Here is a 64,384-nt window from a genome sequence, read left to right as displayed (position 1 = left end):
GACGCTTGGCGCCTCCTTTGCCGAGTCCCTTTCCTCCCTTGCCTCGTCCGGTCATGGTAGATCAGTACAACAGCGAGTTCAGAGCTCGAATGTGCCAGGCCCCGCTTTTGCCTGTGCTTTTGTTGAACGAGCCTGGCCCCGGTGACGTCGGCAACTGGCTAGCGAATGGCAGCGCTGCAGCAGCACAGGGAGGGGGAAGCGAAGGAATAAAACAAGGCGAGCGGGAGCGAGCTCCTGTTATTCTCCCTGCAGCGTGTCGACAGTGAGTACCGTACGTCATGGCCCGGACGAAGCAGACTGCACGTAAATCCACCGGAGGCAAGGCCCCCCGCAAGCAGCTGGCAACCAAGGCTGCCCGTAAGAGCGCGCCTGCCACGGGTGGAGTGAAGAAGCCTCATCGGTACAGGCCCGGTACCGTGGCCCTCCGTGAGATCAGGCGCTACCAGAAGAGCACCGAGCTGCTCATCCGCAAGCTGCCTTTCCAGCGGCTCGTGAGAGAAATAGCTCAGGACTTCAAGACTGACCTGCGCTTCCAGAGCTCGGCCGTCATGGCCTTGCAGGAGGCCAGCGAAGCCTACCTGGTGGGTCTTTTCGAAGACACCAACTTGTGTGCCATCCATGCCAAGCGTGTCACCATCATGCCAAAGGACATCCAGCTCGCCCGCCGCATCCGAGGGGAGCGTGCCTAAGTCCAGAGCTAGCTTAACGCTGAACCTTTCACCAAACGGCCCTTTTCAGGGCCACCAAAATATCCCAGAAAGAGCAGTCGTAGTCTCTGAGCTAGCACGGGCAGTGAATTAAAATATTCTTTAAAAGGAAATAAATAATAATAATATAAATCTTGATGATGATGATGGTGGTGGTGGTGGTGGTTGTTGTTGTTTCCAGGGGATGATGTGAACCTTCCAAGTGCAAGCGCAGTAGACACAAAACTTAATAATAATAATAATAATAATAATAATAATAATAATAATAATAATAACAACAACGACAAAGTATATACATCTGGATGGCGGTGGGTTTTTTTATTTTATTTTTTATTCCACAGGACGATGCGAAGAGTCCTAGAGTAATCATAGTAAAGAAAATACTGAATAATAAAGGCGATGTTGATAATAATAATAATAATAATAATAATAATAACAAAGTATATAAATCTTGATGGTGGTTGTTGTGCCAAGGGGATTAAGGAAAACTCCAAGTGCAATAACAGTAAAGAAAATACTAAATAATAATAATAATAATAATAATAATAATAATAATAATAATAATAATAATAATAAGAGAGTAGTGGGGCACTTGTGCACACTTGCCTCTTTATGAGACAGAGGTAGGAGAGAGGCCAGGGTTCACATTCAAAGACTTCATAGGCTCTTTTAGAAAGAAGGTGATGGCCCTGATAAGGGCCGTTTTTGCAACCTCCGCTCTCGTGAGAGCAAGAGGTGCACGGGTAGTGTAAGAACCTCGAGGGTTCTCACTTCCTTTTTGCAGGTGCCTTTTTAGGCGAGGCCTTGGGCTTAGCGGCCTTTTTAGGCTTAGGTGCCTTAGGTTTCTTAGTGGGCACCTTGGCGGCCTTCTTAGCCTTGGAAGGAGCCTTCTGCTTTGGTTTGGGAGCAGGAGCTGCCTTCTTCTTCTCAGCAGGCTTTTTGGAAATGGCTTTCTTGGCTGCAGCCTTGGCTCCCCCAGCCTTCTTCGCCTTGGGGATGCGCTTCTCCTTGGGGGCGGCGGACCGCTTGACAGGGGCTGCGCTGGCTTTCTCCGGCTTGGCAGCTGAGGCGAGTTTGAAGGAACCTGAAGCTCCCTTCCCCTTGGTCTGGACCAGCTCTCCGGAAGCCACAGCAGATTTCAGGTACTTCTTGATGAATGGGGCCAGCTTCTCAGAGTCCACCTTGTAGTTGGCAGAGATGTACTTCTTGATAGCTTGGAGAGAAGATCCACCTCGCTCCTTGAGGCTCTTGATGGCACTGCCCACCATCTCGGAGGTTTTCGGATGTGCAGGCTTGGTGCGAGGTTTCTTGGATGCGGAAGCCTTGTTCTTCTTGGGCGACGCCTGGGCCGGAGCCGAGGCGGGTGCGGATGCTGCCGATGCTGTTGCAGTGTCAGCCATGGTCACGGTGCGAATGATGTGTTAAATTTTCCCGAATGGCGGAGTGTATCAGGCTACTCGGACCGCGCAGGAAACAGCAGAGGCTAGCTGTCGGGTGGGCTGCGCGGCGATAAGTTGGGGACGTGCTTCCTAGCTCCTTTCTCGTGCACCCTGCGTCCCGTGGGGGCGGCGGAAGGTTTAGTTCAAGGTAGGAAGGGATAGCCAAAGGATTAATGCTGCTCCTCAAATGAAAGAAGTGCTGCCCGCCTTGTTCAGGGCGTCCTGGCGCAGGTGTGTTCCATGGACAGCATTTCCTCAGCTCCCTCTCCATGCCGACATTTAGGGGCAGCCGCCGTCGTCGCGACGCCCCCGGGAGCGACCACCGCTTACCTGAAGGAAGTCCCATCCTTCCTCTAGCTGCCAAGGCAGAGAACTGTTCGTGGACTCTAGCCACTTTCGAATGAGAGCAAGGGACGTTCGGCCTTCAGGTGGATTTCTGCAGTAGCAAGGAGACCCACCGTAATCTGCCTCTAATAGCATTGCATAAAAGGGCATAAAGAAGGAAACATATAAATTAGGGACTAGTTTCCACGACTTGTCAGATTCCAGGTCTCTTGCTAGCTCTTTAAGTTCATTTTAGTCGCAGTATTTAGGGCCATAGGCACTTGCCTCACGGTCAGGTACCCTCTCTCACTTCCTGCTGTTTTAAGGCCCTTGTAAGGGAAGAGAAGAGAAGCCTAGTTAAAGAGGAATCCTAGAACGTCTAGGTGTATTTCAGGGCGTACCTAAAGGCCCAGACCGGAAGACAGCCGGTTAAGTCTCACAAAAGACTTTGTCTCTGACCTGTAGGAGGGAAGCACAGCCTGGTAGAAACGTCCCGCCTACCCCGGGCAACAAAGCCAGGACCGAATATCTCTAGGCCTATTCACAATCGAAAAGAAGCCCATATATAGTATATCTACACCAGGCGGTATTACTAATTGTTCCAATATTACAGCCGATCGCGTCCTCCCTCAAGTTGGACAGCTTGAGGTAGACAGAAGCTTCCGAGGGAGCTGCCTACAGAGAACAACTTCAGAAAAAATTGGATGAGAACAAGAGATACAATGATAGGACCCATCTTAAGACACCCAGGACTTATTCAGTTGGTTTTAGAACGATGTGTAGGCGGTAAGAACTGTAGGGGTAGACCAAGGTACGGACATGACAAGCACATGTAGGATGCAATAGTTACATAGAAACGAAAAGGTTGGCACAGGATAGGGTGGCGTGGAGGGCTGCATCAAACCAGTCTACGGACTGGTGACTCAAACAACAACAACAACAGTAGGCTAAGGCTATTTAAAAAAAAAAAACTACCGCTACTACTATGTCGACGACGACGACTTTTACCTAACTTTCGTAACCGACCTTTGGTCTCAAAGCTGCCATTAAGTGAGAGTATGCCTCCTTAAAATAACCTACTGGCTGCGCCGAGAATCGATCACACTATTAGCAGCATAGAACGAAGACGATCGCGTGAACTGACTTCAAATAATAGTATTAAAGTTTGAGGTTACGTCGAATGTAATTACAAAAAGGCTACGCAATTACTTCTTTGACTTACAAGTACAGCGGCATACCTAACCTCAAAAAAGAATAAGGTCAGTAAAGTGCGAAACCGCGAGAATGCTATGTCCCTTTCGACGTGTAAGGAACTTTTTCTTTCTTTCTTTCTTTCTTTCTTTCTTTCTTTCTTTCTTTCTTTCTTTCTCCTGGTCCGAACGACGCCGGGAATTGCAGGAATACGTGTTGGGTTAACACGTTGGACGTTCAATTCTTACTTGCAGATGGAAATCAGGAAGGAAGGATCTAACACAGGGTAGATGCACGGTTAACACAACTTCTCTCGCCATGTGGATTCGGTGTGATTATACGGCTGGATGCCCTTCCTGACTACAACCTTCCTTCCTTCCTTCCTTCCTTCTACTACTACTACTACTACTACTACTACTACTACTACTACTCCTACTACTACTACTCAAGTTTGTGCTGTAAAAGAATACCCTGGGAAGAAAACAGGAGGATTAGGAGTCCTCTTCCCTCAAATATCAATTGAAGTACCGTAATGAGGGGTACCGAGTCATTTACATTCATGGGAGGATATGCGTAAAGGGACCTGATGGTATTTAGGCCAGCTGCGCTAGGGTTACTCTTCGTATGACTAGACCAGACCAGTACCGGTACGGTACCTCAAGATTTTTATTTTTTCTTAATTAGTTTAGGTTATCCAAGCCTAACCTGCAGTATCTTGCACCCGAAATATCTAGCATCTACCCTGTAATGAGAAGATGCAGGCCTCCTTCCCAGTTTTCAAGACTGGTGATGATAAAAGTGTGCGTAATTTAGCTTGAAGTTAGCAGATCCACGATCAGTTTATGCCCCTTTTCTCGGTTCGCTGCAATCATGTCTTAGAACAGGGTCTCCATTCTAGGCCTATCAATTCCTGCGAACTCGTGAAAGCAATCAGGTAATGAAGATGATGATTGTAGTTAATAACATTAAGAAGAGAAGTTGAGGTGTTTGTCTTCAGCAGAAAAGAGGATATAGGACCCGGGTAGCAGTGAAAGGGCGACCGTGTTAGACGCAGGATACCTAACCTCCCTATTCTTTGAATTCTAACCGGTAGTACTAAGGTAAGGAGGAAAAAGTAGGACGTACAGGTACGCAGTGTTCAGGTGCTGGGCAAATGGACGTATTATTGCCGAAGTACGAAAAATCCCTACCGGCCTAACAGGAACTAGTAGTGGTAGGTAGTGAAAAATGTTATTTACTTTACGCCCCACTAACTACTATTTACCGTTTCCGGAGACGCCGCTGAGGCGAAATTTTGTCCCGCAGGAGTTCTTCTATTTTACGTGCCCGTAAATCTACAGGCATGAGGCCGACGTGTTTGGCCATTCAAATACCAAGGGAGTGAACCGGAATCGAACTCGCCAAGTTGAGCTCAGAATGGCCTATTTAAATCCAGGACGGTAACGGTAATGATATGGGGAGTTGAGGTTAGTTCTATGGAATTCATCACTTGCCGAAAGGTCGGTCAGCCGACGTGCAGGCTACTGAAATCGAGCACTTTCCTCACGTCACCTAACCTAAAACGTCACGACACTTTCAACTAACACTTGTCGTCGAAAACGTTACTTTCTCAGTCTTATTAGGAAACCGTCTCATCTTAGGTAGAAATGCAAAGTCCTGGGAGTCAATGCTACGATTTGTCGGAACACGCGCACAAGGGTCACTCTCCTGCACTAGTACATCATCGTTCGTAAGCAAGCTTATGAGAGACGCCCAGTTACCTGCAGAGAATAGCGCACAACAGACTTGCAACTTATTACCGAACGTCGTCGTTATATCAACGGGTCAGCGATAGTATCTTATCTTACCTGAAAGAACATAAAATGAAATCATTTTTCGCCTCTTTGAAGGGCTGCTACATGCGGCGTGCGGTTGCTAGGACACGGCTTTCATTGTTATCACGACAGTGTCGATGACGTTGTTTGGAAACCATCTTCCTCGCGATTTTCTTGGCGGGCAGGGAGATTCGAACCCACGTTCCGCCCTGGCACTGATTACCCTTCTTACCTGTAATCTTACGCGAAATAGGACGTAGTAGAATGAAGAGTTAAGTATCCATGAGGGGCCTCCTACAGACAGGGCGCACTAAGCTGCACTAACCTAAAAGAAAAATAACAGCACACACACACACACACACACACACACACACACACACACACACACACACACACACACACACACTCTCTCTCTCTCTCTCTCTCTCTCTCTCTCTCGCATAATAACAATAATAATAATAATAATAATAATAATAATAATAATAATAACAACCATCATCATCATCATCATCATCATCATCATCATCATCATCATCATCAGGTCAGGTCAGGTTAGGCGGGCACCTCGGAGGAAGTTAAGTATCTACAATAAACTTGAATCATGTTGGAAAGTTAAGAACATCTGGTTAGTTTCACATGTAACAAAAATCGATCAATTTCGACATTTGTGCAGCCGTAAGGCTAAAGTTGATGATAAAGGGTTATTTAGAGATCAGAATAGTAGGTAAAAAGGGAATTGAGCCAACGGCACGTGGTGTTCCCAAGCGGTCACCCATCCAAGTACTGACCACGCCCAATGTTGCTTAACTGCGGTGATCGGACGAGAACCGGTGTATTCAACATGGTATGGCCGTTGGCGAGAAAGGAAGTCTTCATAGATGCATGTGTACAGAAGGCAACGGTTATTTATTCTTTGGAGGTGGGCGGGCGCGTTGTCGAGACGAGACTTTGCTCGGAGATCGCGACGGAGGAGCGTACGAGGGCGGTACTGAGCGCGCGCGGCGGGGCGCGGCGGAACCTAACCCGAGTAGTTTTAACCTCACTTCGTCGTAACCTAACCCCAACTCGACCCAGGGCCTACATTCAATCCCAACCAATCTCCTCAAGAAAGAAAAGAAAGAAAGAAAGAAAGAAAGAAAGAAAGAAAGAAAGAAAGAAAGAAAGACCCAGGGCCCCGTGGTAGTAGTAGTAGTAGTAGTTGTTGTTGTTGTTGTTGTTGTTCTTGACGGCGGTGCGATTGTCGTTTCAAGCGGCAAAAGGACTGAATAATCCGTCCGGCTATGATGGTGTTAACGACGACGATTATTATTATTATAATTATTATAATTATTATTATTATTATTATTATTATTATTATTATTATTATTATTATGAGGTTTTCTAATTTCTTTTGACCTTAAAGTAACAATGCTAACCACTTTGATGTGATGTCCCCCTTTTCACTTGCCTTTGGTTTGCTTAAGGGTAAGAGGCTAACACAACTGCTCTTTTTTTTAAAGGTGTGGTGGCCCTGAAAAGGGCCGTTTCTTAAGAAGGGTGGTTATTCCCTGTAGCTCCTTACTTGGAGCTGGTGTATTTGGTGACTGCTTTGGTGCCCTCGCTGACGGCGTGCTTGGCCAGCTCTCCGGGCAGCAAGAGACGGACGGCAGTCTGGATCTCCCGACTAGTGATGGTGGAGCGCTTGTTGTAGTGGGCCAGACGGGAAGCTTCAGCGGCGATACGTTCGAAGATGTCGTTGACGAAGCTGTTCATGATGCTCATCGCCTTGCTGGAGATGCCAGTATCAGGGTGTACCTGTTTAAGTACTTTGTAGATGTAGATGGCGTAGCTCTCCTTCCTCTTGCGCTTCTTCTTCTTATCTCCCTTGGAGATGTTCTTATGGGCCTTGCCGGCTTTCTTGGCGGCCTTTCCGCTAGTCTTAGGAGGCATGGTTGTCTCGTGTAGCTACTGAGAATCCAAACGAATGGCTGGGGGCACTTTTTTTTTTTTTTTTTTTTTTTTTTTTTTTTTGTTGATGGCCAGTGGATGGGAGCCCCGGGGCGAAAATGATGCCCCCCTACTCATCTGTTTCCTAGGTTTGGCCGATGAGGCAGGAAGTCTCTGATCTCACTGCACTGGCGGGGGAAAATCCATCTGTCAGATAGGCCAGAGGTCTATCGTCAGAAAAGAAACCCCCAATTCGCTACTAATTTGTTTTCAAATAAAGGAGTCGGAGTGAAGTATTAAATATAAGAGCCCTTCTTAACAAACAGCCCCTACCAGGGAAAGAATTTTGAGATATTTAGTGAGAGGAATGTGTCAATTTGCAAAAGGCCGAAAGGGTTGGTAGGTTCGAAAAATTAAGGCAGGTCATAGAGGATCCAAGGGCCACGGTACTTCAGGCGAGTACTCGGCTTCTTGGTCCTCATGATCCGTTTTAGTAATAGAATACCAGGGTCCTCTGATAGGTTCGAGAGGATCCTAGCCCTGGTCATCCTCACTACTTTATTTATCTGAGATCTAAGTGTGGGGATACGAAGCTCAGCCCGTATCCTCTTGTTAGATTTCAGATAAGGTGCTCTGGTCATCATTCGTAGTGTCTTATTCTGAAAAGTTTGTAATTTTGACAGTGGAGTCTTTGCAATATAGCCCCAGGCCTCGCAGCCATACAGCAGGATGGGCCTGATACATGCTAGGTAAATATTTCTCTTGATGGTGGTAGAGATATACTTATTGCCTAGCAGAGGTCTCAGCGCTTTCATCCGTGCTGTGGCACGCTGTCTGGCCTGTTCTATATTGCATCTCCAGGACAAAGTTCTGTCCAGAATTAGGCCAAGGTATTTAATTTTGTTAGTCCAAGACACGGGGACTTTATTAATAGTGAGGCGATCAAGGCTAGGCCGGCGCCGGGTGAAAATAATTGCTTGTGTTTTCTCCGCATTTATTTTCACCTTGTTCCGGAGACACCACTCCCGGAAGGAATCGATCCATTGTTGCAGTCGTCGGACGGCATAGTCATTTCGTTTCATGCCGATGTAAATGGCTATGTCATCCGCATACTGCTGGATCTCAACTCCATCTAGTGTGGGAAGATCGTTCACATATAGGCCGTAGAGTGTGGGGCTTAGCACTCCACCCTGTGGGACTCCAGCTCTAAGTACCCGAGGGGTGGATTGCTCCCCTTCACAGGAAATATAAAATTTCCTGTTAGTCAAATATGACTGGATAATTTTGACAAGGTAAGAAGGAACTTTATATAGTTCCAGAAGTTTCACTATGAGATTATCGTGCCAGACAGTGTCAAAAGCTTTCTCTACATCGAAAAATACTGCTGGCACGCTACGGCGCATATTGAACGACCTTGTGACATACTGTGTCAGGCGCAGCACCGCAAGGGGGGCACTGCGCCTGGACCTGAACCCAAACTGCTCAGGTCGCAGTATGTTGCGGGCGCTAAGGTATCCGTTAAGGCGTGAGAGAAGAAGTCTCTCGAATATCTTAGAGATATGTGATAACAGGGTTATCGGACGATAATTTTGTGGGAATAATTTATCCTTCCCTGGCTTCGGGAAGACTATCATTTTACCAGTCTTCCAGACGTCAGGGAAGTATCCCAGTTTGATACAGGCCGAAAAAATGGTAGCTAGGAAGATTACTGCTCTATATGGCAGTGATTTGATTTCCTTATTAGAAACCCTGTCATCACCGGGAGACTTCTTCTCATTTAAATTTTTAATTACCCTGCGAACCTCGCGGGGCTGGAAGTCAGGTACGTTAAAGTCTGGTGTCCATTGTCTTTCGAAAGCCAAGGCTTTTCTGCGTATCTCACGGGTCCGTCGTTCGTCATCGTCATCGTCATCGTCAGCTAAGTTGTGAGTTACGCACTGGCTTTCAATGGTATCCGCAAAAGCCTCGGCTTTATCATAGGGGGAGAACACCAGGCCGTGCCGTCCATGGATGGCACGCCGGGGTTCCTGGGTTCGAGTCAGACCGCGAGTTACACGCCAAAAGTCGCGCTCTGACTCGTGCTCCGAAAGATGTCGGCAGAATTCCTCCCATCTTTCAATCTTACGTTCCAGCAAGCGATTGCGGACTTCGCGGGCTAGTTCCTGGTATTCCGCCCGGTCAGCTGGGTCCCGGAATCGTTGCCACCTCTTCCTATATCTATTTTTAATTTGGATCAAATCCTTAAGGAGATCCGGAGTAGTGTCATTCTCAGAACTGGGAGAGTACTGAGAATGATTATTATTATTATTGTTATTAAATTTAGCAGCTCGAATGATGTATTTCCGGGCGTTGCAGACCTTATTGTTAAGGTGCGCAATCGCGCGGTCAACATCATTCGTGCTAGTAATCGGAAATGTTTTCAGGTTTTTATTGACATGCCACGTGAATTTGTGGTAGTCAAGGTTTAGCTTAGAAGTAGGAAGAGACGGCTCGTCGAGCCTAACCCAGGTAAGATTAAAGATGATAGGCTTGTGGTCAGAATTTAGTTCATCAGGGACTAGAAAATCAATAGCCCTGCTGTAATATTTGGTGACTGCGACATCTAGGACATCAGGCGGGCCACCATTATCCGGATAGAAGGTGGGCTCCGTGGGAGCATATACACTGATGTCAGTATCTACCATATGTTGCTGGAGTATTCTCCCCCTAGGATTTATAGTCCTGGAGTTCCAGTCGGTGTGCTTGGAATTCAAGTCGCCTCCGATGATAGAGGGCGTATGGCTAGGATTATTAAGCAAGATATCAAGCTCCGCTGTATGAAGCGGAGCACTGGGGGGGAGATAGGCCGCAAAAATACGATAATGATAATTACTGTGTCTAATCTCGATACCGAGAGACTCAATAGCTCCGAGAGGGAGGGGGTCTATGACGTGATGAGTAAGCTTGGACTTAATCAGCACGGCCACGCCCCCGCCCTCTCTGTCAATTCTATCTTTGCGGTATACCGCAAAGTTCTTAATTTTGAAGGGGATATGAGGTTTCAGCCATGTTTCCCCTAGCAGGAGGATATCGATGTTATGCTCAGAGATAAACGACTCGAGTTCGTATCTCTGAGCAGAAACACCCTTGCAATTCCACGCACAAATTCTGAGGTCCATTGTCAAACAGTGACTGCCTCATTAAGGTTCTGAAAAGTACTGAAAAGCAGCACTTAACAGGACTCCAATTTTGTCAATCACGGTTTCACAAGTCCTCAGTTTAGTTATGGTGTCTTTAATAATGGGCAGTAATTTTGAAAAATTAATCTGCCTCACGAGGTTCAAAATGTCACTCATGCCCGAAAAGTCGGAGATGGGTGACGCTTCCACTGAGGGGGCAGGGTTCGATTCAGGGGCGGGGGCGGCCTGGGCGCCTCCAGCAGCAGCTGCATAGGAAAAATTGGGATCTACTGCACGGGAGGGGGGGAGAGCCTTTCGCTTCTCGGTTTTCAAGACCTCCCTGACGACCTTCTGTTCCATAATATTGCGGAACAGCTGGCATCCCCTCCAGGAGGCTGGGTGTTCACCCAGGCAGTTAGCACACTTAGCTGGTGCCTCCGGATTTAAGGGGCAGGCAGCAGCTGAGTGGTTTTCACCGCATTTCACACATCTCAGAGGCATTTTACAATAGTTAGCGGTGTGCCCCCACCTCTGACATCGGTGGCACTGAGAGGGGCCCTCACGGCCCCTGAAAGCTTCAATTTTCACAGAGCACCCGCATAAGTGCCTGACGGAGTAAATAGTTTCCGAGAATTTATCCTTTGGGAGGGTGACGCTCATAACACTCAGAGGTACCACCTTCTTGGACGTGGCATCACGTCGCGTGTACTGGTACACGTCCTGAGGTTGGTATCCAAGTGCTATGAGTTCCTCTCGAACCCAGTCTACGTCCACTGTGGAAACAATATTTCGAATGATAACTTTTAGAAGCCTCTTACTCGCGAGCTGGTGAGTATAGAAGCTTTTTCCATTATCTTCGAAATACTGCTTCAGCAGTAGGTAATCATGCTCATTTTCTGCATGAAACTTCAGGGCATCCCTGGTATTGATTACCCTGATGTTACCAGTGCAGCGCGATTTTAAGTATTTATAGTGGCGCTGATACTCCGACTTATCAGCTACCACTATGGGGGGAACAGAGACTTTTTTGGGGGCTGATACATCCATGGCCTCGCCCTGGCTTTCTTGTGAGGAGCTCTGCCCTGTCTCTATATTATTTGGGGTCGAACGCGCGACCCCATCAGGCCTAGGAGGCTGAGAGGGGGCAGTGCTGGTGGAGGGGAGGGGGTCAGCTGCGGGAGCTGGCGGTTTAGGCAGGAAGTCAGCTAATGTTAGATTACCGTCAGTGGGCAAGGAAGCCAGGACTCCATATTGGTTGGAGGTGGGGACAGGTTTAGGTTGCAGTGGCCTATTTGCTTGTTTATACCTAGCATATTGCCTACGGAATTTCTTGGCTTGTGGGTGATCACTGCGAAGGAGGAGAGCCAGCTGCGCCGGTATCTCTCCTGTTCTGGAATATTCCACAAGCTTTTCTTTGGTAATGGAGGAGGGCAGTAAATGAATAGCGGAAGCAGCCTTTGTAGCCGGCAAGCCAGAATTAGCACTACCAGAAGGAGATTTAGTAGCAGGCAGAGGAGGAAAGTCCTCTCCACCACCTCCCGGTGGCGGGGATTTAACCATCATGCACTACCAAGCACTGTAAGGCACACCAAGCAAGCAACAACAGCAAGTGATGTAGCACTTACCAGATTATACCAGAGAAGTAGCCAAAAGGATTGGTTAAAGTTCCAATTTAGCGCTTCGCTTCTATAATACTTGGTACCTTATAACACTGAAAAAAGCTCACACCAAAGCAACAAGTGGGAGAGTACAGCACTATGCGTCCGCAGTCACCAGAAGATTGTTCTCGAAAAAAAAAAAAAAAAAAAAAAAAAAAAAAAAAAAAAAAAAAAAAAAAAAAAAAAGCTGGGGGCACCCGGTTTCAGCGTGTATTTGAAAGAAAACGCCTGTGTCGTACTAGCCAATGGGGGCGAACTAGCTGCAGCCTCATTGGCTGGCTCGCTGGCTCGCGTAACCTGCCAGAGTACAAAACTGGTGGTCACTAGTCGGAAAAATACCATTTGGTGCGAAGCAGACTAGCAGAGCATCATGTCAGGACGAGGCAAGGGAGGAAAAGTTAAGGGCAAGTCCAAAAGCCGTTCCAGCCGTGCAGGCCTGCAGTTTCCTGTCGGGCGTATCCACCGTCTCCTCCGCAAGGGAAACTATGCAGAGCGAGTGGGTGCTGGTGCCCCCGTGTACCTGGCTGCGGTCATGGAGTACCTGGCTGCTGAAGTTCTTGAGTTGGCAGGCAATGCAGCCCGTGACAACAAGAAGACGAGGATCATCCCCCGTCACTTGCAGTTGGCCATACGTAACGATGAGGAGTTAAACAAACTCCTGTCTGGTGTGACCATTGCCCAGGGAGGTGTGCTGCCCAATATTCAGGCAGTGCTCCTGCCCAAGAAGACCGAGAAGAAGGCTTAATTGCCTTAGCCTTGGTTTCCCAGGCAAAAATTTAAAAAACGGCCCTTTTCAGGGCCACCAGCTGGTTAAGGAAAGAGTTGCTTGTCAGGCTTTATTGCTCAGTAGTAAAAGACGTATCAAAAGAGAAAGAGCAGTACAGTACATATAAGTCTCTAATAATAATAATAATAATAATAATAATAATAATAATAATAATAATAATAATAGTGAAACCAAGAAGAAGAAGAAGAAGAACAACAACAACAACAAAGAGAAGAACTGTGTTTAGTGTCCCTTCAGTAGCAACAGATGCTGGAATTTAGTGTTTAGGACAGAAAATAGCCTAGCCAACTTAAAGATATATTACACAGTTTATTTATTGAAGGAAGGAAGGAAGGAAGGAAGGAAGGAAGGAAGGAAGGAAGGAAGGAAGGAAGGAAGGAAGGAAGGAAGGAAGGTTTCATAAGAAGTACTTTTAATATCATACCAGTTTACGGTATAACCTTCAAAACTGGAGTAGGTTATCAGATTATTTATTTAATTATTTAATTATTTATTTATTTATTTATTTATTTAGAAAGAAGCCATGTGATTAGTTTCCAAATGAAAGAAAGAAAGACAGAAAGAAAGAAAGAAAGAGAGAGAGAGAGAGAGAGAGAGAGAGAGGATCAGATACAGATATCTAGTGTCCATTAAAAATAAACTTCAGACTAGACTTCATTACTAACGTTGAGGGCATATTTTCTTCTCTGCAGGGCTCGAGCAGAAGTGTACAGTACAGTACCTCCTAGGAAGAAGTGCTGCACAAGCAATGCTAGAGGAGTACTGGACACGGGACACTAAGCTCTTTTGAGAGGTAAGTGGTGGCCCTGAAAAGGGCCGTTTTTTTTAAACACTGCATGCCCCCTGCCGGGAGCACGCTCGGAAGAGATCTAACCGCCGAAACCGTAAAGGGTACGTCCCTGTCTCTTGAGGGCGTACACTACGTCCATGGCGGTCACGGTCTTCCTCTTGGCGTGCTCGGTGTATGTTACGGCATCCCGGATGACGTTCTCCAGGAAAACCTTGAGCACGCCACGAGTCTCCTCGTAGATTAGGCCCGAGATACGCTTGACCCCACCTCTGCGGGCGAGACGTCTGATGGCAGGCTTGGTGATGCCCTGGATGTTGTCTCGGAGCACCTTCCTGTGACGCTTGGCGCCTCCTTTGCCGAGTCCCTTTCCTCCCTTGCCTCGTCCGGTCATGGTAGATCAGTACAACAGCGAGTTCAGAGCTCGAATGTGCCAGGCCCCTTTTTTTTTTTTTTTTTTTGGTTGTTGTGGGCATCGAACTGGAGAGTCCCAGGGCGAAAACTATGCCCTTTTACTCATCTGTTTCCTAGGAATAGCCGATGAGTCGGAAAATCGCAATCGTGCACTGGCGGGGGAGAAAGCGATCTGTCTTGCAGGCTGTGCCTGCAAGTCAGAGGAGAAAACCCCCTCTTCGCTGAGTCATTGTTTTCAGCTAGTTAAATTTGCAGGGTAAACTGAGAAGAAGAAGTAGCATTCTTAAAAAACGGGGCTTTTCAGGGTGTAATTTCTAGGTATTTAATGAGAGGATTGTGTTCAATTTGGAAAAGGCCGAAATGGTTACTTAAGACCTGTCATACAGGAGCCAAGGGCCGCGATACTTATAACGAGTATTCGGCTTCTTGGTCCGGATGACCTGTTTTAATAACGTGATGCCCTGATCAGTAGACTGGGCTTGGAGAATTCTAGCCTTGGTCATCCTAGTTAGCTTGTTAATCTGAGTTCTAATAGTCGGAATACGGACTTCTGTGCGTATCTTCCTATTAGATCTCAGGAGGGGCGCTTTTGTCATCTTTCTTAATATTTTATTTTGGAAAACTTGTAATTTAGAAAGAGGAGTCTTGGGAACATAGCCCCAGGCCTCGCAACCATAGAGCAGTATGGGCCTGACACATGCTAAATAGAGCTTTCTCTTTATGGATATAGAGATGTATCTATTATAAAGCAGAGGCGCCAGGTTTGCCACACGAGCCCATGCTCGTTGCAGGGCCTGTTCTATGTTTCCTCTCCAGATAAGACTTCTGTCCATTGTTAGGCCGAGATACTTAATTTTATTAGACCAGGACAGGGGGGTATCGTGTAAAATAAGATGACCAAGGCTAGGCCTTCGTCGAGAAAAAATAATTGCTTGCGTCTTGCCAGCATTTATTTTAATTCTGTTCCGAAGGCACCACTTCTCGAACAGAGAGATCCAAGATTGCAATATGGTGATGGTATCTCTGTTTCTCCTTTTAGAGGCGTAAACAGCTATATCATCCGCATACTGCTGGATTTCTACTCCCTGCCACTGTGGTAGATCATTCACGTATAGGGCGTAGAGTATGGGGGAGATTTTTCCACCCTGAGGGACTCCAGCTCGTAGCCTCCGAGGGGTGGATTTTTCTCCGTCTACAGTGACATAAAATTTCCTATGTGTTAAATAGGACGTTATAATTTTGACAATGTAATTTGGAATAACATGAAGGTCCAAAAGTTTGGCTATTAAATTTTCGTGCCAGACGGTGTCAAAAGCCTTCTCTACGTCGAAAAATACCGCTGGCACGCTACGCCGTATATTAAATGATCTACAAATATACTGCACGAGGCGCAGCGCCGCTAGAGGGGCGCTGCGCTTCGACCGGAACCCAAATTGCTCCGGTCGCAGTATATTGTGGGCGTTCAGGCACGCATTGAGGCGGTTGAGAATAAGTCTCTCTAGTATCTTAGAGATGTGGGATAATAGGGTTATAGGTCTGTAATTTTGAGGGAACAATCTGTCCTTCCCCGGTTTAGGAAGGACGACCACTCGGCCCGTCTTCCAAACCTTAGGGAAGTATCCCTGTTTAAAACATGCCGAAAAAATGGTTGCCAAAAAGATTACTGCTCTGTAAGGCAGAGATTTAATTTCTTTATTGCTAACCCTATCATCCCCGGGAGACTTTTTCTCATTTAAGTCTTTTATAACCCTGCGGACCTCTGCAGGCGTTACGTCAGATATGTCATTGTCAGGCGTCCATTGTTGTAAAAAAGATGAGACCTTTCTGTGTACCTCTCGGGTCCGTAGTTCGTTTTCGTCGTCGTCATCGTCAGAAAGATCGTGAGGTACACTTTGACTTTCAATTGTGTCAGCGAAGGCCTCAGCTTTATCGTAAGGGGAGAACGCTAATCCGTTGCGGCCATGAATTGCTCGCCTGGGGGGGGAGGGGCGATTCAGAGAACGAGTAACCCGCCAGAACTCGTGATCTGATTCGTTTTCGGTGAGGGTACGGCAGAATTCCTCCCATCTTTCCACCTTTCTTTCCAGTAATCGTTTTCGGACTTCTTGAGCGAGTTCGCGGTATTCCGCTCTGTCCGCTGGGTCCCGAAATCTTTGCCATCTTTTACGATACGCATTTTTAATTTTGATTAAATCCTTAATAATTTCAGGAGTGGAGTCATCTTGGCAGGCTATGCGGCTTCCCATATTAACATTATTATTATTATTAATATGGGAGGAATGACGCATCGTACGCCCGCCATGTTGTGTGGGCGTACGATTGTCATTGTTGCCCCTATCGCTATTAGTTGAATTTCGAGCAGCTTTCAGGATGTATTTACGGGCGTTTTGCATCTTATTAGTAAGATGCTCCACGGCCCGGTCAATATCATCCCGGCTGTTAATTTCAAAAGGTTGAAGATTTTTATTAACATGCCAAGTGAACTTGTTATAGTCCAAAGATGAGTTTAACAATGGAAAAGATGGCTCAGATAACCTAACCCAAGAAAGATGAAAAAGAATGGGGTCATGGTCTGAATTTAATTCCCTAGGTACTGTAAAATTTATTGGTTGATTATAAAATTTTGTCACTGCCACGTCTATGACATCAGGACGCGAACCATTGCTGGGATAAATAGTAGGTTCCGTAGGGGCAAAAACTCCGATGTCATTTTCCCTCATATATTTATGTAGCGTTCTTCCCTTAGGATTAGTCACTCGTGAGTTCCAATCTGGATGCTTGGCATTTAAGTCACCAATGATGAAAGAGGAGACTCTGGACGGGTTGTTTAATAATAAATCTAGTTCCGCTGTATGTAGCGGAGTCTTGGGAGGAGAATAGGCCGCAAAAATACGATAGTGATAATTTCCATGTCTAATCTCGATACCGAGAGACTCAATAGCACCATGAGGAAGGGGGTCTAACAGGTTGTGTGTAAGTTTAGACTTAACCAGCACCGCCACGCCCCCGTGCTCATCGTGAAGTCTGTCTTTACGATAGACAGTAAAGTTTTTAATTTTGAAGGGCATATTAGGTTTTAGCCAAGTCTCCCCTAACAGCATTATATCAATATTGTGGTCAGAAATAAAAGCTTCAAGCTCATATTTCTCACCAACAACACTCTGACAGTTCCAAGCACAGATTGTTAAGTCCATGTCAGAACAGAATGAGCCTTAAAATTAGGGCTCTGAGAAATACTGCATAGCAGCATTTATCAGTACCATAATTTTGTCCATTGTTGTCGGACATGATCTTATTTTGGTCGCAGTGTCTTTTATTATCGGTATCAGCTTGGGGAAATTTACCTGCCTACAGAGGTCCACGATATCCCTCAGTCCGGAGAGGTCGGACGTGAGGGATGCCGCCGCTTGAGGGGCAGGGTTCGCTGTCGGCGCGCCAAGTGCGGCGGGGGCGGGGGTGGGGGCGGGGGTGGGGGCGGCGCCTCCTGACGCTTGAGCGAAAGAGAAGCTGGGGTCAACTACTCTTGAGGGAGGGAGGGTCCTGATTTTCTTAGTTTTTGAGACCTCCCTGGCCGCTTTTTGCTCCATAATGGAGACATAAACAGAACAGCCTCTGAAGGAGGCTGGGTGGCTTCCTCCACAATTAACGCACCTGGCTGGGGCATTGTCCTGAAGAGGACACGCCGCAGCCATGTGGTTTTCGCCGCACTTGACGCATCTCAGCATCATTTTGCAATAGTTGGCCGTGTGGCCCCACCTCTGGCATTTATAGCACTGAGATGGGCCCTCACGGCCCCTGAATGCCTCAATTTTGACCTTCGACCCGCACAGGTATTGCACGGAGTAGATGGTCTTGGAGTACTCGGTGTTGGGAAGGGTAAGGCTCATTACATTGAGGGGGATTTCTTTTTTGGTCGTGGCGTCACGACGGGTGTACTGATGGAGGTCTTGGGGTTCGTACCCCATCCCCATGAGCTCCTCCCGAGCCCAGTCTACTCCTACTGTAGAAATAATATTTCTAATAATCACTTTGAGGAGTCTATTGCCGGGGAGCTGGTGGGTGTAAAAGCTGGCGTTTGACTCCTCAAAATACTGTTTTATGAGGTTATAATCCTCTACATTTTGAGCATGATATTTCAGGGCATCACGCGTGTTGATTACCCTGATGTCGCCAGTGCACTTAGATTTTAGGAATTTGTAATGGCGCTGATAATCGCTCTTATCAGCCACCACGATGGGGGGGATTGCAATTTTCTTTCTTGGGGCGCTCTCCATCTCGACGTCCGCAACACCAGGGGACGCAGAGCTGGTTCCAGGTTGCGCCTCTGGGGACGGAGGTGGGGCCACATCTTGGGACTGAGTCGCAGTCGTGTTACTGATTGTGGACTGCGACTGAGCAACCTGGGTAGCTGGCATAAACAGCGGTTGAGATGGAGGAGGGAGGGGGGGAAACTCGCCACTAGAAGGGAGGGATGCTAGTGCGCTAAAACGGTTTTCCGTGGTAACCGGATTTAGCGCTACTCTAGCCGCCTTTCGGAGGCGCATTCTAGGGGCGGTTTTCCTTCTAGTTCTAATTAGAGTATTCCATGCCGGGATCGATGCCAGTTTGGTAACATTACCAGTGTTAACTAGCTCGGAGATTAAATTTGGGTCTATTTCGTTGATATTTGGCAGCACAGTAATAGAACTAGCATTCGAACAAGGCCCAGAAGAACACTGAGGGGTTTCAATTGCGCATTCAGGGGTGTCCCCGCCTCCCGGCGGGGCGCAAGCCATTGCCATCACACAAAAGCACTAAGACAGGATTTCACCCAGACACAAGACAAAAAACCAACAAAAACAACAAGCATGCACTAAACAGCACCGATCACAACAACACTAAGGGCACTATCGCCGCACACCGGGAAAGGATAGCAAAACCCACTACCAGGATGGAAGGATCCCGCTCACTCACAACAATGCAAATTTCACAACAATGCACACAGAGAGATAAGGGAGCCCAGCATCAACACGTCTGTCCTCGCTGCATTCAAGATAAGGAGAAAAGTGCCAGGCCCCGCTTTTGCCTGTGCTTTTGTTGAACGAGCCTGGCCCCGGTGACGTCGGCAACTGGCTAGCGAATGGCAGCGCTGCAGCAGCACAGGGAGGGGGAAGCGAAGGAATAAAACAAGGCGAGCGGGAGCGAGCTCCTGTTATTCTCCCTGCAGCGTGTCGACAGTGAGTACCGTACGTCATGGCCCGGACGAAGCAGACTGCACGTAAATCCACCGGAGGCAAGGCCCCCCGCAAGCAGCTGGCAACCAAGGCTGCCCGTAAGAGCGCGCCTGCCACGGGTGGAGTGAAGAAGCCTCATCGGTACAGGCCCGGTACCGTGGCCCTCCGTGAGATCAGGCGCTACCAGAAGAGCACCGAGCTGCTCATCCGCAAGCTGCCTTTCCAGCGGCTCGTGAGAGAAATAGCTCAGGACTTCAAGACTGACCTGCGCTTCCAGAGCTCGGCCGTCATGGCCTTGCAGGAGGCCAGCGAAGCCTACCTGGTGGGTCTTTTCGAAGACACCAACTTGTGTGCCATCCATGCCAAGCGTGTCACCATCATGCCAAAGGACATCCAGCTCGCCCGCCGCATCCGAGGGGAGCGTGCCTAAGTCCAGAGCTAGCTTAACGCTGAACCTTTCACCAAACGGCCCTTTTCAGGGCCACCAAAATATCCCAGAAAGAGCAGTCGTAGTCTCTGAGCTAGCACGGGCAGTGAATTAAAATATTCTTTAAAAGGAAATAAATAATAATAATATAAATCTTGATGATGATGATGGTGGTGGTGGTGGTTGTTGTTGTTTCCAGGGGATGATGTGAACCTTCCAAGTGCAAGCGCAGTAGACACAAAACTTAATAATAATAATAATAATAATAATAATAATAATAATAATAATAACAACAACGACAAAGTATATACATCTGGATGGCGGTGGGTTTTTTTATTTTATTTTTTATTCCACAGGACGATGCGAAGAGTCCTAGAGTAATCATAGTAAAGAAAATACTGAATAATAAAGGCGATGTTGATAATAATAATAATAATAATAATAATAATAACAAAGTATATAAATCTTGATGGTGGTTGTTGTGCCAAGGGGATTAAGGAAAACTCCAAGTGCAATAACAGTAAAGAAAATACTAAATAATAATAATAATAATAATAATAATAATAATAATAATAATAATAATAATAAGAGAGTAGTGGGGCACTTGTGCACACTTGCCTCTTTATGAGACAGAGGTAGGAGAGAGGCCAGGGTTCACATTCAAAGACTTCATAGGCTCTTTTAGAAAGAAGGTGATGGCCCTGATAAGGGCCGTTTTTGCAACCTCCGCTCTCGTGAGAGCAAGAGGTGCACGGGTAGTGTAAGAACCTCGAGGGTTCTCACTTCCTTTTTGCAGGTGCCTTTTTAGGCGAGGCCTTGGGCTTAGCGGCCTTTTTAGGCTTAGGTGCCTTAGGTTTCTTAGTGGGCACCTTGGCGGCCTTCTTAGCCTTGGAAGGAGCCTTCTGCTTTGGTTTGGGAGCAGGAGCTGCCTTCTTCTTCTCAGCAGGCTTTTTGGAAATGGCTTTCTTGGCTGCAGCCTTGGCTCCCCCAGCCTTCTTCGCCTTGGGGATGCGCTTCTCCTTGGGGGCGGCGGACCGCTTGACAGGGGCTGCGCTGGCTTTCTCCGGCTTGGCAGCTGAGGCGAGTTTGAAGGAACCTGAAGCTCCCTTCCCCTTGGTCTGGACCAGCTCTCCGGAAGCCACAGCAGATTTCAGGTACTTCTTGATGAATGGGGCCAGCTTCTCAGAGTCCACCTTGTAGTTGGCAGAGATGTACTTCTTGATAGCTTGGAGAGAAGATCCACCTCGCTCCTTGAGGCTCTTGATGGCACTGCCCACCATCTCGGAGGTTTTCGGATGTGCAGGCTTGGTGCGAGGTTTCTTGGATGCGGAAGCCTTGTTCTTCTTGGGCGACGCCTGGGCCGGAGCCGAGGCGGGTGCGGATGCTGCCGATGCTGTTGCAGTGTCAGCCATGGTCACGGTGCGAATGATGTGTTAAATTTTCCCGAATGGCGGAGTGTATCAGGCTACTCGGACCGCGCAGGAAACAGCAGAGGCTAGCTGTCGGGTGGGCTGCGCGGCGATAAGTTGGGGACGTGCTTCCTAGCTCCTTTCTCGTGCACCCTGCGTCCCGTGGGGGCGGCGGAAGGTTTAGTTCAAGGTAGGAAGGGATAGCCAAAGGATTAATGCTGCTCCTCAAATGAAAGAAGTGCTGCCCGCCTTGTTCAGGGCGTCCTGGCGCAGGTGTGTTCCATGGACAGCATTTCCTCAGCTCCCTCTCCATGCCGACATTTAGGGGCAGCCGCCGTCGTCGCGACGCCCCCGGGAGCGACCACCGCTTACCTGAAGGAAGTCCCATCCTTCCTCTAGCTGCCAAGGCAGAGAACTGTTCGTGGACTCTAGCCACTTTCGAATGAGAGCAAGGGACGTTCGGCCTTCAGGTGGATTTCTGCAGTAGCAAGGAGACCCACCGTAATCTGCCTCTAATAGCATTGCATAAAAGGGCATAAAGAAGGAAACATATAAATTAGGGACTAGTTTCCACGACTTGTCAGATTCCAGGTCTCTTGCTAGCTCTTTAAGTTCATTTTAGTCGCAGTATTTAGGGCCATAGGCACTTGCCTCACGGTCAGGTACCCTCTCTCACTTCCTGCTGTTTTAAGGCCCTTGTAAGGGAAGAGAAGAGAAGCCTAGTTAAAGAGGAATCCTAGAACGTCTAGGTGTATTTCAGGGCGTACCTAAAGGCCCAGACCGGAAGACAGCCGGTTAAGTCTCACAAAAGACTTTGTCTCTGACCTGTAGGAGGGAAGCACAGCCTGGTAGAAACGTCCCGCCTACCCCGGGCAACAAAGCCAGGACCGAATATCTCTAGGCCTATTCACAATCGAAAAGAAGCCCATATATAGTATATCTACACCAGGCGGTATTACTAATTGTTCCAATATTACAGCCGATCGCGTCCTCCCTCAAGTTGGACAGCTTGAGGTAGACAGAAGCTTCCGAGGGAGCTGCCTACAGAGAACAACTTCAGAAAAAATTGGATGAGAACAAGAGATACAATGATAGGACCCATCTTAAGACACCCAGGACTTATTCAGTTGGTTTTAGAACGATGTGTAGGCGGTAAGAACTGTAGGGGTAGACCAAGGTACGGACATGACAAGCACATGTAGGATGCAATAGTTACATAGAAACGAAAAGGTTGGCACAGGATAGGGTGGCGTGGAGGGCTGCATCAAACCAGTCTACGGACTGGTGACTCAAACAACAACAACAACAACAGTAGGCTAAGGCTATTTAAAAAAAAACAACTACCGCTACTACTATGTCGACGACGACGACTTTTACCTAACTTTCGTAACCGACCTTTGGTCTCAAAGCTGCCATTAAGTGAGAGTATGCCTCCTTAAAATAACCTACTGGCTGCGCCGAGAATCGATCACACTATTAGCAGCATAGAACGAAGACGATCGCGTGAACTGACTTCAAATAATAGTATTAAAGTTTGAGGTTACGTCGAATGTAATTACAAAAAGGCTACGCAATTACTTCTTTGACTTACAAGTACAGCGGCATACCTAACCTCAAAAAAGAATAAGGTCAGTAAAGTGCGAAACCGCGAGAATGCTATGTCCCTTTCGACGTGTAAGGAACTTTTTCTTTCTTTCTTTCTTTCTTTCTTTCTTTCTTTCTTTCTTTCTTTCTTTCTCCTGGTCCGAACGACGCCGGGAATTGCAGGAATACGTGTTGGGTTAACACGTTGGACGTTCAATTCTTACTTGCAGATGGAAATCAGGAAGGAAGGATCTAACACAGGGTAGATGCACGGTTAACACAACTTCTCTCGCCATGTGGATTCGGTGTGATTATACGGCTGGATGCCCTTCCTGACTACAACCTTCCTTCCTTCCTTCCTTCCTTCTACTACTACTACTACTACTACTACTACTACTACTACTACTCCTACTACTACTACTCAAGTTTGTGCTGTAAAAGAATACCCTGGGAAGAAAACAGGAGGATTAGGAGTCCTCTTCCCTCAAATATCAATTGAAGTACCGTAATGAGGGGTACCGAGTCATTTACATTCATGGGAGGATATGCGTAAAGGGACCTGATGGTATTTAGGCCAGCTGCGCTAGGGTTACTCTTCGTATGACTAGACCAGACCAGTACCGGTACGGTACCTCAAGATTTTTATTTTTTCTTAATTAGTTTAGGTTATCCAAGCCTAACCTGCAGTATCTTGCACCCGAAATATCTAGCATCTACCCTGTAATGAGAAGATGCAGGCCTCCTTCCCAGTTTTCAAGACTGGTGATGATAAAAGTGTGCGTAATTTAGCTTGAAGTTAGCAGATCCACGATCAGTTTATGCCCCTTTTCTCGGTTCGCTGCAATCATGTCTTAGAACAGGGTCTCCATTCTAGGCCTATCAATTCCTGCGAACTCGTGAAAGCAATCAGGTAATGAAGATGATGATTGTAGTTAATAACATTAAGAAGAGAAGTTGAGGTGTTTGTCTTCAGCAGAAAAGAGGATATAGGACCCGGGTAGCAGTGAAAGGGCGACCGTGTTAGACGCAGGATACCTAACCTCCCTATTCTTTGAATTCTAACCGGTAGTACTAAGGTAAGGAGGAAAAAGTAGGACGTACAGGTACGCAGTGTTCAGGTGCTGGGCAAATGGACGTATTATTGCCGAAGTACGAAAAATCCCTACCGGCCTAACAGGAACTAGTAGTGGTAGGTAGTGAAAAATGTTATTTACTTTACGCCCCACTAACTACTATTTACCGTTTCCGGAGACGCCGCTGAGGCGAAATTTTGTCCCGCAGGAGTTCTTCTATTTTACGTGCCCGTAAATCTACAGGCATGAGGCCGACGTGTTTGGCCATTCAAATACCAAGGGAGTGAACCGGAATCGAACTCGCCAAGTTGAGCTCAGAATGGCCTATTTAAATCCAGGACGGTAACGGTAATGATATGGGGAGTTGAGGTTAGTTCTATGGAATTCATCACTTGCCGAAAGGTCGGTCAGCCGACGTGCAGGCTACTGAAATCGAGCACTTTCCTCACGTCACCTAACCTAAAACGTCACGACACTTTCAACTAACACTTGTCGTCGAAAACGTTACTTTCTCAGTCTTATTAGGAAACCGTCTCATCTTAGGTAGAAATGCAAAGTCCTGGGAGTCAATGCTACGATTTGTCGGAACACGCGCACAAGGGTCACTCTCCTGCACTAGTACATCATCGTTCGTAAGCAAGCTTATGAGAGACGCCCAGTTACCTGCAGAGAATAGCGCACAACAGACTTGCAACTTATTACCGAACGTCGTCGTTATATCAACGGGTCAGCGATAGTATCTTATCTTACCTGAAAGAACATAAAATGAAATCATTTTTCGCCTCTTTGAAGGGCTGCTACATGCGGCGTGCGGTTGCTAGGACACGGCTTTCATTGTTATCACGACAGTGTCGATGACGTTGTTTGGAAACCATCTTCCTCGCGATTTTCTTGGCGGGCAGGGAGATTCGAACCCACGTTCCGCCCTGGCACTGATTACCCTTCTTACCTGTAATCTTACGCGAAATAGGACGTAGTAGAATGAAGAGTTAAGTATCCATGAGGGGCCTCCTACAGACAGGGCGCACTAAGCTGCACTAACCTAAAAGAAAAATAACAGCACACACACACACACACACACACACACACACACACACACACACACACACACACACACACACACACACTCTCTCTCTCTCTCTCTCTCTCTCTCTCTCTCTCGCATAATAACAATAATAATAATAATAATAATAATAATAATAATAATAATAATAACAACCATCATCATCATCATCATCATCATCATCATCATCATCATCATCATCAGGTCAGGTCAGGTTAGGCGGGCACCTCGGAGGAAGTTAAGTATCTACAATAAACTTGAATCATGTTGGAAAGTTAAGAACATCTGGTTAGTTTCACATGTAACAAAAATCGATCAATTTCGACATTTGTGCAGCCGTAAGGCTAAAGTTGATGATAAAGGGTTATTTAGAGATCAGAATAGTAGGTAAAAAGGGAATTGAGCCAACGGCACGTGGTGTTCCCAAGCGGTCACCCATCCAAGTACTGACCACGCCCAATGTTGCTTAACTGCGGTGATCGGACGAGAACCGGTGTATTCAACATGGTATGGCCGTTGGCGAGAAAGGAAGTCTTCATAGATGCATGTGTACAGAAGGCAACGGTTATTTATTCTTTGGAGGTGGGCGGGCGCGTTGTCGAGACGAGACTTTGCTCGGAGATCGCGACGGAGGAGCGTACGAGGGCGGTACTGAGCGCGCGCGGCGGGGCGCGGCGGAACCTAACCCGAGTAGTTTTAACCTCACTTCGTCGTAACCTAACCCCAACTCGACCCAGGGCCTACATTCAATCCCAACCAATCTCCTCAAGAAAGAAAAGAAAGAAAGAAAGAAAGAAAGAAAGAAAGAAAGAAAGAAAGAAAGAAAGACCCAGGGCCCCGTGGTAGTAGTAGTAGTAGTAGTTGTTGTTGTTGTTGTTGTTGTTCTTGACGGCGGTGCGATTGTCGTTTCAAGCGGCAAAAGGACTGAATAATCCGTCCGGCTATGATGGTGTTAACGACGACGATTATTATTATTATAATTATTATAATTATTATTATTATTATTATTATTATTATTATTATTATTATTATTATTATGAGGTTTTCTAATTTCTTTTGACCTTAAAGTAACAATGCTAACCACTTTGATGTGATGTCCCCCTTTTCACTTGCCTTTGGTTTGCTTAAGGGTAAGAGGCTAACACAACTGCTCTTTTTTTTAAAGGTGTGGTGGCCCTGAAAAGGGCCGTTTCTTAAGAAGGGTGGTTATTCCCTGTAGCTCCTTACTTGGAGCTGGTGTATTTGGTGACTGCTTTGGTGCCCTCGCTGACGGCGTGCTTGGCCAGCTCTCCGGGCAGCAAGAGACGGACGGCAGTCTGGATCTCCCGACTAGTGATGGTGGAGCGCTTGTTGTAGTGGGCCAGACGGGAAGCTTCAGCGGCGATACGTTCGAAGATGTCGTTGACGAAGCTGTTCATGATGCTCATCGCCTTGCTGGAGATGCCAGTATCAGGGTGTACCTGTTTAAGTACTTTGTAGATGTAGATGGCGTAGCTCTCCTTCCTCTTGCGCTTCTTCTTCTTATCTCCCTTGGAGATGTTCTTCTGGGCCTTGCCGGCTTTCTTGGCGGCCTTTCCGCTAGTCTTAGGAGGCATGGTTGTCTCGTGTAGCTACTGAGAATCCAAACGAATGGCTGGGGGCACCCGGTTTCAGCGTGTATTTGAAAGAAAACGCCTGTGTCGTACTAGCCAATGGGGGCGAACTAGCTGCAGCCTCATTGGCTGGCTCGCTGGCTCGCGTAACCTGCCAGAGTACAAAACTGGTGGTCACTAGTCGGAAAAATACCACCATCATTCGCTTCGGAATCCTTGGCTCGGTCACTTCGGCTCCCTCCTCGTAGAAGAAAAGAAGAAGAATTAGCGGAAAGCGTTGTGCTTCGTGGCGCAGTAATCACACATATTGCCGTGACTGCTCTCACTTACAGTGATACAGTCGAGGCATTGAGCGATTTGTCAGGGGCCGTCTTTACACTTAGTGTAACACGGTCCCAACCGTGAGCTATTTGTCTAACTGTGTGGAACACTGCGCCACGTGCCCGCGACCGCCACTGCAGTGACGAGGGACCCCTTTCTTCATACGTCACGGGTTGCCTGCACATCCCAACGGCTGGACTGCCCTCGCGACACTACTGCGGTGTTGCTCTGCTGGCCCCGTACTGAGACTGGTAGCTTAGGGGAGCAAACTAGCGTCTCAGTGCGGGTGTTAGGACTAGTTGTAGGTCCCCCCTTTTAGTCGCCCCGGCGGCCACCATAGCCAACAATCCGTAAACTTGGTGCACCACTGCTCGTGCCTTGTCCGTGGCTCCAACCACTTTAAAAACTCGCCCTGGCACGACAGTGACAACAAGTTAACGACTACTAGTCCGCCCCTGGGCGTTTGACACCCCCCCCCCACCCTGCTCACAATATACACTCATTTCGGACTGCATTCTTGTGTCAAACACACTCATACTTGGCTGCGCCCCCTCAGTATTCAGACCTGGCCTCCTGCCTCGGCAGGCGGCCACCTCGATGTCACTTAGGCCCAAGGACCCCCCTATACGCCGCCCAGTTCAGACGCCATTGCGGGAAACTCCGGCGCCAGACTCCCCTATGACCCTGAGAGGAGGCCGCACTATGACGCGAAAAGCCAACCCTGGAGGGAGTACCACCAGGCACGCAGACAACCACCAACCACCCCCCCCCCCGCCCCCGGTAGCTATGTCGCCTGAGAGCCCCCTCTCGCCCCCTCAAGAACATTCTGCTTCTTCATCACCCAATATTAATGAAGACACCCCTATTATCCCTACTGTGAACGAAGATTCCCCTCAGTCCACCCCAAATCATTCTGGCAGCTCGGGCTCTTCAGTTTGCTCGGACTCTGACGCTGAGGAATCCTACCAGTCCCCTAGTGGGAGGCAGCAAAGGAGGAGATTACACTACCACACCTCCACCAAGCCCAGACCGCTGGTCCTCAAGAATTCATATGAGATATTCAATATGATCCCCGTGAACAGTACTGGCCCGACGGACGCCGCCTCAAACGGCACCGCCGCACCGCACCGTACTCAAGATGGCTCCGCCCCGACAGACGCTGCCCGCAACAGCACTGCCGCGGCAGCTCTACGACCTGCCCAAGCTGGCCCTGCCCCGGCAGACGCTGCCACCACCAGCACTGCCGCCGCTGGCGCCACTCAACTCAGCACTGCCCCGGCGCACGCTGCCCCCAACAGCACCGCCGCAGCCCGTGCCCCAAGTACTCAAAGCCAGTCTGGGAACCATAACGCCTCCACTAGGACGACGCGGATTAGGATTCCTCCCGTTTATATCAGAGGCAATTTGAATGTCAGTCAACTTAGGGCTGCACTTAGAGATAATCAAATTATCTATAAGATGAAGGTACTCTTTGACGGAGTCCGGATTCAGACCCAAACTGTACAAGATTACGAGACTCTGAAGAGCCTCATTGCTAATTTTAATGGACAGTACCACACCCGTCCTTTAGTGGAGAGGCGCTACCATAAAGTCGTGATACGTGGCCTCCACATTAGCGAAGACCCGCAATGCATCACGGACGAACTCACGTCCATGGGTTTTGACATAATAGCGGTGTCTCAACTCACTTCCACCCGCACCCATAATAAACTACCTATTTTCCTCGTCACATACTGTGGCAGCCCCTCTGAGGATAGAAACATTTTTGATGTAAAGTTTCTACTCGATACTATTGTCAAGATTGAAAGGTATAAAAGCCCAGATGGACCCACTCAGTGTTTCCGTTGTCAACGTTTCGGCCACACCTCAGGCGGCTGCCACTGCGCATCTAAATGCGTCATATGTGGCGGGGATCATAGTTCTCAGAACTGCCCCCGTAAAGGCGACGTTACCCACAAGCCCCGCTGTGCCAACTGCAATGAGCAGCACACAGCTAGCTACCGGGGCTGCCCTGTTTATCTTCGCCTCCTGGCCCAACAACAGAATAGATTGCCCTCCACCAGAAAAAGCCCTGCAGGACCCGCCCCCATAACCCGCCCCGCCAAGCTTCGCGCAAACGTTACATTTGCTAACGCTGCCAATCCCTCTGGGCCAGCGGTTCAACCGTCTGTTCCCCCCTCCCCCGCCCCGCCCGCTCTTACGAGCGATAACTTTCCCGACCTCCCACAAACCTCATCTACCCCCCCCCTGCAAGCCCCCACCCCCCCCAATCCCACTTCACAAGCCTCCGACCTCATGGAGCTCTTCAAAATTCTGAAAGACCCTTCGTTCCGAGAAATCATCAACCTAATTAAAACTACCCTTCTGAAGCTCAAGCAAGCCCCCACCCCCGCTGACAAGATTGAAATTATTATGTCTGCTATCCTTTCTTTCTGTGATTAATGGCCCACAACAGCGGACAAACACGACCCAAACAGTTGAGAGTTCTCTTCTGGAACGCAGAGGGGATCCAGAGGGATACCTACGAGCTCTCGGAATACCTCGCAGAAGAGAGTATAGATATTGTCCTCGTCTGCGAGACCTGGCTTAAACCTGGATTGTCGGCTCATATCAATAACTATATAAATTACAGAGACGACAGGCCCAACCGTCGCCGCGGCGGTACCAGTATCTACGTGAAGCACAACCTCACCCACCACAGAATTCCCACCCCCAACAATCTCACTAGTCTTGAAGCTACGACAATCCAGGTTTACACCCGGAAGGGACCTCTCAACTTAACGGCGTGTTACATTTCACCCGATGCCACGTTCGACTCGCAAGACTTGGACCATATCATCGACTGGAACGTGCCCACTGTTCTGGCTGGGGACTTTAATGCCAAAAACCCCCGCTGGAACAGCCGCTTAACCACCCCCAGAGGCAAACTTCTCGCCCGTTACTGTGATTATCACCATATTACAACCCACGGCCCTGACAGACCCACCTTCTTCTCACACAACCCCAACATCCGGCCAGACACACTGGACATTGCTATTTCCTATAAAGTACGTCAATTTCTAGAATTAAACACCCTTGACCTTTTTGATTCGGACCATAAACCAGTACTTATGACTATAGACTCCTCTCCTGAATACACTCCCATTCATATTCCTATTTACAGCCGCAAAATCAATTGGACCGTTTTCCGCACCCATCTTACTGATCATTTAAATGGCAATCCCAGTGTGAAAGGCCCTGATGATATAGACAATCTAGCACTTCTGATTTCCACCACTATTGTTAACGCTGCCCAGGCTGCAGCTGAGGGCCCCAGCGTGGTCCACCATAGGAAGGACACGCTCCCCTCAGCAATCCTGGCGCAGATCAAATTTAAGAATAGAATAAGAAGATTGTGGCGTCTAACCAGGGACCCTGCCCTTAGGAGAAGGTGGAACCACTCCAAAAGAAATTTACAAATACTAATACAAAATCACAGACGGGACACGTGGCGCTCCAGGCTTGCGAGTTTGAGCGTGGCAGATAACTCCCTCCATAGGTTGGCTCGCAAATTTACGAAAAATAGGACTGGCATACCCGCCCTCCATGGCAGAAATGGAATGGCCTACACTGACCAAGACAAGGCCGACGCCCTGGCGGATACATTCGAAAGCGCATGCACCCCCAACGTCGAGCCTTGCGACGACAATTTCGTAGAGATCGTCGAAAACGACAACGAACTTCACGCTACTGACGAGACTGACCTTCCCCCTGACTTTAAGTTCATATCGCCTACCGAACTGTTCGCCGCCATAAAACGACTTAAGAACAGGAAATCCCCTGGCCTTGATAGCGTGTCAGCGTCTTTCCTTAAGAACCTTCCCCGAAAGGCGCTGACATGTCTAACCAAGCTTTTTAACGCGATTTTCCGTTTCGGCCATTTCCCTACGTGCTGGAAGACAGCGAAAGTCATCATGTTACCAAAACCACAGAAAGACAAAACTTTTCCGCAAAATTATCGACCTATCTCCCTCCTCAGCATTATTTCTAAACTATTCGAAGTACTGTTCTTAAGCAGACTTAATACTATTATTGACGACAAGAAACTTATGAACGAGGAACAGTTCGGCTTCAGGCGAGGCCATTCCACTGCCCATCAATTAACTCGCCTAACTGAAGAAATCACCAAAGGCTATAATGACCGTCGCCACACCGGAGTCTGTTTTCTAGATATTTCCCGTGCGTTTGACAAAGTTTGGCACGATGGACTCATCTACAAATTAAGGACTTTAGGCTTCCCTCCTTACGTTCTACGATTACTGACGAGCTACCTAGCTGACCGAAAATTTCAGGTCCAGGTCGGCGCTGCGCTGTCGAGCCCTCGCCCAATTGAGGCAGGCGTCCCGCAGGGCAGCGTGATCTCACCAGTGATTTTCAACCTTTTTATGACCGACATGCCAAAACCTACGCACGGGAAATTATACTTATATGCTGACGACACAGCTATTTCCTCTGTCTCGTGGCAGGCATCTAAAGCAAAAGACTATCTCCAAGACGCGCTCTCCACTTTAGAGCCTTGGCTCGAAAAGTGGAGAATCAAAATCAATGTAGACAAAAGTAGTGCTACACTATTCACTAAACGCCGTCCTGACCCCCCACAGCCCCTGATGTTTTTTGGCGAAGTCATCAGGTGGACCAATAAAACCAAATACCTAGGTGTCACCCTAGACAGAGGACTTACCTTCGCGGACCACATTAAAACTATAGTTGCGCAAGCTAAAGTGCGCCTTTTTCAAATTATTCCCATGATTAAAGCCGATAATGGGCTTACAATAGAAAACAGGCTCCTATTATATAAATCAATGGTTAGGCCCATCCTAGAGTATGCCAGTCCTATCTGGGGAGGCGCAGCTAAGACACACCTGGAAGCAGTGCAGCGGGTACAAAACCGTGCCCTGCGCTCCTTAACAGGTGCCCAATGGTTTGAGAGGAACACCGACCTGCATGATAGATACCAGCTAACTACCATCCTTGGCAGGATCTATCACGCAGCCACTAAATTCTACAATAAGCTCCATATGAGCACTAACCCTCTCATCTCCAATCTGGGGAATTACGACACCGTGGGGCTGCGATACCGCAGACCTAAAGATATCTTAAACAAACCACACTAGGTTCGGCGCTGTCGTGGTCCCACGGACATCCAACATAATGTAAGTCAACATCATCCTACCCCTCGGGGTACAGGCCATACCCTGGTCAATTAGATCCCTTATCAACAATCCACACAACGTCACAACAATGCAGTTCCAGTCTAATCTTACCAAGAAATAGCACTCAAGGCCTTTAATTGGTCGACGGGCTAAAAACATCATTGGTCCCTCGGGACCTCTGATGAGGTGGCTTCAAAATACCATTTGGTGCGAAGCAGACTAGCAGAGCATCATGTCAGGACGAGGCAAGGGAGGAAAAGTTAAGGGCAAGTCCAAAAGCCGTTCCAGCCGTGCAGGCCTGCAGTTTCCTGTCGGGCGTATCCACCGTCTCCTCCGCAAGGGAAACTATGCAGAGCGAGTGGGTGCTGGTGCCCCCGTGTACCTGGCTGCGGTCATGGAGTACCTGGCTGCTGAAGTTCTTGAGTTGGCAGGCAATGCAGCCCGTGACAACAAGAAGACGAGGATCATCCCCCGTCACTTGCAGTTGGCCATACGTAACGATGAGGAGTTAAACAAACTCCTGTCTGGTGTGACCATTGCCCAGGGAGGTGTGCTGCCCAATATTCAGGCAGTGCTCCTGCCCAAGAAGACCGAGAAGAAGGCTTAATTGCCTTAGCCTTGGTTTCCCAGGCAAAAATTTAAAAAACGGCCCTTTTCAGGGCCACCAGCTGGTTAAGGAAAGAGTTGCTTGTCAGGCTTTATTGCTCAGTAGTAAAAGACGTATCAAAAGAGAAAGAGCAGTACAGTACATATAAGTCTCTAATAATAATAATAATAATAATAATAATAATAATAATAATAATAATAATAATAATAGTGAAACCAAGAAGAAGAAGAAGAAGAACAACAACAACAACAACAACAAAGAGAAGAACTGTGTTTAGTGTCCCTTCAGTAGCAACAGATGCTGGAATTTAGTGTTTAGGACAGAAAATAGCCTAGCCAACTTAAAGATATATTACACAGTTTATTTATTGAAGGAAGGAAGGAAGGAAGGAAGGAAGGAAGGAAGGAAGGAAGGAAGGAAGGAAGGAAGGAAGGAAGGAAGGAAGGAAGGTTTCATAAGAAGTACTTTTAATATCATACCAGTTTACGGTATAACCTTCAAAACTGGAGTAGGTTATCAGATTATTTATTTAATTATTTAATTATTTATTTATTTATTTATTTATTTAGAAAGAAGCCATGTGATTAGTTTCCAAATGAAAGAAAGAAAGACAGAAAGAAAGAAAGAAAGAGAGAGAGAGAGAGAGAGAGAGAGAGAGAGGATCAGATACAGATATCTAGTGTCCATTAAAAATAAACTTCAGACTAGACTTCATTACTAACGTTGAGGGCATATTTTCTTCTCTGCAGGGCTCGAGCAGAAGTGTACAGTACAGTACCTCCTAGGAAGAAGTGCTGCACAAGCAATGCTAGAGGAGTACTGGACACGGGACACTAAGCTCTTTTGAGAGGTAAGTGGTGGCCCTGAAAAGGGCCGTTTTTTTTAAACACTGCATGCCCCCTGCCGGGAGCACGCTCGGAAGAGATCTAACCGCCGAAACCGTAAAGGGTACGTCCCTGTCTCTTGAGGGCGTACACTACGTCCATGGCGGTCACGGTCTTCCTCTTGGCGTGCTCGGTGTATGTTACGGCATCCCGGATGACGTTCTCCAGGAAAACCTTGAGCACGCCACGAGTCTCCTCGTAGATTAGGCCCGAGATACGCTTGACCCCACCTCTGCGGGCGAGACGTCTGATGGCAGGCTTGGTGATGCCCTGGATGTTGTCTCGGAGCACCTTCCTGTGACGCTTGGCGCCTCCTTTGCCGAGTCCCTTTCCTCCCTTGCCTCGTCCGGTCATGGTAGATCAGTACAACAGCGAGTTCAGAGCTCGAATGTGCCAGGCCCTGAGCCTGAGCCTCGCATTGCGACTGCTGCCGCTTGAAGAGCGGCAGCTGTGGTTCTATTGGAATTCCCGACCGATTGGGTCCTTATATTCCATTTTAATATGAGGCTCGTAGAGCGTGCAACTCATGGTAGTGTTTGGTATTAGGATAATTTATATTAAATTAAATTGCTACAGTAATTCTTTCCTGGAGTTCAGGAGTGTTCTATGGTATATTTACAGTGTCTAACCTAACATTAATCTAAGCCTACGAATTAAATTTAGCCTAATAATTAACATTAATTGTCAGTGTGTATATGTGACATGGTATCTATATACATGTATGTTCCTTGAAGTGGTTCGTATTCGGCCCTTTTCAGATTCGATCGCCGTAGTTTACTGACGAGCAAACATATGGCGATAGACGACTGCCTCCAGGGTCATTCCTTTGGGCGGGTATATTATGTCTAGTAACATGTTCGATATTCTGTCTGCAATACCGCTGGAGTGGATGTGGTTCATTAGTATTGTGTGCCTTTCCTCCGGCGGTACTTGTGATAGCATTTCTAGCGCCTCCTCTCGGGTTGGGGGCATTGTTCGTGTCTGGTAGGCGTAGTCTGCCTGCTTCTTCTTTCTTTGCATTTGCTTCTCCGGCTGAGACTTTTCCTCCTCTTCTGGTTGAGGTAGTGGGGGGAACTCTGTCGGTCTCAGCTGGAACGTCTGTGCGGTGGATGTGCCGGGAGCCTCTTTCTCCTTCTTCTTCCTGAGGGTCTGCCCTTCCTTGGCTCGGATTATTACGGGACAGCCACCGTAGTTAGCAGTGTGGTTGCCCTTACAGTTGACACAGGTAAACTGTTTACTGTCAGTGAGGGTACATTCTGCAGTGCTATGTGCCCCCGGGCACTTGACACAACGCGGCAAAAGGTTACAGCTTTTGTGCGTGTGCCCTGTGCGCTGGCAGCGTTTGCACTGTGGCGGTCCTGCGGGTTTTTTCGGTCTTTCGACTTTTATAATCAAATCCATCAGTGTATACTCGTTGAATATCTGTCTGGATTTTTCGGAGTATTGGAGTGTTACGGCGAACAGTGGGATGGGCTTTCTCTCTCTAGTTACCTCTTCCTCTGTGCCGTTCTCTGTACGTCTTCTTATATTATAGGTTTTGCTCAGCTGTACTGTCTGACAGACTGGGTATCCTTTTTCTGTCAGCTCGCTAGTTATGTCTTCCGGTTTCGTGTCAAGTGGCAAGTTTCTGATGATTGCCTGAATTTTGCCGCTCGGTTCGGCTGGGTGGGTGTAGAATGCCACCCCTTGGTCCTTTAGTGCCTTCACTAACGCGTGGTAGTCTTCCATAGTAGTCAGCAGGTATTTGACTACGTTATTTCGGACTACCCGCGCAGTGAATTGTCCGTTAATACACGATTTGATGAAGTCTCTTCGGCCTGAGTAAGGCATGGCGTCCTCTTTGATGATGATGGGAGGAGGTTTTCGCCTTGCTGTTCTACTGGTTGTGTCCATGTTTATTTCTTCAGGTATTTTCTCTAGCTGTTCGTACCTGTTATTTACGGGTACTGGTTTTGGAGCAGTTTTTTCCTTCGGCTGGGCAGTTTTTCTGTTCGGTGGTGTTATGAATCCATCAGCGTCCGTAGTGGTATGTACTCTTTTGGTTTGAAGTGCAGATTCCTCGGTGATGACTGGTGACGTGTCGGCCAAGGTCCTTTTCTTCATGGTAGAGGGCGTTCCTGCTTCACCCTGGGTCGAGGTGGTGGGGCCTTGTGTCTCTGTTCTCGGCTTCGGTACCTCTTCTGATACCGGGGTCTGCTGTTGTCTTTCGGCCGTAGGTGCAGGTGTACTTGATTTCTTCTTCTTCTTCTTCTTCTTCTCGTGAATGAGGTTGACTAGGTTGTGCGAGGGTTCATCCCCTAGATAAACCTCGCATCCTTCGTCTACAGACTCGTAGTCGTCCTCGTCTTCATACTGGGGGGAGTCCGTGGTCAGCGTTGCAGGTTTTAGCCTGGGGTGTGGCGGCGCCATTTCGAAGTATGGTCTCAATGACTCGGCTATCTGGTTGATACGCGAGCCTAGTGCTTCATCTACTGTCGGCAGGGCAGATTTCAATCTGGGGTCCCTCGGAGGCTGATTGTAGTACTGATTGCGTACCTCGAGTTTACGGGCTAGGTGTGAGCCTGGTGTTGGTGGATTTCCGACATAACTAGGTCGGCCCGAGGCTACTCGATCCACCCCAGACCGGCCAGGTTTGCCGGAAGTGTTGTTCTGGTGAGTGCGGCCTGACATGGCTTAGCAGTGTAGGTGAGTGGTGTGCACCAGGTTGTGTAATCCTACCTAGATTGCACGCTCTACGAGCTATCGATATGACCAAGGGCACGGGGCCGGTCTGATAGCAGGGGAGGGCAGGTCAAACACCCGTAGGCGGACCTCGGACAAGGCAAGAGAGTGTGCCTGCTCAGAGCCGTTGCTTCAGGCAACAGTTTTTTGAGGGGTGTCTCCCCGGCAAGAAGCAAGCGGACACTGCGACAGAACACCGCGGGACCGACAATTTGCTCTTTTTGGATGTAGGGTAGGCAAGCCCGCCCTACAGCTCCGTTGACTGCTGCGACTCGGCGGGGAAGGCACTAGGCGGCCTTGTCCTCGCTGCTCGCTCGCTGCTGGTTGCTGCTGGCTGCGCTCCAATCAGAGCGTACCTCTTCTTCTCTTCTCTGAGCTCCTTCTTCTCCGCTCGCTCGCTCGGGAATCTCAGAGCTCGAATGTGCCAGGCCCCGCTTTTGCCTGTGCTTTTGTTGAACGAGCCTGGCCCCGGTGACGTCGGCAACTGGCTAGCGAATGGCAGCGCTGCAGCAGCACAGGGAGGGGGAAGCGAAGGAATAAAACAAGGCGAGCGGGAGCGAGCTCCTGTTATTCTCCCTGCAGCGTGTCGACAGTGAGTACCGTACGTCATGGCCCGGACGAAGCAGACTGCACGTAAATCCACCGGAGGCAAGGCCCCCCGCAAGCAGCTGGCAACCAAGGCTGCCCGTAAGAGCGCGCCTGCCACGGGTGGAGTGAAGAAGCCTCATCGGTACAGGCCCGGTACCGTGGCCCTCCGTGAGATCAGGCGCTACCAGAAGAGCACCGAGCTGCTCATCCGCAAGCTGCCTTTCCAGCGGCTCGTGAGAGAAATAGCTCAGGACTTCAAGACTGACCTGCGCTTCCAGAGCTCGGCCGTCATGGCCTTGCAGGAGGCCAGCGAAGCCTACCTGGTGGGTCTTTTCGAAGACACCAACTTGTGTGCCATCCATGCCAAGCGTGTCACCATCATGCCAAAGGACATCCAGCTCGCCCGCCGCATCCGAGGGGAGCGTGCCTAAGTCCAGAGCTAGCTTAACGCTGAACCTTTCACCAAACGGCCCTTTTCAGGGCCACCAAAATATCCCAGAAAGAGCAGTCGTAGTCTCTGAGCTAGCACGGGCAGTGAATTAAAATATTCTTTAAAAGGAAATAAATAATAATAATATAAATCTTGATGATGATGATGGTGGTGGTGGTGGTTGTTGTTGTTTCCAGGGGATGATGTGAACCTTCCAAGTGCAAGCGCAGTAGACACAAAACTTAATAATAATAATAATAATAATAATAATAATAATAATAATAATAATAACAACAACGACAAAGTATATACATCTGGATGGCGGTGGGTTTTTTTATTTTATTTTTTATTCCACAGGACGATGCGAAGAGTCCTAGAGTAATCATAGTAAAGAAAATACTGAATAATAAAGGCGATGTTGATAATAATAATAATAATAATAATAATAATAACAAAGTATATAAATCTTGATGGTGGTTGTTGTGCCAAGGGGATTAAGGAAAACTCCAAGTGCAATAACAGTAAAGAAAATACTAAATAATAATAATAATAATAATAATAATAATAATAATAATAATAATAATAATAATAATAATAATAATAAGAGAGTAGTGGGGCACTTGTGCACACTTGCCTCTTTATGAGACAGAGGTAGGAGAGAGGCCAGGGTTCACATTCAAAGACTTCATAGGCTCTTTTAGAAAGAAGGTGATGGCCCTGATAAGGGCCGTTTTTGCAACCTCCGCTCTCGTGAGAGCAAGAGGTGCACGGGTAGTGTAAGAACCTCGAGGGTTCTCACTTCCTTTTTGCAGGTGCCTTTTTAGGCGAGGCCTTGGGCTTAGCGGCCTTTTTAGGCTTAGGTGCCTTAGGTTTCTTAGTGGGCACCTTGGCGGCCTTCTTAGCCTTGGAAGGAGCCTTCTGCTTTGGTTTGGGAGCAGGAGCTGCCTTCTTCTTCTCAGCAGGCTTTTTGGAAATGGCTTTCTTGGCTGCAGCCTTGGCTCCCCCAGCCTTCTTCGCCTTGGGGATGCGCTTCTCCTTGGGGGCGGCGGACCGCTTGACAGGGGCTGCGCTGGCTTTCTCCGGCTTGGCAGCTGAGGCGAGTTTGAAGGAACCTGAAGCTCCCTTCCCCTTGGTCTGGACCAGCTCTCCGGAAGCCACAGCAGATTTCAGGTACTTCTTGATGAATGGGGCCAGCTTCTCAGAGTCCACCTTGTAGTTGGCAGAGATGTACTTCTTGATAGCTTGGAGAGAAGATCCACCTCGCTCCTTGAGGCTCTTGATGGCACTGCCCACCATCTCGGAGGTTTTCGGATGTGCAGGCTTGGTGCGAGGTTTCTTGGATGCGGAAGCCTTGTTCTTCTTGGGCGACGCCTGGGCCGGAGCCGAGGCGGGTGCGGATGCTGCCGATGCTGTTGCAGTGTCAGCCATGGTCACGGTGCGAATGATGTGTTAAATTTTCCCGAATGGCGGAGTGTATCAGGCTACTCGGACCGCGCAGGAAACAGCAGAGGCTAGCTGTCGGGTGGGCTGCGCGGCGATAAGTTGGGGACGTGCTTCCTAGCTCCTTTCTCGTGCACCCTGCGTCCCGTGGGGGCGGCGGAAGGTTTAGTTCAAGGTAGGAAGGGATAGCCAAAGGATTAATGCTGCTCCTCAAATGAAAGAAGTGCTGCCCGCCTTGTTCAGGGCGTCCTGGCGCAGGTGTGTTCCATGGACAGCATTTCCTCAGCTCCCTCTCCATGCCGACATTTAGGGGCAGCCGCCGTCGTCGCGACGCCCCCGGGAGCGACCACCGCTTACCTGAAGGAAGTCCCATCCTTCCTCTAGCTGCCAAGGCAGAGAACTGTTCGTGGACTCTAGCCACTTTCGAATGAGAGCAAGGGACGTTCGGCCTTCAGGTGGATTTCTGCAGTAGCAAGGAGACCCACCGTAATCTGCCTCTAATAGCATTGCATAAAAGGGCATAAAGAAGGAAACATATAAATTAGGGACTAGTTTCCACGACTTGTCAGATTCCAGGTCTCTTGCTAGCTCTTTAAGTTCATTTTAGTCGCAGTATTTAGGGCCATAGGCACTTGCCTCACGGTCAGGTACCCTCTCTCACTTCCTGCTGTTTTAAGGCCCTTGTAAGGGAAGAGAAGAGAAGCCTAGTTAAAGAGGAATCCTAGAACGTCTAGGTGTATTTCAGGGCGTACCTAAAGGCCCAGACCGGAAGACAGCCGGTTAAGTCTCACAAAAGACTTTGTCTCTGACCTGTAGGAGGGAAGCACAGCCTGGTAGAAACGTCCCGCCTACCCCGGGCAACAAAGCCAGGACCGAATATCTCTAGGCCTATTCACAATCGAAAAGAAGCCCATATATAGTATATCTACACCAGGCGGTATTACTAATTGTTCCAATATTACAGCCGATCGCGTCCTCCCTCAAGTTGGACAGCTTGAGGTAGACAGAAGCTTCCGAGGGAGCTGCCTACAGAGAACAACTTCAGAAAAAATTGGATGAGAACAAGAGATACAATGATAGGACCCATCTTAAGACACCCAGGACTTATTCAGTTGGTTTTAGAACGATGTGTAGGCGGTAAGAACTGTAGGGGTAGACCAAGGTACGGACATGACAAGCACATGTAGGATGCAATAGTTACATAGAAACGAAAAGGTTGGCACAGGATAGGGTGGCGTGGAGGGCTGCATCAAACCAGTCTACGGACTGGTGACTCAAACAACAACAACAACAGTAGGCTAAGGCTATTTAAAAAAAAACAACTACCGCTACTACTATGTCGACGACGACGACTTTTACCTAACTTTCGTAACCGACCTTTGGTCTCAAAGCTGCCATTAAGTGAGAGTATGCCTCCTTAAAATAACCTACTGGCTGCGCCGAGAATCGATCACACTATTAGCAGCATAGAACGAAGACGATCGCGTGAACTGACTTCAAATAATAGTATTAAAGTTTGAGGTTACGTCGAATGTAATTACAAAAAGGCTACGCAATTACTTCTTTGACTTACAAGTACAGCGGCATACCTAACCTCAAAAAAGAATAAGGTCAGTAAAGTGCGAAACCGCGAGAATGCTATGTCCCTTTCGACGTGTAAGGAACTTTTTCTTTCTTTCTTTCTTTCTTTCTTTCTTTCTTTCTTTCTTTCTTTCTTTCTCCTGGTCCGAACGACGCCGGGAATTGCAGGAATACGTGTTGGGTTAACACGTTGGACGTTCAATTCTTACTTGCAGATGGAAATCAGGAAGGAAGGATCTAACACAGGGTAGATGCACGGTTAACACAACTTCTCTCGCCATGTGGATTCGGTGTGATTATACGGCTGGATGCCCTTCCTGACTACAACCTTCCTTCCTTCCTTCCTTCCTTCTACTACTACTACTACTACTACTACTACTACTACTACTACTCCTACTACTACTACTCAAGTTTGTGCTGTAAAAGAATACCCTGGGAAGAAAACAGGAGGATTAGGAGTCCTCTTCCCTCAAATATCAATTGAAGTACCGTAATGAGGGGTACCGAGTCATTTACATTCATGGGAGGATATGCGTAAAGGGACCTGATGGTATTTAGGCCAGCTGCGCTAGGGTTACTCTTCGTATGACTAGACCAGACCAGTACCGGTACGGTACCTCAAGATTTTTATTTTTTCTTAATTAGTTTAGGTTATCCAAGCCTAACCTGCAGTATCTTGCACCCGAAATATCTAGCATCTACCCTGTAATGAGAAGATGCAGGCCTCCTTCCCAGTTTTCAAGACTGGTGATGATAAAAGTGTGCGTAATTTAGCTTGAAGTTAGCAGATCCACGATCAGTTTATGCCCCTTTTCTCGGTTCGCTGCAATCATGTCTTAGAACAGGGTCTCCATTCTAGGCCTATCAATTCCTGCGAACTCGTGAAAGCAATCAGGTAATGAAGATGATGATTGTAGTTAATAACATTAAGAAGAGAAGTTGAGGTGTTTGTCTTCAGCAGAAAAGAGGATATAGGACCCGGGTAGCAGTGAAAGGGCGACCGTGTTAGACGCAGGATACCTAACCTCCCTATTCTTTGAATTCTAACCGGTAGTACTAAGGTAAGGAGGAAAAAGTAGGACGTACAGGTACGCAGTGTTCAGGTGCTGGGCAAATGGACGTATTATTGCCGAAGTACGAAAAATCCCTACCGGCCTAACAGGAACTAGTAGTGGTAGGTAGTGAAAAATGTTATTTACTTTACGCCCCACTAACTACTATTTACCGTTTCCGGAGACGCCGCTGAGGCGAAATTTTGTCCCGCAGGAGTTCTTCTATTTTACGTGCCCGTAAATCTACAGGCATGAGGCCGACGTGTTTGGCCATTCAAATACCAAGGGAGTGAACCGGAATCGAACTCGCCAAGTTGAGCTCAGAATGGCCTATTTAAATCCAGGACGGTAACGGTAATGATATGGGGAGTTGAGGTTAGTTCTATGGAATTCATCACTTGCCGAAAGGTCGGTCAGCCGACGTGCAGGCTACTGAAATCGAGCACTTTCCTCACGTCACCTAACCTAAAACGTCACGACACTTTCAACTAACACTTGTCGTCGAAAACGTTACTTTCTCAGTCTTATTAGGAAACCGTCTCATCTTAGGTAGAAATGCAAAGTCCTGGGAGTCAATGCTACGATTTGTCGGAACACGCGCACAAGGGTCACTCTCCTGCACTAGTACATCATCGTTCGTAAGCAAGCTTATGAGAGACGCCCAGTTACCTGCAGAGAATAGCGCACAACAGACTTGCAACTTATTACCGAACGTCGTCGTTATATCAACGGGTCAGCGATAGTATCTTATCTTACCTGAAAGAACATAAAATGAAATCATTTTTCGCCTCTTTGAAGGGCTGCTACATGCGGCGTGCGGTTGCTAGGACACGGCTTTCATTGTTATCACGACAGTGTCGATGACGTTGTTTGGAAACCATCTTCCTCGCGATTTTCTTGGCGGGCAGGGAGATTCGAACCCACGTTCCGCCCTGGCACTGATTACCCTTCTTACCTGTAATCTTACGCGAAATAGGACGTAGTAGAATGAAGAGTTAAGTATCCATGAGGGGCCTCCTACAGACAGGGCGCACTAAGCTGCACTAACCTAAAAGAAAAATAACAGCACACACACACACACACACACACACACACACACACACACACACACACACACACACACACACACACACTCTCTCTCTCTCTCTCTCTCTCTCTCTCTCTCTCTCGCATAATAACAATAATAATAATAATAATAATAATAATAATAATAATAATAACAACCATCATCATCATCATCATCATCATCATCATCATCATCATCATCATCATCAGGTCAGGTCAGGTTAGGCGGGCACCTCGGAGGAAGTTAAGTATCTACAATAAACTTGAATCATGTTGGAAAGTTAAGAACATCTGGTTAGTTTCACATGTAACAAAAATCGATCAATTTCGACATTTGTGCAGCCGTAAGGCTAAAGTTGATGATAAAGGGTTATTTAGAGATCAGAATAGTAGGTAAAAAGGGAATTGAGCCAACGGCACGTGGTGTTCCCAAGCGGTCACCCATCCAAGTACTGACCACGCCCAATGTTGCTTAACTGCGGTGATCGGACGAGAACCGGTGTATTCAACATGGTATGGCCGTTGGCGAGAAAGGAAGTCTTCATAGATGCATGTGTACAGAAGGCAACGGTTATTTATTCTTTGGAGGTGGGCGGGCGCGTTGTCGAGACGAGACTTTGCTCGGAGATCGCGACGGAGGAGCGTACGAGGGCGGTACTGAGCGCGCGCGGCGGGGCGCGGCGGAACCTAACCCGAGTAGTTTTAACCTCACTTCGTCGTAACCTAACCCCAACTCGACCCAGGGCCTACATTCAATCCCAACCAATCTCCTCAAGAAAGAAAAGAAAGAAAGAAAGAAAGAAAGAAAGAAAGAAAGAAAGAAAGAAAGACCCAGGGCCCCGTGGTAGTAGTAGTAGTAGTAGTTGTTGTTGTTGTTGTTGTTGTTCTTGACGGCGGTGCGATTGTCGTTTCAAGCGGCAAAAGGACTGAATAATCCGTCCGGCTATGATGGTGTTAACGACGACGATTATTATTATTATAATTATTATAATTATTATTATTATTATTATTATTATTATTATTATTATTATTATTATGAGGTTTTCTAATTTCTTTTGACCTTAAAGTAACAATGCTAACCACTTTGATGTGATGTCCCCCTTTTCACTTGCCTTTGGTTTGCTTAAGGGTAAGAGGCTAACACAACTGCTCTTTTTTTTAAAGGTGTGGTGGCCCTGAAAAGGGCCGTTTCTTAAGAAGGGTGGTTATTCCCTGTAGCTCCTTACTTGGAGCTGGTGTATTTGGTGACTGCTTTGGTGCCCTCGCTGACGGCGTGCTTGGCCAGCTCTCCGGGCAGCAAGAGACGGACGGCAGTCTGGATCTCCCGACTAGTGATGGTGGAGCGCTTGTTGTAGTGGGCCAGACGGGAAGCTTCAGCGGCGATACGTTCGAAGATGTCGTTGACGAAGCTGTTCATGATGCTCATCGCCTTGCTGGAGATGCCAGTATCAGGGTGTACCTGTTTAAGTACTTTGTAGATGTAGATGGCGTAGCTCTCCTTCCTCTTGCGCTTCTTCTTCTTATCTCCCTTGGAGATGTTCTTCTGGGCCTTGCCGGCTTTCTTGGCGGCCTTTCCGCTAGTCTTAGGAGGCATGGTTGTCTCGTGTAGCTACTGAGAATCCAAACGAATGGCTGGGGGCACTTTTTTTTTTTTTTTTTTTTTTTTTTTGTTGATGGCCAGTGGATGGGAGCCCCGGGGCGAAAAATATGCCCCCCTACTCATCTGTTTCCTGGGAATTGCCGATGAGGCGAAAAGTCACTGTTCTCGCTACACTGGCGGGGGAGAAGCAATCTGTCTGATAGGCTGGGAGGCCTATAGTCAGAAAAGAAACCCCCACTTCGCTTTAGTTAACGTGCTCAAAAGGAAAGTTTATATCGGAGCAGTATTGATATCAGAGTGCTTCTTAAGAAACGGCCCTTGACAGGAGAGTAATTTAGAGTAATTTTAGTGGTAGGACGGTTTCAATTTGGAATAGACCGAAAGGTTGGCCGGTTCGAATTTAAAACAGGTCATAGAGGATCCAAGGGCCACGGTACTTCAGGCGAGTACTAGGCTTCTTGGTCCTCATGACCCGTTTTAACAGTAAAATACCAGGGTCCTCTGATTGGTTCGAGAGGATCCTAGCCCTGGTCATCCTCACTATTTTATTTATCTGAGATCTAAGTGTGGGGATACGAAGCTCGGCCCGTATCCTCTTGTTAGATTTCAGATATGGTGCTCTGGTCATCATTCTAAGTGTCTTGTTCTGGAAAGCTTGTAATTTTGAAAGTGGAGTTTTCGCAATATAGCCCCAGGCCTCACAGCCATACAGCAGGATGGGCCTGATACATGCTAGGTAAATATTTCTCTTGATGGAGGTAGAGATATATTTATTGCCTAGCAGAGGTCTCAGTGCTTTCATCCGTGCCGTGGCACGCTGTCTGGCCTGTTCTATATTGTGGCTCCAGGACAAAGTTCTGTCCATTATTAAGCCGAGATATTTAATTTGGTTCGTCCAAGACACGGGGACGTTATTGATAGTGAGGCGGTCAAGGTTAGGCCGGCGCCGGGTGAAAACAATTGCCTGGGTTTTATCTGCATTTATTTTCACCTTGTTCCGGTGACACCACTCCCAGAAGGAATCGATCCATTGCTGTAATCGTCGGACAGCATAGTCATTTCTCTTCATGCCAGTGTAAATGGCTATGTCATCCGCGTACTGCTGGATCTCTACACCTTCCCGTGTAGGAAGATCGTTCACATATAGGCCGTAGAGAGTGGGGCTCAGCACTCCACCCTGTGGGACTCCTGCTCTGAGTACCCGAGGGGTGGATTGCTCCCCTTCACAGGAAATATAAAATTTCCTGTTAGTCAAATATGACTGAATAATTTTGACAAGGTAGTTAGGGACTTTATATAATTCCAAAAGTTTTACGATTAAATTATCGTGCCAGACAGTGTCAAAAGCTTTCTCTACGTCGAAAAATACTGCTGGCACGCTACGGCGCATATTGAACGACCTTGTGACATACTGTGTCAGGCGCAGCACCGCAAGGGGGGCGCTGCGCCTGGACCTGAACCCAAACTGCTCAGGTCGCAGTATGTTGCGGGTGTTTAGGTATCCATTGAGGCGAGAGAGAAGAAGTCTCTCGAAAATCTTAGAGATATGTGATAACAGGGTTATCGGGCGATAATTTTGTGGGAATAATTTATCCTTCCCTGGCTTCGGGAAGACTATCATTTTACCAGTCTTCCAGACGTCAGGGAAGTATCCCAGTTTAATACAGGCCGAAAAGATGGTTGCTAAGAAAATTACTGCCCTGTATGGCAGTGATTTGATTTCCTTGTTCGAAACCCTGTCATCACCGGGAGACTTCTTCTCATTTAAATTTTTAATAACCCTGCGAATCTCGCGAGGCTGGAAGTCAGGTACGTTGAAGTCAGGTGTCCATTGTCTTTCGAAAGCCAAGGCTTTTCTGCGTATCTCACGGGTCCATCGCTCGTCATCGTCATCGTCATCGTTATCTAAATTGTGAGTTACGCACTGGCTTTCAATAGTGTCCGCGAAAGCCTCAGCTTTATCATAGGGGGAGAACACCAGGCCGTGCCGGCCGTGGATGGCACGCCGGGGTTCCTGGGTTCGAGTCAGACCGCGAGTGACACGCCAAAAGTCACGCTCTGACTCGTGTTCTGAAAGATGTCGGCAGAATTCCTCCCATCTTTCAATCTTACGTTCCAGCAAGCGATTGCGGACTTCACGGGCTAGTTCCAGGTATTCCGCCCGGTCAGCTGGGTCCCGGAATCGTTGCCATCTCTTCCTATATCTGTTTTTAATTTGGATCAAATCCTTAAGGAGATCCGGTGTAGTGTCATCCTCAGGACCAGGGCAGTTCTGAGGACGATTATTATTATTATTATGATTGGATTTAGCTGCTCGAATGATGTATTTCCGGGCATTGCAGACCTTGTTATTAAGGTGCGCAATCGCGCGGTCAACATCATTCTCGCTGGTGATCGAAAAGGTTTTCAGATTTTTATTGACATGCCACGTGAATTTGTGGTAGTCAAGGTTTAGTTTAGAGATAGGAAGAGACGGCTCATCGAGCCTAACCCAGGTAAGATTGAAGATGATTGGTTTGTGGTCGGAATTTAGCTCATCAGGGACTAAAAAATCAATAGCCCTGCAGTAATACTTAGTAACTGCGACATCAAGGACATCAGGTAGGCCACCATTATCCGGATAGAAGGTGGGCTCCGTGGGGGCATATACACTGATGTCAGTATCTGTCATATGTTGCTGGAGTATTCTCCCCCTAGGATTTATAGTCCTGGAGTTCCAGTCGGTGTGCTTGGAATTCAAGTCGCCTCCGATGATAGAGGGCGTATGGCTGGGATTATTAAGCAAAATATCTAGCTCCGCCGTATGAAGCGGAGCGCTGGGAGGGAGATAGGCCGCAAAAATACGATAGTGATAATTACTGTGTCTAATCTCGATACCGAGAGACTCAATAACTCCGAGAGGGAGGGGGTCTATGACGTGATGAGTAAGCTTAGACTTAATCAGCACGGCCACGCCCCCGCCCTCTCTGTCAACTCTGTCTTTGCGGTATACCGCAAAGTTTTTAATTTTGAAGGGCATATGAGGTTTCAGCCATGTTTCCCCTAGTAGGAGGATATCGATGTTATGCTCAGAGATGAACGACTCGAGTTCGTATCTCTGAGCAGAAACACCCTTGCAATTCCATGCACAGATTCTGAGGTCCATAGTCAAAACATGACAGCCTCATTAGGGTTCTGAGAAGTACTGCATAACAGCACTTAACAGGACTCCAATTTTGTCAATCATGGTTTCACATGTCCTCAGTTTAGTCATGGTGTCCTTAATAATAGGCAGTAATTTTGAGAAATTAATCTGCCTCACGAGATTCAAAATGTCACCCATGCCCGAAAAGTCGGATATGGGAGACGCTTCCGCTGGGGGTGCAGGGTTCGATGCAGGGGTGGGGGCGGCCTGGGCGCCTCCGGCAGCAGCAGCATAAGTAAAGTTAGGGTCTACTGCCCGGGAGGGGGGGAGGGTCCTCCTTTTCTCAGCTTTGGAGAGCTCCCTGACTACCTTCTGCTCCATAATATTACGAAACAGTTGGCAGCCCCTCCAGGAGGCGGGGTGGTTGCCCTGGCAGTTGGCACACTTAGCTGCTGCCTCCGGCTGTAGGGGGCAGGCAGCAGCTGAGTGGTTTTCACCACATTTCACACATCTCAATGGCATTTTGCAATAATTAGCGGTGTGCCCCCACCGCTGGCATCGGTAACACTGAGAGGGGCCCTCACGGCCCCTGAAGGCCTCTATTTTAACGGCACACCCGCACAGATGTTTTACGGAGAAGATGGTTTCTGAGAATTTTTCCCTCGGGAGGGTGACACTCATGACACTTAGAGGGATCAGCTTTTTGGACGTTGCATCTCGCCTGGTGTATTGATAAACATCCTGGGGCTGATATCCAAGTGCCATGAGTTCCTCGCGAACCCAGTCCACGCTGACTGTGGCAACTATGTTGCGGATAATTACCTTTAAGAGCCTCTTACTCGCCAGCTGGTGAGTATAGAAACTCTTGTTATTCTCTTCAAAATATTGCTTAATGAGCAGGTAATCGTGTTCATTGTCTGCGTGAAATTTCAGAGCGTCCCTGGTATTGATCACTCTGATATTTCCAGTGCAGCGTGTTCGGAGGTAATTGTAGTGGCGCTGATACTCCGATTTATCAGCGACCACAATTGGGGGAACAGTGACCTTTTTTGGGGGCGCGACATCCATGGCCTCGCCCTGGCTTCCTTGGGATGAGCACTGCTCTGTCTCATTAGTGTTAGAGGCCGAACTCGCGACCTCAGCGCGCCTAGCAGGCTGAGAGGAAGCAGTACTGGTTGAGGGGAGGGGGTCAGCTGGCCTAGGCATGAAATCAGCTAGGGTTAGGTTTCCGTCAGTGGGCAACGAAGCCAGGACACTGTAGCTATTAGACGTGGGAACAGAGGGTTTGGGTAGCAGCTTCTTAGCTAATTGATGTTTAAAATAATGCTTCCGAGCCTTTTTGGCCACTGGGTGTTCGCTGCGAACAACCGCGGCTATATGAGCCGGGATCTCCCCTGTTCTGGAATATTCCATGACCACGTCTTTTAATGGAGGAAAGAGTTTAATGGTGGAGGCAGCCTGAGAAGCCGGCAAGCCCTGATTATCACATGCAGTTCGCTTTAGCGTCGCGGAGAGAGGAGGAAAATCGTCTCCACCACCTCCCGGTGGCGGGGATTTAGCCATCATGCAACCACAAGTACTCTACAACAAGGCACACCAACAAGCAAAAACAGCAAGTGATGTAGCACTTACCAGATTATACCAGAGAAGTAGCCAAAAGGATTGGTTTAAGATCCAATTTAGCGCTTCACCTGTATAATACTTGGTACCTTATAAACACAGAAAATAAGCTCACACCAAAGCAACAAGTGGGAGAGTACAGCACTAAGCGTCCGCTGTCACCAGGAGATTGTTCTCGAATGCTGGCTGGGGGCACCCGGTTTCAGCGTGTATTTGAAAGAAAACGCCTGTGTCGTACTAGCCAATGGGGGCGAACTAGCTGCAGCCTCATTGGCTGGCTCGCTGGCTCGCGTAACCTGCCAGAGTACAAAACTGGTGGTCACTAGTCGGAAAAATACCATTTGGTGCGAAGCAGACTAGCAGAGCATCATGTCAGGACGAGGCAAGGGAGGAAAAGTTAAGGGCAAGTCCAAAAGCCGTTCCAGCCGTGCAGGCCTGCAGTTTCCTGTCGGGCGTATCCACCGTCTCCTCCGCAAGGGAAACTATGCAGAGCGAGTGGGTGCTGGTGCCCCCGTGTACCTGGCTGCGGTCATGGAGTACCTGGCTGCTGAAGTTCTTGAGTTGGCAGGCAATGCAGCCCGTGACAACAAGAAGACGAGGATCATCCCCCGTCACTTGCAGTTGGCCATACGTAACGATGAGGAGTTAAACAAACTCCTGTCTGGTGTGACCATTGCCCAGGGAGGTGTGCTGCCCAATATTCAGGCAGTGCTCCTGCCCAAGAAGACCGAGAAGAAGGCTTAATTGCCTTAGCCTTGGTTTCCCAGGCAAAAATTTAAAAAACGGCCCTTTTCAGGGCCACCAGCTGGTTAAGGAAAGAGTTGCTTGTCAGGCTTTATTGCTCAGTAGTAAAAGACGTATCAAAAGAGAAAGAGCAGTACAGTACATATAAGTCTCTAATAATAATAATAATAATAATAATAATAATAATAATAATAATAGTGAAACCAAGAAGAAGAAGAAGAAGAACAACAACAACAACAACAACAAAGAGAAGAACTGTGTTTAGTGTCCCTTCAGTAGCAACAGATGCTGGAATTTAGTGTTTAGGACAGAAAATAGCCTAGCCAACTTAAAGATATATTACACAGTTTATTTATTGAAGGAAGGAAGGAAGGAAGGAAGGAAGGAAGGAAGGAAGGAAGGAAGGAAGGAAGGAAGGAAGGAAGGAAGGAAGGTTTCATAAGAAGTACTTTTAATATCATACCAGTTTACGGTATAACCTTCAAAACTGGAGTAGGTTATCAGATTATTTATTTAATTATTTAATTATTTATTTATTTATTTATTTATTTAGAAAGAAGCCATGTGATTAGTTTCCAAATGAAAGAAAGAAAGACAGAAAGAAAGAAAGAAAGAGAGAGAGAGAGAGAGAGAGAGAGAGAGGATCAGATACAGATATCTAGTGTCCATTAAAAATAAACTTCAGACTAGACTTCATTACTAACGTTGAGGGCATATTTTCTTCTCTGCAGGGCTCGAGCAGAAGTGTACAGTACAGTACCTCCTAGGAAGAAGTGCTGCACAAGCAATGCTAGAGGAGTACTGGACACGGGACACTAAGCTCTTTTGAGAGGTAAGTGGTGGCCCTGAAAAGGGCCGTTTTTTTTAAACACTGCATGCCCCCTGCCGGGAGCACGCTCGGAAGAGATCTAACCGCCGAAACCGTAAAGGGTACGTCCCTGTCTCTTGAGGGCGTACACTACGTCCATGGCGGTCACGGTCTTCCTCTTGGCGTGCTCGGTGTATGTTACGGCATCCCGGATGACGTTCTCCAGGAAAACCTTGAGCACGCCACGAGTCTCCTCGTAGATTAGGCCCGAGATACGCTTGACCCCACCTCTGCGGGCGAGACGTCTGATGGCAGGCTTGGTGATGCCCTGGATGTTGTCTCGGAGCACCTTCCTGTGACGCTTGGCGCCTCCTTTGCCGAGTCCCTTTCCTCCCTTGCCTCGTCCGGTCATGGTAGATCAGTACAACAGCGAGTTCAGAGCTCGAATGTGCCAGGCCCCGCTTTTGCCTGTGCTTTTGTTGAACGAGCCTGGCCCCGGTGACGTCGGCAACTGGCTAGCGAATGGCAGCGCTGCAGCAGCACAGGGAGGGGGAAGCGAAGGAATAAAACAAGGCGAGCGGGAGCGAGCTCCTGTTATTCTCCCTGCAGCGTGTCGACAGTGAGTACCGTACGTCATGGCCCGGACGAAGCAGACTGCACGTAAATCCACCGGAGGCAAGGCCCCCCGCAAGCAGCTGGCAACCAAGGCTGCCCGTAAGAGCGCGCCTGCCACGGGTGGAGTGAAGAAGCCTCATCGGTACAGGCCCGGTACCGTGGCCCTCCGTGAGATCAGGCGCTACCAGAAGAGCACCGAGCTGCTCATCCGCAAGCTGCCTTTCCAGCGGCTCGTGAGAGAAATAGCTCAGGACTTCAAGACTGACCTGCGCTTCCAGAGCTCGGCCGTCATGGCCTTGCAGGAGGCCAGCGAAGCCTACCTGGTGGGTCTTTTCGAAGACACCAACTTGTGTGCCATCCATGCCAAGCGTGTCACCATCATGCCAAAGGACATCCAGCTCGCCCGCCGCATCCGAGGGGAGCGTGCCTAAGTCCAGAGCTAGCTTAACGCTGAACCTTTCACCAAACGGCCCTTTTCAGGGCCACCAAAATATCCCAGAAAGAGCAGTCGTAGTCTCTGAGCTAGCACGGGCAGTGAATTAAAATATTCTTTAAAAGGAAATAAATAATAATAATATAAATCTTGATGATGATGATGGTGGTGGTGGTGGTTGTTGTTGTTTCCAGGGGATGATGTGAACCTTCCAAGTGCAAGCGCAGTAGACACAAAACTTAATAATAATAATAATAATAATAATAATAATAATAATAATAATAACAACAACGACAAAGTATATACATCTGGATGGCGGTGGGTTTTTTTATTTTATTTTTTATTCCACAGGACGATGCGAAGAGTCCTAGAGTAATCATAGTAAAGAAAATACTGAATAATAAAGGCGATGTTGATAATAATAATAATAATAATAATAATAATAACAAAGTATATAAATCTTGATGGTGGTTGTTGTGCCAAGGGGATTAAGGAAAACTCCAAGTGCAATAACAGTAAAGAAAATACTAAATAATAATAATAATAATAATAATAATAATAATAATAATAATAATAATAATAATAAGAGAGTAGTGGGGCACTTGTGCACACTTGCCTCTTTATGAGACAGAGGTAGGAGAGAGGCCAGGGTTCACATTCAAAGACTTCATAGGCTCTTTTAGAAAGAAGGTGATGGCCCTGATAAGGGCCGTTTTTGCAACCTCCGCTCTCGTGAGAGCAAGAGGTGCACGGGTAGTGTAAGAACCTCGAGGGTTCTCACTTCCTTTTTGCAGGTGCCTTTTTAGGCGAGGCCTTGGGCTTAGCGGCCTTTTTAGGCTTAGGTGCCTTAGGTTTCTTAGTGGGCACCTTGGCGGCCTTCTTAGCCTTGGAAGGAGCCTTCTGCTTTGGTTTGGGAGCAGGAGCTGCCTTCTTCTTCTCAGCAGGCTTTTTGGAAATGGCTTTCTTGGCTGCAGCCTTGGCTCCCCCAGCCTTCTTCGCCTTGGGGATGCGCTTCTCCTTGGGGGCGGCGGACCGCTTGACAGGGGCTGCGCTGGCTTTCTCCGGCTTGGCAGCTGAGGCGAGTTTGAAGGAACCTGAAGCTCCCTTCCCCTTGGTCTGGACCAGCTCTCCGGAAGCCACAGCAGATTTCAGGTACTTCTTGATGAATGGGGCCAGCTTCTCAGAGTCCACCTTGTAGTTGGCAGAGATGTACTTCTTGATAGCTTGGAGAGAAGATCCACCTCGCTCCTTGAGGCTCTTGATGGCACTGCCCACCATCTCGGAGGTTTTCGGATGTGCAGGCTTGGTGCGAGGTTTCTTGGATGCGGAAGCCTTGTTCTTCTTGGGCGACGCCTGGGCCGGAGCCGAGGCGGGTGCGGATGCTGCCGATGCTGTTGCAGTGTCAGCCATGGTCACGGTGCGAATGATGTGTTAAATTTTCCCGAATGGCGGAGTGTATCAGGCTACTCGGACCGCGCAGGAAACAGCAGAGGCTAGCTGTCGGGTGGGCTGCGCGGCGATAAGTTGGGGACGTGCTTCCTAGCTCCTTTCTCGTGCACCCTGCGTCCCGTGGGGGCGGCGGAAGGTTTAGTTCAAGGTAGGAAGGGATAGCCAAAGGATTAATGCTGCTCCTCAAATGAAAGAAGTGCTGCCCGCCTTGTTCAGGGCGTCCTGGCGCAGGTGTGTTCCATGGACAGCATTTCCTCAGCTCCCTCTCCATGCCGACATTTAGGGGCAGCCGCCGTCGTCGCGACGCCCCCGGGAGCGACCACCGCTTACCTGAAGGAAGTCCCATCCTTCCTCTAGCTGCCAAGGCAGAGAACTGTTCGTGGACTCTAGCCACTTTCGAATGAGAGCAAGGGACGTTCGGCCTTCAGGTGGATTTCTGCAGTAGCAAGGAGACCCACCGTAATCTGCCTCTAATAGCATTGCATAAAAGGGCATAAAGAAGGAAACATATAAATTAGGGACTAGTTTCCACGACTTGTCAGATTCCAGGTCTCTTGCTAGCTCTTTAAGTTCATTTTAGTCGCAGTATTTAGGGCCATAGGCACTTGCCTCACGGTCAGGTACCCTCTCTCACTTCCTGCTGTTTTAAGGCCCTTGTAAGGGAAGAGAAGAGAAGCCTAGTTAAAGAGGAATCCTAGAACGTCTAGGTGTATTTCAGGGCGTACCTAAAGGCCCAGACCGGAAGACAGCCGGTTAAGTCTCACAAAAGACTTTGTCTCTGACCTGTAGGAGGGAAGCACAGCCTGGTAGAAACGTCCCGCCTACCCCGGGCAACAAAGCCAGGACCGAATATCTCTAGGCCTATTCACAATCGAAAAGAAGCCCATATATAGTATATCTACACCAGGCGGTATTACTAATTGTTCCAATATTACAGCCGATCGCGTCCTCCCTCAAGTTGGACAGCTTGAGGTAGACAGAAGCTTCCGAGGGAGCTGCCTACAGAGAACAACTTCAGAAAAAATTGGATGAGAACAAGAGATACAATGATAGGACCCATCTTAAGACACCCAGGACTTATTCAGTTGGTTTTAGAACGATGTGTAGGCGGTAAGAACTGTAGGGGTAGACCAAGGTACGGACATGACAAGCACATGTAGGATGCAATAGTTACATAGAAACGAAAAGGTTGGCACAGGATAGGGTGGCGTGGAGGGCTGCATCAAACCAGTCTACGGACTGGTGACTCAAACAACAACAACAACAGTAGGCTAAGGCTATTTAAAAAAAAACAACTACCGCTACTACTATGTCGACGACGACGACTTTTACCTAACTTTCGTAACCGACCTTTGGTCTCAAAGCTGCCATTAAGTGAGAGTATGCCTCCTTAAAATAACCTACTGGCTGCGCCGAGAATCGATCACACTATTAGCAGCATAGAACGAAGACGATCGCGTGAACTGACTTCAAATAATAGTATTAAAGTTTGAGGTTACGTCGAATGTAATTACAAAAAGGCTACGCAATTACTTCTTTGACTTACAAGTACAGCGGCATACCTAACCTCAAAAAAGAATAAGGTCAGTAAAGTGCGAAACCGCGAGAATGCTATGTCCCTTTCGACGTGTAAGGAACTTTTTCTTTCTTTCTTTCTTTCTTTCTTTCTTTCTTTCTTTCTTTCTTTCTTTCTCCTGGTCCGAACGACGCCGGGAATTGCAGGAATACGTGTTGGGTTAACACGTTGGACGTTCAATTCTTACTTGCAGATGGAAATCAGGAAGGAAGGATCTAACACAGGGTAGATGCACGGTTAACACAACTTCTCTCGCCATGTGGATTCGGTGTGATTATACGGCTGGATGCCCTTCCTGACTACAACCTTCCTTCCTTCCTTCCTTCCTTCTACTACTACTACTACTACTACTACTACTACTACTACTACTCCTACTACTACTACTCAAGTTTGTGCTGTAAAAGAATACCCTGGGAAGAAAACAGGAGGATTAGGAGTCCTCTTCCCTCAAATATCAATTGAAGTACCGTAATGAGGGGTACCGAGTCATTTACATTCATGGGAGGATATGCGTAAAGGGACCTGATGGTATTTAGGCCAGCTGCGCTAGGGTTACTCTTCGTATGACTAGACCAGACCAGTACCGGTACGGTACCTCAAGATTTTTATTTTTTCTTAATTAGTTTAGGTTATCCAAGCCTAACCTGCAGTATCTTGCACCCGAAATATCTAGCATCTACCCTGTAATGAGAAGATGCAGGCCTCCTTCCCAGTTTTCAAGACTGGTGATGATAAAAGTGTGCGTAATTTAGCTTGAAGTTAGCAGATCCACGATCAGTTTATGCCCCTTTTCTCGGTTCGCTGCAATCATGTCTTAGAACAGGGTCTCCATTCTAGGCCTATCAATTCCTGCGAACTCGTGAAAGCAATCAGGTAATGAAGATGATGATTGTAGTTAATAACATTAAGAAGAGAAGTTGAGGTGTTTGTCTTCAGCAGAAAAGAGGATATAGGACCCGGGTAGCAGTGAAAGGGCGACCGTGTTAGACGCAGGATACCTAACCTCCCTATTCTTTGAATTCTAACCGGTAGTACTAAGGTAAGGAGGAAAAAGTAGGACGTACAGGTACGCAGTGTTCAGGTGCTGGGCAAATGGACGTATTATTGCCGAAGTACGAAAAATCCCTACCGGCCTAACAGGAACTAGTAGTGGTAGGTAGTGAAAAATGTTATTTACTTTACGCCCCACTAACTACTATTTACCGTTTCCGGAGACGCCGCTGAGGCGAAATTTTGTCCCGCAGGAGTTCTTCTATTTTACGTGCCCGTAAATCTACAGGCATGAGGCCGACGTGTTTGGCCATTCAAATACCAAGGGAGTGAACCGGAATCGAACTCGCCAAGTTGAGCTCAGAATGGCCTATTTAAATCCAGGACGGTAACGGTAATGATATGGGGAGTTGAGGTTAGTTCTATGGAATTCATCACTTGCCGAAAGGTCGGTCAGCCGACGTGCAGGCTACTGAAATCGAGCACTTTCCTCACGTCACCTAACCTAAAACGTCACGACACTTTCAACTAACACTTGTCGTCGAAAACGTTACTTTCTCAGTCTTATTAGGAAACCGTCTCATCTTAGGTAGAAATGCAAAGTCCTGGGAGTCAATGCTACGATTTGTCGGAACACGCGCACAAGGGTCACTCTCCTGCACTAGTACATCATCGTTCGTAAGCAAGCTTATGAGAGACGCCCAGTTACCTGCAGAGAATAGCGCACAACAGACTTGCAACTTATTACCGAACGTCGTCGTTATATCAACGGGTCAGCGATAGTATCTTATCTTACCTGAAAGAACATAAAATGAAATCATTTTTCGCCTCTTTGAAGGGCTGCTACATGCGGCGTGCGGTTGCTAGGACACGGCTTTCATTGTTATCACGACAGTGTCGATGACGTTGTTTGGAAACCATCTTCCTCGCGATTTTCTTGGCGGGCAGGGAGATTCGAACCCACGTTCCGCCCTGGCACTGATTACCCTTCTTACCTGTAATCTTACGCGAAATAGGACGTAGTAGAATGAAGAGTTAAGTATCCATGAGGGGCCTCCTACAGACAGGGCGCACTAAGCTGCACTAACCTAAAAGAAAAATAACAGCACACACACACACACACACACACACACACACACACACACACACACACACACACACACACACACACACTCTCTCTCTCTCTCTCTCTCTCTCTCTCTCTCTCGCATAATAACAATAATAATAATAATAATAATAATAATAATAATAATAATAACAACCATCATCATCATCATCATCATCATCATCATCATCATCATCATCATCAGGTCAGGTCAGGTTAGGCGGGCACCTCGGAGGAAGTTAAGTATCTACAATAAACTTGAATCATGTTGGAAAGTTAAGAACATCTGGTTAGTTTCACATGTAACAAAAATCGATCAATTTCGACATTTGTGCAGCCGTAAGGCTAAAGTTGATGATAAAGGGTTATTTAGAGATCAGAATAGTAGGTAAAAAGGGAATTGAGCCAACGGCACGTGGTGTTCCCAAGCGGTCACCCATCCAAGTACTGACCACGCCCAATGTTGCTTAACTGCGGTGATCGGACGAGAACCGGTGTATTCAACATGGTATGGCCGTTGGCGAGAAAGGAAGTCTTCATAGATGCATGTGTACAGAAGGCAACGGTTATTTATTCTTTGGAGGTGGGCGGGCGCGTTGTCGAGACGAGACTTTGCTCGGAGATCGCGACGGAGGAGCGTACGAGGGCGGTACTGAGCGCGCGCGGCGGGGCGCGGCGGAACCTAACCCGAGTAGTTTTAACCTCACTTCGTCGTAACCTAACCCCAACTCGACCCAGGGCCTACATTCAATCCCAACCAATCTCCTCAAGAAAGAAAAGAAAGAAAGAAAGAAAGAAAGAAAGAAAGAAAGAAAGAAAGAAAGAAAGACCCAGGGCCCCGTGGTAGTAGTAGTAGTAGTAGTTGTTGTTGTTGTTGTTGTTGTTCTTGACGGCGGTGCGATTGTCGTTTCAAGCGGCAAAAGGACTGAATAATCCGTCCGGCTATGATGGTGTTAACGACGACGATTATTATTATTATAATTATTATAATTATTATTATTATTATTATTATTATTATTATTATTATTATTATTATGAGGTTTTCTAATTTCTTTTGACCTTAAAGTAACAATGCTAACCACTTTGATGTGATGTCCCCCTTTTCACTTGCCTTTGGTTTGCTTAAGGGTAAGAGGCTAACACAACTGCTCTTTTTTTTAAAGGTGTGGTGGCCCTGAAAAGGGCCGTTTCTTAAGAAGGGTGGTTATTCCCTGTAGCTCCTTACTTGGAGCTGGTGTATTTGGTGACTGCTTTGGTGCCCTCGCTGACGGCGTGCTTGGCCAGCTCTCCGGGCAGCAAGAGACGGACGGCAGTCTGGATCTCCCGACTAGTGATGGTGGAGCGCTTGTTGTAGTGGGCCAGACGGGAAGCTTCAGCGGCGATACGTTCGAAGATGTCGTTGACGAAGCTGTTCATGATGCTCATCGCCTTGCTGGAGATGCCAGTATCAGGGTGTACCTGTTTAAGTACTTTGTAGATGTAGATGGCGTAGCTCTCCTTCCTCTTGCGCTTCTTCTTCTTATCTCCCTTGGAGATGTTCTTCTGGGCCTTGCCGGCTTTCTTGGCGGCCTTTCCGCTAGTCTTAGGAGGCATGGTTGTCTCGTGTAGCTACTGAGAATCCAAACGAATGGCTGGGGGCACCCTTTTTTTTTTTTTTTTTTTTTTTTTTCCAAGGTAGCGAGTCAATGGGAGCCCCAGGGCGAATATAGTGCCCTATTACTCATCGGTGTCCGTGGAATCCCTGATGAGCCAGGAAAATCGCTTTTTGCCTACACTGGGGGGGGAGAAAATCACTCTGTCCTGTCCGGAGAACGGCAGGTCAGAACTGAAAACCCCCTCATCGCTACGTGACGTCAGGTGTTAACAAGGGAGAAGGGTCCTCTCAAAAAAAACAGAATTTAGAACGTGAGAATAAACGGGGTCGAAACTTAGAATTTGTTGTACAGGAGCCAGGGCCCCCGGTACTTGAAACGAGTGTTGGGTTTCCTGGTCCTGATTACCCTTTTTAGCAGGGCGATGCCCTCGTCGCTCGACTGGGAAAGAAGAATCCGAGACTTCGTCATCTTTACCACCTTCTTGATCTGTTCAAACAGGGTAGGAACTTGAAGCTGACGATGAATACAGAGATTTGACTTGTACCATGGAGAGCGGGACATGCGGCGAAGCACCTTGCTCTGAAGCACCTGGAGACGACCAAGAGGCGTCTTTGGAATATAGCACCAGGCCTCACAACCGTAGAGGATAATGGGCCTGATACACGCTAAGTAAAGGGACCGCTTGACCCTAATACTTAGGTGTTTGTTAAATAGAAGGGGGCTCAAGGCCGCAACCCGGGCGTACGCCCGCTGGAGGGCCTGGTCTATATTCCATCTCCAGGTGAGGCCCCTATCGATGATCAAGCCAAGGTACCGCACCTTGCTCAGCCATGGTAACTCTCGACGACGAATGTGAAGATGACGAAATTTCGGCCGTCTGTACGAAAACAGAATCGCTTGGGTCTTGTCCGGGTTTACTTTTGCCTTGTTCTTGGTACACCAGTATAAAAATTTGTCGATCCAAGCTTGAAGTTTGGCGGTGGCATCGCAATATCGTCGCTGAGCGGTATAAACTGCGATGTCATCCGCAAACTGTTGAACTTCCACACCAGGAACCTTCGGGAGATCGTTCACGTACAGGGCGTAGAGGATAGGTGAAAGGGCTCCACCCTGTGGCACGCCCGCAAGGAGTTGCCGAAGGGTGGATTTGGCACCTTCACAAATAGCAAAAAATTGCCGATGCCTAAGGTAGGATTGAAGAATTTTGACCAAATAAGTGGGAACCTTAAATTGTTCCACGAGTTTGACGATGAGGTTGTCGTGCCAGACGGTGTCGAAAGCTTTTTGGACATCGAAAAATACCGCTGGCACACTACGCCGTATATTGAACGATCCCGTAACATACTGGACTAAGCGTAAAACCGCTAGGGGAGCTGATCGTTTGGACCGGAAGCCAAACTGCTCTGGTCGCAGTATATTACTGGTAGAAAGGTAACCCTTGAGACGATGAAGAATAAGTCTCTCGAAAATTTTGGAAAGGTGAGAAAGAAGGCTGATAGGTCGATAATTCTGTGGGAACAGCCTGTCCTTCCCCGGCTTAGGAATGACCACCATCTTGGCAGTCTTCCAGGCCGAAGGGAAGTAACCCAAAGAAAGACAGGCTGTGAAGATAGTAGCAAGGAAGACTACTGCTCGATAGGGGAGGGATTTAATTTCCTTGACCGTCACACTATCAGCCCCGGGAGACTTATTCTCGTTTAGCCGTTTGATGCACTTGCGGACCTCCGCAGGTGTTACGTCAGTCACTTGGTCACGTGGCGTCCTAGTTAGCCGAAAAGCTGAGGCCTTGCGGGCTACCAGTCGTTCAGTAACGTCATCATCGTCAGGCGTATCGTGGGGTACACACTGACTCTCAATCGAGTCAGCGAAGGCCTCAGCTTTTTCCAAAGGGGAGAAAACGAGACCCCGACGGCCATGAATCGCACGCCGGGGTTCCCGTTGCCGCTTCAGACCGCGAGTTACCCGCCAGAAATCGCGGTCGGAATCGTTGTCAGAGAGAGTGCGACAGAGGTCCTCCCATTGTTCAATCTTGCGTTCCAGCAGGCGTTGGCGGACGACCTTGGCTAGCTCCTTGTATTCAGCCCGGTCAGCGGGATCGCCATAGAGCTGCCATCTCTTCCGGTAACTATTTTTGATCTTGATCAAATCCTTGAGGAGATCGGAAAGACCTTCGTCATCATGTGAACCAGAAGGCAAACGAGAATTTTGAGCAGCATCTTGAACGTGCCGCCGGGCATTGAGAATCTTACGAGTAAGATGCTCAACAGCCCGGTCGACCTCATCCCGGCTGCAAGGGTCAAAGGGGTGCAAATTTTTGTCCACATGAGAGCGGAACTTGGAATAATCCAAGTCGGCACGAAGGTTGGGACGAGACGGCGCATCAAAACGGTCCCAGGCAAGGTTGAACACAATGGGATTATGATCAGAATTTAGCTCGGAAGGGACTAGAAAGTCAATAGTCCGGTTATAAAATTTGGAAACTGTCACATCAATGACGTCCGGTAAACCATTCGCAGGATAAATGGTGGGCTCAACAGGAGCACATACCAGAACGTCTGTATCCCTCATATACTGACTGAGAATTCTACCCTTAGGATTGACCACCCTAGAGTTCCAGTCGGGGTGCTTGGAATTGAGATCACCGACTATCAGGGTGGGAACACGAGCGGAGTTGTCTAAAAGAGCATCGAGATCGGCAAGATGGAGGGGCGCTGAAGGCGGTAAGTAAGCGGCAAAAATACGGTAGTGGTAGTTTCGATGTCGGATTTCGATGCCAAGTGATTCTAGTACGGAATGGGGCAAGGGATCCAGCACGTGATGGGTCAGGGAAGCCTTCACCAACACGGCCACACCCCCCGCCTTCATTCCGACTCTATCTTTCCGGGAAACTACCATGTTTTTTATTTTAAAGGGCATGTGCTCTTTTAGCCATGTTTCACCCAATAGCATGATATCAATGTTATGGTCAGAGATAAAAGCCTCAAGCTCGTACCTCTCACCGATAACACTTTGACAATTCCACGCACCAACTGTCAAGTCCATTGTGTGTGGCGTCAGTCGCGTCTGTCTAGGGGGCTGAGAAATACTGCACAGCAGCATTAATCAGCACCACTATTTTGTCAAGTGTAGTTGTACACGATCGCAATTGCGTCATAGTATCCCTAAGAATAGGAATGAGTCTACTAAAGTTGATCTGCCGACACAGATCAACAATATCAGCTAAACCACCTAGGTCGAGAGGAGGCGTCCCAGCGTCTGGGGGGGTATGTGAGGAGGGGGTAGCGTTGCCACCAAGGACGTTCGCAAAAGTAACCCCCGTGGTGACAGGGCGAGACTGCGGCAGAGCACTCTTCTTCAGGGCTTTCAAGCGCTCTGCATTCTGCTTCTGCTCAATGGCTTGCTTGAAGAGGTTGCAGCCACGCCAAGAAGCGGGATGCTCCCCTCCACAATTTACACACTTGGCTGCGGCCTCCGGGGCAAGCGGACAGGCAGCAGCCAAGTGGTTGTCGCCGCACTTAACGCAGCGCAAGGCCATACGACAATAATTGGCTGTGTGACCCAGCCGCTGGCATTTATAACACTGGGAGGGCCCCTCCCGACCACGGTATGCCTCAATGGTTACCTTCGACCCACAAAGGTAGTGCAAAGAGTAGATAGTTCTGGAGAATTCTGTATTCGGCAGAGTTACGCTCATCACACTGAGGGGAATAATTTTCTTAGTGGCAGAATCCTGCCGAGTAAATTGGTAGATGTCGCGGACGTCATACCCCAGTGCGACGAGCTCCTCTTTAGCCCAGTCGGTGCCGACTGTTGACACAATATTTCGGACGATAACCTTAAGAAGCCGCTTACTCGGCAGTTGGTAAGAGTAAAAAGGGGCTGCAGAAGCTTCGAAATATTGTGTCACCAGCTGGTGATCGGCCTCATTGTCCACATGATATTTCAGGGCATCACGAGTGTTAATGACCCTGACGTCACCAGTGCAGTGTTGTTTTAAGTGGCGAAAATGCCGCTGGTAATCAGATTTATCATAAACCACAATGGGTGGAAGCGATTTCCTTTTGGGGACGGAGGGCGGAGCCCCCGCCTGAGCGGAAGGCTGAGCCTCCACTTCCATTGACTCGTTCCCCCCGCCGGAAGCGGTGCTCTGGGCTGTCCCATCCCCGTCTGACACAGACCGTGCAGGCGCCGAACGGGAGGCACTGGCCGGGGGGCCAGAGGCAGGTACGGTGCTGGGGTTGCCCTGCGTGACCTTGGATGCCTCGGCAGCGGTGCTGTCACCGGCGGAAACAGTCGAAAGAGGAGCATAACTATTGCTCGTAGGTACATATGCTTGTAATTGGCCAGAATTTGGGGAACGGCGCAGTAAGCGAACCTTAATTTTACGGCGTCTATTTACCTTACTCTTGACAGTAGTCCAGGCAGGGTCAGTCTTCTTGGCAGCAAATTTCCTCAGCAGGGCAGCCTGCTGTTCCAGGGTCTCACCGGCAGGCAGAAGATGAATAAGCGACCTGGCAGGCGGCCGGGCGCTGGTGTCAGAGTCCTCCTCAGAGGAGATGTCCTTGGTAGGCAGCGGGTACGTAGAGGTCGAAGGCTGTTGTGACAGTCCAGTCGGCCCCTTGGCTCGGGGAGGGGCCCCGCCGCCGCCAGGCGGGGGCTCCATGGTCCGTAAACAAAGCTAGGTCGGCGTAAGATAAACACTCGGACAACACAAGACGAACACAAAAACAAGAACACAGTACGGCACCACCAGGCACTATCAGAGAGCACTAGTACAAACACAGTGTGCACTGAACAAAGTCCCGATGCTGTCTCGGCTCTGGCTCTCTGGGGGCACCCGGTTTCAGCGTGTATTTGAAAGAAAACGCCTGTGTCGTACTAGCCAATGGGGGCGAACTAGCTGCAGCCTCATTGGCTGGCTCGCTGGCTCGCGTAACCTGCCAGAGTACAAAACTGGTGGTCACTAGTCGGTTTCCCTCACCGAGCACATCCAACTTTTGCAGGAACTTGAAAACGGCTATGTCATCATATTCACGGACAGTGATGACAGTTTCCAGGCCCTTTGGAAGCAGCTTGCTCACCACAAGCTGCTCCCATACACTTGCCAACTTGAAGAACAATCTGTGGATGCGAGCACTCAGTCCGATATTACCATCCCTCCCGACCACCACTCTTCCACACTCACCGACACTGCACCACCTACCGAATCCGGAAGTGAGACCCCATCAGTCTCGCAACCGGCCAAGGTCACATACCCCCCTCCGCCTACCGAGCCCGTGACTGAACCTGGAAGTGAGACCCCATTAGCCTCACAACCGGCCAAGGTTGCGGACTCCCCACCATCTACCGAATCCGGAAGTGAGACCCCATTAGTCTCACAACCGGACAAGGTATCTACCAACAAATACACTCAAACCGGGAGCAGGCGTAACAAACCTGCTTCCCGGTTGAAACCCACACCAACACCTAACACTCACAGTACACCTACACGCCCCCGCCCCTCCTCCCTCATTACACAGTGCTACAATTGCCTGCAACTGGGCCACTCTGCGGCTTCATGCTCAGAGGCTACCAGGTGCAACAGATGTGGTGGCGCTCACCGCCACACTGCCTGCACCTTACCAAAAACCAAGCCGAGGTGCGCTAACTGCGAAGGCAGTCACGCAGCCTCCTACCCTGGCTGCCCATATCTAAAGCAGGCAATTAAGGCGCACTACAAACACGCACGCCACCTACACACACACTCTTCCACAGCTCCTCAGCCCTTCCCCCGCTCCACCAACACCTCAAACCCAACCCCCACCTACACCCCCGCCCCGCCAAGTCTTGATAATCCTACCCTGCTCAACCTTCTCCTTATCCACCTCCTCACGTCCCTTAACCAGACCATGCCAAGCCGCCAGTTGATTATCAACTAATCCCCCCCAGTCCAAGCAACACCCAGTTCCCAGATGTTTAACTCCTCACCACGCGTTACACCATCACCCACCCAGACTGCCCTAACCTTCCTCCCTACAATTAGGTTAATCCCCAACAACATTTTATGACAGCAACATTGGGCGTGGTCACCTACTGGATGGGTGACCATCTACCCGATACTGCTCCTCGTTGGCCTCTATTAACTAGAGAACCAACGCCTCTCCCCAACCCCCGCCCTTCTGGGCACCCCCCCAGACCATATTCTGGTCAGTTACGACCCCCCTACAAAACTCCACATTCCACACTACCATTATGCCATTTAACATCCTACTAAGAAATAGCACTCAAGGCCTTTAATT

At 48.2% G+C, this 64,384-nt stretch overlaps 4 protein-coding genes and 4 non-coding genes across 8 annotated transcripts; all 8 read right to left on the bottom strand.

Moving 5' to 3' along the window:
* Positions 1-6,214: 6,214 nt before the first annotated feature.
* LOC137501360 (5S ribosomal RNA) lies at positions 6,215-6,333 on the bottom strand. Its single transcript, XR_011018509.1, has one exon. It is a non-coding gene; the product is annotated as a 5S ribosomal RNA (ribosomal RNA).
* Positions 6,334-7,032: 699 nt separating this feature from the next.
* LOC137501245 (histone H2B-like) lies at positions 7,033-7,404 on the bottom strand. Its single transcript, XM_068228151.1, has one exon. The coding sequence runs from the start codon at positions 7,402-7,404 to the stop codon at positions 7,033-7,035; it is 372 nt and encodes a 123-aa protein (XP_068084252.1).
* Positions 7,405-25,376: 17,972 nt separating this feature from the next.
* Positions 25,377-25,495, bottom strand: LOC137501355 (5S ribosomal RNA). The gene has a single exon (XR_011018507.1). It is a non-coding gene; the product is annotated as a 5S ribosomal RNA (ribosomal RNA).
* A 702-nt stretch (positions 25,496-26,197) lies between these two features.
* On the bottom strand, positions 26,198-26,569 carry LOC137501244 (histone H2B). Its single transcript, XM_068228150.1, has one exon. The coding sequence runs from the start codon at positions 26,567-26,569 to the stop codon at positions 26,198-26,200; it is 372 nt and encodes a 123-aa protein (XP_068084251.1).
* A 16,286-nt stretch (positions 26,570-42,855) lies between these two features.
* LOC137501354 (5S ribosomal RNA) lies at positions 42,856-42,974 on the bottom strand. Its single transcript, XR_011018506.1, has one exon. It is a non-coding gene; the product is annotated as a 5S ribosomal RNA (ribosomal RNA).
* A 695-nt stretch (positions 42,975-43,669) lies between these two features.
* On the bottom strand, positions 43,670-44,041 carry LOC137501243 (histone H2B). The gene has a single exon (XM_068228149.1). The coding sequence runs from the start codon at positions 44,039-44,041 to the stop codon at positions 43,670-43,672; it is 372 nt and encodes a 123-aa protein (XP_068084250.1).
* A 12,873-nt stretch (positions 44,042-56,914) lies between these two features.
* LOC137501353 (5S ribosomal RNA) lies at positions 56,915-57,033 on the bottom strand. Its single transcript, XR_011018505.1, has one exon. It is a non-coding gene; the product is annotated as a 5S ribosomal RNA (ribosomal RNA).
* A 699-nt stretch (positions 57,034-57,732) lies between these two features.
* LOC137501242 (histone H2B) lies at positions 57,733-58,104 on the bottom strand. Its single transcript, XM_068228148.1, has one exon. The coding sequence runs from the start codon at positions 58,102-58,104 to the stop codon at positions 57,733-57,735; it is 372 nt and encodes a 123-aa protein (XP_068084249.1).
* Positions 58,105-64,384: the final 6,280 nt, after the last annotated feature.

Source organism: Anabrus simplex, chromosome 6 (assembly GCF_040414725.1).
Source record: "Anabrus simplex isolate iqAnaSimp1 chromosome 6, ASM4041472v1, whole genome shotgun sequence".
Classification (NCBI taxonomy): domain Eukaryota; kingdom Metazoa; phylum Arthropoda; class Insecta; order Orthoptera; family Tettigoniidae; genus Anabrus; species Anabrus simplex.
Note: the sequence above shows the minus strand (reverse complement) of the source record. Positions and strands in the feature narration are given on the sequence as shown.

Coding starts and splice junctions, on each gene's coding strand:
- LOC137501245 (XM_068228151.1), bottom strand. CDS start 7,404: ATGCCTCCTAAGACTAGCGGAAAGGCCGCCAAGAAAGCCGGCAAGGCC.
- LOC137501244 (XM_068228150.1), bottom strand. CDS start 26,569: ATGCCTCCTAAGACTAGCGGAAAGGCCGCCAAGAAAGCCGGCAAGGCC.
- LOC137501243 (XM_068228149.1), bottom strand. CDS start 44,041: ATGCCTCCTAAGACTAGCGGAAAGGCCGCCAAGAAAGCCGGCAAGGCC.
- LOC137501242 (XM_068228148.1), bottom strand. CDS start 58,104: ATGCCTCCTAAGACTAGCGGAAAGGCCGCCAAGAAAGCCGGCAAGGCC.